General features: G+C 51.2%; 4 long non-coding RNA genes across 4 annotated transcripts; 2 read left to right on the top strand and 2 right to left on the bottom strand.

Annotated features, from left to right (window-relative positions):
• The first annotated feature begins 311 nt into the window (after positions 1-311).
• LOC120095218 (uncharacterized) lies at positions 312-35279 on the top strand. The gene is made up of 3 exons (XR_005490561.2): positions 312-897; positions 32493-32625; positions 34235-35279. It is a non-coding gene; the product is annotated as an uncharacterized LOC120095218 (long non-coding RNA).
• Positions 32447-33804, bottom strand: LOC120095217 (uncharacterized). The gene is made up of 2 exons (XR_005490558.2): positions 33607-33804; positions 32447-32663 (listed from the first exon to the last, which is right to left on the bottom strand). It is a non-coding gene; the product is annotated as an uncharacterized LOC120095217 (long non-coding RNA).
• Positions 35280-40044: 4765 nt separating the features above from the next.
• LOC120095216 (uncharacterized) lies at positions 40045-47258 on the top strand. Its single transcript, XR_005490557.2, has 2 exons — positions 40045-40318; positions 46689-47258. It is a non-coding gene; the product is annotated as an uncharacterized LOC120095216 (long non-coding RNA).
• On the bottom strand, positions 45175-55277 carry LOC120095215 (uncharacterized). The gene is made up of 3 exons (XR_005490556.2): positions 55113-55277; positions 52715-52810; positions 45175-46773 (listed from the first exon to the last, which is right to left on the bottom strand). It is a non-coding gene; the product is annotated as an uncharacterized LOC120095215 (long non-coding RNA).
• Positions 55278-60948: the final 5671 nt, after the last annotated feature.

Below are 60948 nucleotides of genomic sequence, written 5' to 3'. Positions count from 1 at the left end.
GTTAGACATAGCTATTGAGAAAGGGAAAAGCAGTTTCTGGAGAGATGGCTCAGTGGTTAAGGGCACTGGCTGCTCTTGCAGCCGACCTAAGCTTAGCTCCTAGAACCTACATAGTGACTCACAGCCTTCCATTACTCCAGGTCCAGGGGATCTAACTAACGCCTTCTTCTGACCTCTTTGGGCACCAGGCCCTCACACAGTGCACATACATGCAAACACAGATTTTTAAAAGCAGAGGACGAGGAAACACTCCGAACAAGGAAAGCAGGCTAGTGAGCGGAGGAGGAAACCCAAAAGCAGAATGTTTAAAATGTTTAAATTTCTTATTCATTTATTCGTTTATCTATTTATTTAGGCCAAGTCCCAACTGCAGTCCCCTGAACCCATGCACCCTTGTTTTGCCTCACCCATCTCTCTCTGGAGCCACCTGGTGCCTTTGCCAGCCTCTGTGATGGAAACCGGTGAGACCTTCTCAGCTGTCCCTGGCTGGGATGCTAGACAGGCGCTGGCCTGGCCCTTCTGGCTGGCTCTGAGGTTCCTCCCTCCCTCCCTCCCACCTTCCCACCCTCCCTTCCTCCCAATTTAGCCTTCTGCTGCACACTCATACCCAGCCTGCTGTTCTGGGACCAGGCCATCCTCCAACCCTGGCTGCTCTGTTTCACCTCCCCCTCCCTCTCTGGTGTCACCCAGCACTGGCTGGCTGGCTTCATGGCTGCCTACTCTGCAGACAAGTCCCCATGCATCACCTTGGGACAGGAGACAGAAAATCTCTTTACACCCGCAGGGGTGAATTAGCTGCCTTTGAAGCTCTGCTTGGCAGGGTGCGTGTAATCTCTGAATCAAAGCATGAGAGAGCGAGCAGGGGACTTCGCTTGTGGCAGAGCGCTCTGGCCCAGTGTATGTGAGTCTCTGAGTTCAATGCTCAGTACTGGAAGGAAAGGGTGGGGAGGGCTGGGCTGCAGAGCTTTTAAAAATATGTGTATTTCATTTTCATTCATGTATGTGTATATATGTATGTGTATATGTGTGTATATATATGCGTGTGAATATATGTATGTGTATATATGTATACATGTATATATGTACATGAATGTATGTGTGAATATATGTATGTGTATGTATGTATACATGTATATATGTACATGAATGTATGTGTGTATATGTATGTGTATATATGTATATGTGTATATATGTGTGTATGTCTACAAGTGTATGCATATGTGTGTTTTATATGTATATTTGTATATGTGTATGTATGTGTGTATGAGTATATATGTGTATATATGTGTAAGCATGTATGTGTATATATGTATATGTGTGTATGAGTATATATGTGTATATATGTACATATGTGTACATGCATGTGTATATATGTATACATATATGTATATATGTGTGTTTATATGCATATTTGTGTATGTATGTGCATATGTATATGTGTGTATGTTTTTATGCATATTTGTGTATTATGTATGTGTGTATGAGTATATATGTATATATGTACATATGTATACATGCACATGTGTATATGTATGTGCATATGTATATATGTATATTTGTATATGCATGTATGTGTGTGTATGTTTATATGCATATTACATATGTATATGTTAATATGCATATGTGTGTATTACGTATGTGTGTATGTGTGTATGTATATATGTGTATGTTCATATGCACATGTGTATTATGTATGTGTGTATATGTGTGTCTGTGCATTGAGTATAGGTGCTCATGGCGTCCAGAAGGTGGTGGCAGAGTTCCTGGAGCAGAAGTTACAGGCAGTTGTGAGCCACTTTAAGTGGGTTCTGGGAATGGAACTCAGGTCCTGGGTAAGAAGGCATGCTCCTAACCACTGAGCCACTGGGCCATGGGAGCCATGAGGATTCTCTATCCTTATATCTGAGGCTTCTCGAGAGTTCATGATATAGGCTTTTGACTAATAGGGTCTCTCCAGTTACTGAGCTGGAGCTCACTGATTAGCTAGACTGGCTGGCCACCAGTGAGCCGCAAGGATCCTCCTGAGACTGGAGGTTGTGGACTGACACACCCTGCCTAGGCTTTTATCTGAGAACTCAGACCCTCTTGCATGCAAGGCAGGCTTTCTACACACCGAGCCATTTATTTCCCTGGTATTATGGGAGCGTCTTTTATCCAGAGGGTGAGGTCATGCTAGGGTTCCCTGCACCTCATTGACATGGGCACCAGGCAGAGGCATTGCTCTGGAGATCTCTGATGCCACAGAAGGCATTGGGGCAGCAGGGTCTGGAGCCATGGGTCAGGCGGAGGATTAGAACCCTCAGAGAGCAGGCTGTTTTGTGTCTGTCTCTCTGTCTCTCACACTGACCAGTGACCCCAACTTTTCTTCCCCCTCAGCCTCCTACTCTGTATTGCCTGGCTCTTTAAAACCTTGATGCTGGGCCTCCATTATGGAAAGTGCTGTTTATGTCCAGGGCGCCTTGAAAAGGCAGCTAAAGTCTCCCTGGCTGCCGTCCTCTCCACTTGTTGCCCTGGCAACCGGAGGCAGGGAAAACAGGACCTGTCAAATGGAAAATGTCAGTTACAAGCAGATCTAGAGAGCGGGAAGCAGAGTGGGGAGGGGAGAGGAGAGAGAGCTAAGCTAAGTCTCTTGCCCACCCTGGCTGTGCCCTTGCCCCCAGGGAGGCTGCTTTGTGAAGGAGAGGGGCTGCTCCCCTAGTGGAAGGAAGGTGGGGAGAGGAGACACACCTACCTACGGAGATTGGAGGTAGCTGCTGTCGGTCACATTGTTTTAGAGGTGATCTGGGCTGCAGGTTAGGAAGGCTCAGGAGTACATTTGAGACGTCCGATTAGCTGAGGCTTTGCGGCTCAGGGTCTGGGCAGCAGTAGGGAAGGGGTGGGGAGACTAGATACCAAGTCTCCTGACTGGTCCCAGCTCCCTTGCACTCTGTGCCTGCCTGTCCCTTTCTCTGCTTTCTCTGTGTGATGGATCCACTGTCACAAAGAGGGGTCAGGTCACCCTCTAAAGTGGTGAGGAAGATGTTTCAGAGGAGCACTGACAGTAAAGCAGAATGGACATCCTCAGGACACAGGGAGGAGGAAACAAAGGAGGGTCGCTGTTGTGGAAGAGGGCGAAGCTATCAGTTCCGGAGGAAGTGAGATGCAGGTGCAGGGAGGGGGCCTCGCTGAGAGAAGGGTGGGCATGAGCGTGTGTGAGTGAGCATGTGTGTGTGTGTGTGTGTGTGTGTGTGTGTGTGTGTGTGAGAGAGAGAGAGAGAGAGAGAGAGAGAGAGAGAGAGAGAGAGAGAGAGAGGGAGATTGTGTACGTGTGTGCCTGGGTGTGTTGGGTTTTCTCTTTCCTCTCTTGTTATTTTCAGGAATTTCTCAAGCACCCCAGACTCCAGATACCATAAAGGGATAAATCAACCCCAGTGGACAAGGGAGAGCATGAGACTGAGAGAGGCCGCTGTCCACAGTCAATGACTCACACTGTGTGCTTGACGTACCATCCAGATGGAGATTATTTAAAACAGCATCCCCGTGTGCATGTGTGTGCATGCATGTGCATCTGTGTGTAGCTGTGTGGCTCCAAATGAGGGGGAGCCAGAGCTGCGTGCTGAGTGAAGAGGGGGAAGGGTTGCCACCAGACACCAGGCTGGGTTATTTTGAGGCCCCAGGTACAAAACAAGAAAGGCATCTGAAGGTGGGGATAGGAGAGGGTGAGCCTGCTTCAAGGACTTTATTTTTGAAAACTTGAGTACAATTTAGTTAATGTGTTGTGTATGTATGTATGTATGTATGTATGTATGTATGTATGTATGTATGTATGTGGTCACACAGGTGCCTGGGCATGTGTGGAGGTCAAAGGACAATTTGTGGGAGTCGATTTTCTCCTCCCACCACGTGGATCCCACAGATGAGACTCAGGGATGCCAGGTTTGCTGGCCCATTAAGGGTTTTCTAATCCCAGGATCTTCTGCGGCTGGGCTGCGAGGGCCTGAAAAGGTGACCTCCAGTTTCCTGCTTTTGCATGGTGTTGGGTGGGGGCTTGGCTGTCACCCATGAAGCTGCCTTGGTTACAGAGGCATCGGTTAGAGGAATCCACAGACTCTGCCCTTCTGGTATAAGGTGGATACAGAGCCCTCAAGTCCTGTCTGGGTCAAAGTTCAAGGGCATCTCTTACCTCCTGTTTCCAGAAGAATCTCAGAAGTGAATGTGTGGCTTGGTGGGCAGAACACTTGCTTCGCCCCACGAAGCCCTGGGTTTGTTCCCTGGCACCGTGTGAACTGGGTGTGGCAGCAGCAGCCTGTGACCCTAGCACTCAGAGGAGGTTGAAACAGGAGGATCCTCAGTCAGGGGTCATCCTCAGCTACATAGGGGGTTGAGGATAGCCTGGGATACATGAGACCCTACATTAAAAAAAAAAACAAAAAACAAAATGAAATGAAAAAAGGCAGGGACTGGAGAGTTAGTGGTCTTGTAGAGGACCAGGTTTGATTCCCAGCATCCATGACTCACACCATCTGTAATTAGTTCTAGGAGATCCAATAGCCTTTTCTAGTCTGGGAAAGCACCGGGCACACACAGGGTGGGTACATAAACACACGTGCACGTAAAACAGCCATATACAGGGTTGGGGATTTAGCTCAGTGGTAGAGCGCTTGCCTAGGAAGCGCAAGGCCCTGGGTTCGGTCCCCAGCTCCGAAAAAAAAGAACCAAAAAAAAAAAAAATCAAAAAACAAAAAAAACAGCCATATACATGAAATAATAAGGAGAAGGCAGCTTAACACACACTGTAGCTTTGGCCAAAGCATCCTTGCATGGATGGGAGGTTTATGGTTGCAGTGGCTTTGGGAATATGCAAGAACTGGCAGAACGCAGTTCCCTTTCCTGGGCTCTGGTTACCCACTATGACCATCTCTGGGGCTTTCTCCAGCCGAAGGGATCCTTCCAGGATCCCCAGCACATTGCCTGTCTAGAACTGAAGGAGAGGGTGGCCTAGGGGGGCTCTGTCTGAGGGAGCCTGGTCCTCAGGGTCTCAACAAGGATGCCCGGTTATAGCCCCTCCCCCGGCATCGCCCTCCCCCCACATTGCCCCTCCTCCCGAGCTCACTCACAGACCATATGGACCCACTTGTCAGGCTGGGACACCCACAGATGATGACACGCTTTATCTTGATTGACAGTTACCGTCCCCTAGACATTCAGGAACAGCCTGGCTATGGTTATGTCTTGTTCAGTAAAACGAGGGGATAAAACAAGGGAGTCATTACTTTATGGGCATGGTCTCCGGCAGTTGTCTGCGGAGGGACAGAGGGACGCTTCGTTCCCACAGCTCCCACGGTTTACTATTTTATTAAGAGTTAACCCTCGATTATCCGCGTGTGAGCCTGAGAGATGATCTTATTCCCACAGCTGTTTGATATTATTATTATTTTATTAGTAGCAGTTTGGCTTCCCCACACCGGGGCTCCACAGAGGGCCTGAAATGGAGTCCGACTGCTCACGTGGGTCTTCGCTGGCCTTTCCGAATTATGGCGGTAAACATTTATAATCCCAGGGTTGATTCTTCCTTCTAGGGCAGGGTGGGAGCCGTGCTTTTTAATTGTGCTAAAACATGCGTGACGTAGAATTTTCTGATTTTTGTTAATTTTCAGTGTGTGTGCAAGAGAGAGAGGGGAGAGGGAGGAGGAGAGGGAGAGAGGGAGAGGGAGAGGGAGAAGGAGAGAGGGAGCTGACATGTTTTGGGAGTCGTTTCTCTCCTCCACCTGGGGTTTGAACTCATGTCCACAGGCTTGGCAGCAAGCTCCTTTACCTGTTGAGCCCTCTCTTCAGCTCCCTCCTTTTCTTTTTCTTTTTTTTTTTTTTTTTTGTTCTTTTTTTCGGAGCTGGGGACCGAACCCAGGGCCTTGCGCTTCCTAGGTAAGCGCTCTACCACTGAGCCAAATCCCCAACCCCAGCTCCCTCCTTTTCTGTTCGGTTTGCACAGCTGCTGTGTTCCACATTCCCACCTGCAGTGCTCTCGGACCCTCTTCCCCAGTCTTTACCAGTCCCTGTCAGTCTCCATTCTCTCCCAGAAGACCGTGTGTGGCAAGAGCGCCATTTTCTATGTTGACCTTTAACCCTTTACCTTTTATTAGTTGTATTTCTGTTTGTTGTTTGTTTTTATTTTTGGAAACAAGGTCTCATTCAGCCCAGGCTAGCCTCATGTAGCTGAGGATGGCTTTGAACTTCCGATTCTCTTGCCTTACCTCTAGGATTACAAACATGCACCATGCACCACCACGGGCATTGAGATTTTTGCCTAGTTTTTGATCCAGGGTGCTGCCAAGAGGATGCTGCCAATCATGTGGCACTGGACTGAGACAGGAATAAGGGTTGGCTAACAGAAAGACCTCTATCTATGTGTGTGTGTGTGTGTGTATGTGTGTGTGTATGTGTGTGTATGTCTGTGTGTGTATGTGTATGTGTATGTATATGTATATGGTGTATATGTATCTATGTATATATATCACCCCTCTGTCCTTTGAAACGGAGAGCTTTGTGGGGAGCTCCCAGGGGCAGGATTGCTTGGCAGAGACACAGGACAACAGTGATTTAGAAAGTCTCTGGGGCACAGGGGATGCGTTGGAGCTCGAAGCCCCATCTACTGTCAGCCATAGGCCTTTGCAGAGAATCCTTATTGAGCTTTGCTATGCAAAATGCATTTCTTCCGAGGCTGAATTGCAGACAAACAGGCATCTCCTCCGGGCGTCCCCGTTTGGATGGGGGAGTAGGGAGGATTGTGGGCGCAGCAATGCTGGTCTGGAAGCGAAAAATAGCTTTAGATTATCTACAAAGTGCTTCTCCCACCGTGGATAATGGAGAGGTAGACAGGCCTATTTAGAGCCACCCTCTCCGGGACAATCCTGGGAAGGGGAGGAGGAAGGAGGGGTAGAGATGGGAGTGGCATGTCACTGAGCCAGACTTGGACAGAGGAGGGGCTCAGTGGGGTCCTTAGCACCTGCTTCTACACACGGAGGCTGGAAGGGGCCCCCATCAGTGTCACACTCCCCCCTCCTTGGTCCCCAGAAGGCCCCAGGACTCAGATCACCATTGGCCAAGACAGCGTTCATCTGGCCAAGCATCCAAGTCCAAGTGTAGCCAACAATGCCCTTCTTTCGACCCCATTTTCAGTGCTGGTCGTTCTGTGAGGAGGGAGCTAAAAAAGAAGCTGCAGAGGTGACAGGAAAAGGCACTGGGGGCTCGAGGGGTTGATCAAGGGCACAGAGGGTCTTCAGCTCCAAAGCTCAAATTCTTCCTCTATCAGCCAGCATCTCCCAACGGAGACCCACACTCCGCACTCCCACCCACCAACTCCACAGGAGGGGAAGGGCCTTGAGCCTTCGAATCAAGCCTGGGATGGCCTCATCCTTTGTGAGGTGGATAAACTGGATGTCCGAATCGGTCCTCCTCCACAGACGCCAGGGTCCACGTCCCCTACCCTGGTCCCGAGTCAGAACTGGCTAGGATTTTCCCCACTGGTTGGTCATGCTCTCTCAGTCTCTCTAAGGAAGAGTGTTCACGGGCAGGTATTGTGCTGGAGACTAGAAACTGCAGGAAGGGAAGGGCAGGGGGCAGAGCTGGTCAGAGCTGGTCAGAGCTGGAGGGGATGAGTCATGCTGGCAGCAGGCACAAGTGCATGGAAAGTACCTGGAATTGTGCCTGTTTATGATGCTCCTTCCCAGAGGCTGCCTCCTCCCCTCCCTCTCCCCCTTCATCCCCCTCCCCCTCCTCTCCCTTCTCCCTCCTCCCCCTCCTCCTCTTCATCCTCCTCCTATTCTTCTACCCTCCTCCCTCTCCCCCTCCTCTTCCCCACTTCTTTCTTTTTGAGGCAGGGTCTCTAACCTAAAATTTACTATGTAACCAAAGACGACTTAGAACTTCTGATCCTTCTACTTGTACCTCCTGGGATTCCAGGGTTCTGGGATTACAGGGATGAGCTACCAGGATGCTGGGAATGAAGCCCAGGGCCTCATGCATAGTAGGCCAGCACTTTGGCTCCCCCAGCTTGCTGAGGACAGGTTGTGTTATCATGAGCTAAGACCCAAGGAATGAAGGATGCAGGCTCCCTGGGTCCCCTCTGGGTCTTCTGAGATGTCCAAGGCCACACGAGGCCCTGGTGTCTCCAGGTTGGGGGAGGGGGGGGGCAGTGTTCTCTTGCTGGTTTGCACATCGGGGGTTGAATTAGTCTTCCCTCTTTTCCCAAGCTACTCACAAACCCTCTTCACAGCTGCCACCCACTCCGTCATAGGCACCCATCAAGGAGCCAGCCAAGCCCATAAATTATTGTACAAACCACTCCAAACAATAACCACAGTTTTACTTACTGAACCATTAAATATATGTACTTAAATTAGACCTAAGCAGATACTTCGTGGGGATGTCTTGGGGCCAGGCAAACAATGAGTCTTGGGGGGGGGACACATGTCACCTTGTGTTTGCCCACCTCTCCCATGAAATTAATGAGGTGCCTCCATTTAATCATTATTATCACTCCGGCTTTATTTAGCCAGTTAGCTGGGGCTGACCCGCCTTCTCAGTCAGTGGTGGCTTCCCTTTGCTGCCCTGACAGCCAGCTAGAGGTCAGCAGAAGTCGGATGCTGAAGGTCTTCGCTGGTCCAGAGATGCGTTTGTCTCTTAGACAGAAGGTCTGTGTCCGGGATCCACAGAGACCCAGCTGTGGCTATTAGAGCTGTCCCTTGGAGGACACGGCGCTGGGTCTTCCCCAATCCCCCTGTCTGATGTGACAGTGGACTCATCCACTTAAATCTTACACACAGCTCAGGCCTACGCCTCTTTCTTGCTCCTTCAGTGTCTTCCTAGTTCAGGTCCCCAACGGTCCCTTCGGTGTTAGCTGTTTTGCACCCTGTCTCCCTGTCTGCCAGATCAACTTCTAGAGAAGCTAATCCTGGCGCGTTCCCCACTCAGAGCCCTTCTGAAGCTCCCACTGCTTGCTGAAGAACAGTCACAGCCGGGTGTGGTGGCCAAGGTGCCTCCTGCCTTCCTTAATCCCATCTCTCCAGCCTGTCTAGACCTTTCCCAAGCACCAGCCCAGCGAGCCCCTCAACCCTCCACACCTCGTCAGAGCCACACAGGTCTGGAATGCCCTCCCCCTGTTCTGTGAGCTCCGTTTTGGCTGCCCTTTAGCACAGTGGTGCCCACCTCTTCCAAGGGCGTGGCGTCGGCCCAGTTCCTGCCTCCGTCTGAAAACGCCTTCCTAAGCCGCCATACTGGGCACAGTGCCTGAAGACAGCCCAGGCTGCCTCTTACCCCTCGCTGAAGTGGGCAGTGTGCCCATGTGTCAAAGCTACCCAGCACAGAGCCTGCCAAGCAGGAACAGACAGAGACATTCAGACAGACATTCAGTGCCTGGGAGTGGCAGCGACCGACCGGAGGCACTGGTCCTCAACCCTCTGCATCTATCCCAGCCTGGACTCCCTCTGGCTCTCCGAGTGTTTGTGAGACAGAGCCAAGCTGGGCTGGGTTGGAGAAATCTATTCTGTGGCCAGAGTGGAACCAATGCTCCCACGCGTGTGTGGACAGTGGTGGACACTCAGTTTCTGTTGCACATGGCCCAGAGGTCACCCAGTATGCACCAAGAGACTCCTGGGATCCACAGTAGCCTCTCTTTGGTGGCAATTTGAAGGTGTAGCCTGGGACAAATCTGTGTATCCAAGTGCTGGAGAGGGAGGGGAGAGGGAGAGAGGAGGAGGGGTGGGGAGGAAGAAGAAGGGGAGGGGAGGGGAGGGGAGCACCCCAGTCTCAGTGGGCACTGCTGTCTATTTGTAGTGGGGAGTGCCCACTGTCTGCTCCCTGCTGAGGTCGCTAATAATCTTCAGAAAGGTGATGTGGAGACGCCCTTGCTGCCTCTGTCCGTTTGTCTGACTGTCCATATGTCTGTGACCAAGAACATGAAAAGTGTCAAGAAGTACAATGGAGATGCAGTGTGTGTGTCACAACCTGTCCTTGTCCAAGTGTCAGGCCTGGGAAACATCAGCAGCCACCCAAGGTTGCTAGCATACCAGAGCTTCGGTGAGCCATGGCCTCATCCCCATGAGGTTGGGAGCACTCTGCCTACTGGGGCACGAGTGGGCTTTTTCCGTGCTCCCGTGCAGCTCCTCCCACACAGGGCAGGTATCTGCATGGGGTGCAGCCTGGCCTGTAGAACCGGAAGTAAGTACCGTGTTAGCTGCCCATCTCCCAGCCGCCAGATGGGATAAAAGAAACGGATGAGGTTAAGTTTAATCCCACTTTAAATTTTACTCAATAGATCCGAAGCACCAGTGTATTTTATTTCATTTATTTGTGCCTATGAGTGTTTTGCCTGCACATATGTCTGTGCGCGCCACTCGTGCACAGTGACTGCAAAGTCCAGAAGAGGGCATCTGATCTGCTGGAACTGCAGTTACAGATCATTGTGAATCTCCATGTGGGTGTCGGAAACAAACCCCTGGTCTTCTGGACGTGCTCTTAACTGCTGAGCCATCTCTCCAGTCCCCAGCACATCACTCTTTTGTCAGGCAGGTAGCATGAGAGTTTCCAGTCAGATGATTTTTCTGGTTTGCTTTTGAAATTGGTGTGTACAGGAAGATGAGTTTTGACCCCCCTTCTCCCCGGCCCCCATCTCGAGGCCTCAGGAGTTCTGACTGGCACGCTACCTCTTCTCTAGGGCTGGGCAGGTGTAGACTGGGTGACATCGGGCAGCGCCCTGGTGGGTGCTCAGATTGTGAACTCGATAGCTTGACATTCTTTCAATTAAGCTCGGGGAGGCAGGTAAACTGCGAGGCAGGAACAGGCCAGCCCAGTGCCAGCCAACTCCTCTGAAAAGCAACTACGGGGTGACCAGGTGAGGCACTGGCCGGTCTCTGTGTCACAGATGCAGTTGGTCAATGCTAAATTATGCAGGCTCAGCACAGGCATCGGGGACATATTATTCATCAGTGCTGGGGACACGAAGAAACCTTAGAATGAGGAGCCTCTGGCCAAGGACGCTGAGAAGGCAGCTCCTCACCTGAACTCCTGGGAAGACAGACTAGGACTCTAGGATGCTGGCATACCAGGATTCAGGGATACAGCCATACAAGAATGCGGGGTGCAGGGATACTGAGATGCTGGGATACCAGAGCACAAGGGCTCTGGGGATAGAGGGGCCTCAGATGCAGGGATGCTGGGATGTAGGGATGCTGTGATCGAGAGGGATGGGGATGCTGGATTCAGGGATGCCAGGATGTCAGGATATGTGGGTGCTGCTATGCTAGAATTCTGGGGATGTTGGGCTGTAGAGTCATCAAGATGCTGGAATTTGGGGGTTGCCAGGATGACAGGAGACCATGGGATTGTAACAGCACGGTGAGACTTGAGCCACAGAAGCAGGCACTCACATTCATGGTGATTCATGGCTGGTCCCCTGGTGTGAAAACCATCCTAATGGTGGTGATTTTGTCACGGACAGCGTTCCACATATTGTAAAGGTCATACATGATAAGACCATCACCCAACATCGCCTGGGCAAACACGCTTAACCTTGTAGCACACGTTCCTGGGCAGATCCGTGTGCGCCCCCCTCATTTCAGAGGCCCTGGTGGCAAGGATTCTCTGCCAATAGAAATGAAAGTCAGCAGTGATGGCGCCATGCTGGGGTTCCAGACAATGCACTGAATCGGCTGCCGGCCTCATGCTGTGCCAGGGGCAGAGGGCGTGAGGTGGGCGCCACAGCCTGCACAGAGCTGCTGTGCAAGAGACTTCTGTGAATGTTGGTGGGGGCTGGCCAGCTTTGATTCCCTTCACAAAGCTGCAGAGGGGCCTCCCCCATCAGGATGAGCCTAAGGGAAGGAGAGACCTATCTCCTGGATGTGGCTGCCTGGGCTAGACCTAGGTCTGTGTACACTATGGCCTTCAAGAGAACTTAGAGGCACCATCTGCTTGCCTGGTGCTGGGTGTGACCTTGGAAATCCCCAAGACCAATGGCTGGATAACTGTTAGAGCAGGTTATGGAATGCGTTGGAGTCTGCAGGAGACATCTGCAAAACAGGTCAGCCCTCAGTCTTGGCAATTCGCTGTTTCTTCTGCTGCCCCTGGGTCACTGGAGAAAGGCCTGTGGTCATCGATGCCTGGGGGCAGATACATGGGCCTTCCCCTGCAGTACGTGCCCCTGGGCTGTGGGAGTGGGCAGAATAGCATCTCACCCACTCCTCTGCTCCCACTGTTCTCTACCACATACACACACACACACACACAAACACACACACACCCCACCCATACACATATTCACACACCACATACACATATCACATGTACACATAGCACACGCCCACCCACATATATACATTCACACACACACACACACACACACACACACACACACACACACACACACTCCATTGGTGCCAGGCCCTTCACCTTGCCTCCCAGCATATGAGTTTCTAATTATTCATGTCATGACCATTGTCCAAAGCCCCATCAAATGACACATTCATGTTTTCAATCCCAACAAAGAACTCTGACCTCCGGACCCACAGGGAAAAACCCTGCTTGCTCTTATAATTGTCAATAGCATAAAGGACGTGCGGCGGCCAGGTGTGGTACTTGACATCTGCAATCCAAGAATTCAGCAAGACGACTGTGAGTAGGAGGCCACATAAGGAGATACAGACAGACAGACAGAAACAGGGACCACAAAATTACAAATAAGTATAAAATATAAAATTACCTTTTTGTAATTTATAATTAATATAATGCATATATTGTTTATAATGTACACACATATGTACATTAACACTTGTAATTACCAATTGATTCAGAAAACTGACTGATTATTGGGGAACTCCTGGCTCTGTGGCCGTGGTTACGCTGGACCTTTTTTTTTTTTTTCTTTTTTTCGGAGCTGGGGACCGAACCCAGGGCCTTGCGCTTGCTAGGCAAGCGCTCTACCACTGAGCTAAATCCCCAACCCCTACGCTGGACCTTTTTATAACTATTTTGTGACAGTCACCACAACAGCATCATTCCGCTCTGCTAACTTGTCTCAAGTCTAGGCCATCAACAGAACTAGGTAAACAAGGCCGGGATTGGTATTTGCTTTCCTTCCAAATTTGCAACGCGGTTCTGCCAGAGCTTGAAAGAGATACATAGTAGCCACTCTTACAATATTATTCCACCTGAAATAATATTTCCACCCCTCTGATGCAAGAAATGTAAATGACCACAGGGACCCAGTAACAAAATGAAGTCAAATAATTAAAGAGGGTTTTGAGCTTATATTACCAGTCTCAAATAAAATTAACTGAATTATAATTTGATATAAATTAATTTTTTATGTAGCTGTCTTAGACAGCAGCTCACAAAGTTTCTGAACATTTTATAATCAGATACTGAAAGTAGGTAGGCCCCACTTTCATCAGGCCCAGTCATCCCCACTTTACTCTTCTTGCTTCCCCAACTTCTCCCCATTCCTCCTCCTCTCCCCCTTAGCTCTCTCTTTCTCTTGATTCCAGACTGGCCTACCAGACACCATGCAGCCTGGACTGGCCTCGAACTCGACTTAGTCCTCAGGCTCTGCCTCCCAAGTGCTGGGATGGATGGCAGCACACCTTCTGCTCCTGCCTATGTCCACCCGCTGTGTCAAGTTCTTAAGTGCAGCTCTGTCTTTACTTGTTCACAAAGCCTGCCCCAGAGAGAGGGGAGTCTGTCCGTCTGAGTGAACAGGTTCTGACACCAATGTCATATGTCCCTGGTCATAGCCAACAATATTTTATAAGAGAGTTTGTCTCGTTTTCCTTTTGTGTCTTGCCTTGCCATGGGCCAACAATAAACACAAGATTTCTGGGCAGCTGGTTTGTCTCTGTACCAAGCCTAGGACCTGGCATACAGGGCTCCTCTGACCCCAGTGCTGTCCCCTTGGCTGATGAGCAAACCCTGGGTGTGGCGTCTGCCATCAGGCATGACATTGGCTTGTGTCACTGTCTGGGAAGCTTTCTCTTTTTATCATTTTGAGACAGAGTCTCATGTAGTCCAGGTTGGACACAAACAATGTAGTTAAATATGACTGAGCTCTTTTTTTTTTTTTTTTTTTTTTTTGGAGCTGAGGACTGAACCCAGGGCCTTGCGCTTGCTAGGCAAGCACTCTACCACTGAGCTAAATCCCCAACCCCGATGACTGAGCTCTTTAAAAATTTACTTATTTACTTTTATCCTTGTAGATTCACTTGTGTTCACGAGTGCTTACCTGAATTAGGCATGTGTACCAAGGCATGCTTGGGGGTTAGAGAAGGCACCTGACTCTGTAGAACTAGAATTACAAGACGGCTGTGAGGCACTGTGTGGGTGCCAGGAATCAAAGCTGGGCCCTCTGCAAGAGCAACAAATGCTCCCAACCGCTGAGCTGTCTCTCCAGCCTGGGCCTTGCCCTCTTGTGCCTTGGGCCTCTACCTCCTAATAGCTGGGATTGTACAGGTAGGCACAACAGTTGCTAGGAGCTGGCCAGCCTCTTGCAGATAGTTAGGCAGGTCATGCCAGATCGCACCTCTCTCCTAATGACCTAATTCTGGCTTCTCTAAGTGAACTCCCACGTGCTAGAGTGTAGCCATGGTGTGTTTGGGGATGGGCAAATTTGGATGCTGTGGTAAGAGTTCTTGCTAATTACCAGGAAGCACCAGCCAGAGGTACTTTCTCCTCCTTGCGGGTCTCTGTTGTGGCAATTAGACTTTGTAAGCCGTTGCTTTTTAAACCTGGAGCAGTTAGAGAAACACCTGGCTGTGCTTACCTGGGAGGATACCCCAGAAGCTCCCCACTATTTTAATGAGGTTCTGCCTGCTGAAGCTACTCATATCTGGGGGCTCACTTGCAGTGGGAGATGACGGTATGTGTGTGTTTGCGTGCTGCTGCCCTGAGCCATCCGTAGGGGCACTCACAAGAGTTTCAAGAAACACTTTCTGAGAGTTTCAAGGCCACACCCATGTGAATTACAGTCATTCTCCAATCCATTCATGGATAGGCAAGTATGACTAGAGAGGGGGCAAAACGAGCTCCTCGAGTTTGTTCTACATCTCAAGACTGTACCTCGATATTCATTAAGCACACAACATCCCCTTTCCACATTAGAAGACAGAAAAAGAAGTTTCTAGAGCCCCAAGAAAAGCACTGACGGCCAGGAGAGACTTGACTCTCAGTTCCTGCTCTTCCTCCACAGAACCACAGCTGCAGCCTTTGTGTGATATGGGGGTGCTGAGCTGAAATACAGCACTCAGAAAGGCTGAGTTCAAGGCCGGCTTGACCTACTACATAGTGAGTTCCAGGCCAGCCAGTGCTGGACGACCTGGTCTCCCACAAAAACACAGACAAATGAGAAACTAACGAAATCTAGTTCCACAGTCTCAGCAGTCCTTAGCCCACTGGGGTGTGATGGGGGTGTGTGACAGAAGGGTGCATCTTAACAGGTGGGAGCAGGAGGGAAGGGCTCTGCTGGGAGGAGGAACAGGTCAGAAAGCAGGGGCACTTTTTCAGATATTTAAAAAGCCACAGGCTGCTTGGCCCCTGAGGTGGACACTCATAACAGGGCACCTTTGGCTGACGAAGGGTGTTCCAGGGCTGGAGAGAGGTCTCACTCCCGTCCAGCCTAGGTACCCAAATTCTTCCCCACCCTACCCAGCACAAGGGCCTAGGTGGAGGGAAGTACTAGAAAGCTTCCAGGCTCTGAGAACCTTCTAGAAGCTCTGACTGTCAACTTTGGCTGATTTTCTCATTTCCTCTCCGACAGGCTTCTGGGATGCTAACATGATTAAGTTTTTCACACAATTTATTAGCAACATGTTGGAGGGCCAGTAGCGTATCACAGTGTCTTAGTAATCCAATTAGCAAAATGTGTTTATTTAATGGAAATATTAGTCACGTGCCTTCTCGCACCAAGCCCTGCTCCAGCTGCCTCTGCTCACAAAGAGTACATCCTGTGAGAAGAGATTCCACAAACCCTGGAAGCTACAGAGTGGGCACGAGTTAGCACACGTGACCAAGTGACCTGGAGAAGCAGGAAAAGGGGGGGGGGTAGGCAGTAATGTCTGGTTCAGACTCTGCTAAGTCAGACTACAGACTGAGGTATTCTGGTGGGAAGAGGAAAGACCAGTTTCTAGATTATCTATGAGATAAGGACAGTCACCCCATGAGAGACCCTTCCTCAAATCCCAAAATGAATGATTTCCAAGTAACGGAGTGAGGTTACCCTTCCTTCTCCATGAGTAAACTCACATACACACATGCCCCTGTTCACACATGAGCATGCAGACAGACAGAAAGACGGACAGAGGGACAGAGGGGTGGACAGACAGGGCCACAGGGCCACTCTCTCCTCAAATGATAACTTACCTCTAAACCAGCAGCCCCATTGACACCTGCCCTGTGGGGGCCCTGCCCTGGATCATGCAGTCTCTGTCCTAACACCTCCAAGGTGCCTGGGGTGTGCCTGGCAGCAAGGCAGTGCTAACAGGATGGCCCCATGAGGGAGCCCAGGTGTCTGTTGAAGCTCTCCCGGATCCTGTCAACAAGCAACCCTGTGTCTTTGCTCTGTGCTTGCAGACTGGGGGCCTTCAGCCTCCAACAGCTCTGGGAAGCCACTGTCTGCAGAAAGGGGTTGAGTCACCCCTGAAGACCACCAGGTGGCCCAAGGCCCCAGGGTTTTCTGCCACCAGGCTCCCTTACTGATGAGAGCCCCAACCCCACTGCTCCTCTCTCTAGGGATGTGCCCTGGTTAGTTTTAGCTTGAGTCACTGGGAAGAGGGAACTTCACTGGGAAAATGCCCCCACTAGATTGGCCTGTGGGGCATTTTCTTATTTGATGACTAGTGTAGGAGGACCCTTCTCACTGTGGACGGGGTCAGACTTGGGCTAGTGGTGACTGGTACTCTAAGAAAGCAGGTTGAGCAGCTGTGAGGAGCATCCCACAGGGTCTTAACTTCAGCTTCTGCTTCCACATTCCTGCCCTGATATCCCTCAGGAATGAACCATGTTCAAGGAGCGTAAGTGAAATACAGAAACCATTTCCTCCCCAAGTTGCTGTCGGTCATGGTGTTTACCATAGCAATAGAAACCCAAGACAGAAGAAGGGGGTATGCACACACTCCTGTTTGCTGGTTGTTCTTTAGGGTGGATATCTAAAGGAGCCCCTCAGAGACAGTGAAATGACCCTAAGTACTAGCATGGATTAGGGGTATCTTAGTGTCTTAGTATCTTAGTGTTGCCCTGGGCTCCTCTCTAACCTTGAGGTGCATGCATGGTCCTATCTCTCCAAACACTACCTAACCACCAACCCAGGCTCCCAGATTCTCAGCAGAATTCCCAGCAGGCTCCTCACGGATCTCTGTCTTGTGTGACTGAGACATCTCCACCGCGCACCGCCTACTGCACCCCACTGAAGACTAACAGCTGTGAAGTCAGGCCTTGCACGCTAATGATGGGTGTGTGAAGGCTGCCTGCCTGCCTGTGGGCTCCACTGACATCATACCCACTCCCGCCTGTGAGCAGGACTCCCTGAGGCGACTGAAATCCTAATCGGTTCCTTTAACTGCCTCCTGCATCCATTCTGACACCCATTGCTTTCTTCTTCCTCCCCACCGCTAGGCTTGCCCTCCAACTCTGTCTTTGTTATTGATTCTGACTGAAAGGAGAAACCTGGACTTGCTCTCACTCCTGTACGGGCACCACCACGAGGAAAGGAAGCAGAGAGCAGGGCTAGGCAGGGCTGGAGCACCGAGAGCTGTGGAGGTGGGCAGAGGTGGGTGGGGAATCATGTCTCCAGACCCGTGGGGGAACAGAGAAAGGAGCCAAGATGCTGGTCTCTGTCATGATCCTAGAGATTCAGCTTAGGTCATAAACAGATCTGGACTTAAACATACAGAGGGTCTGTCCCTGCCCTCTGTCTCGGGGCATGGAACACACACCCACATGACTGGGGTTTGCAGGAACCCAGCAGGGTCACCGTGAGCAAAGGGCTGGGTTCTCTTGAGTCCTTTCCTCAAGAAAAGAGAAAGGTGGAGAGGAGGGAAGCAGAAATGAGAAGGGAGAAGCACTGTCTGCTTGGACAAAGGCTTCTTTTCTTTTTCTTTTTTTTCCAGTGGTGTTTCCTTTGCTCCACCTGTCACCAAGGTAGGACCATGCCCCCCCCCCCCGCCCGCAGATTAAAACTTGGTAACATTGATGCTTTTTCTACTTCCAAGTCCTCACCAGACCAGCCCGTCTGAAGGCCACTCATTGTTTCAGCGCTATCTAAGTCTAGAAGGGAAAGTTATCCTCAAGGTTGACACCTGGGGACCCTAGACTGACAGGTGAAGATCCCAAAGACTTGAACGGCAGGCCTTCAGTCCTGCATGAAACCAAGGCCACCGAAGCCCTCCCCAGGCATGACAGTCATATTGCTGGTTTGAGGAGGTACCCAGGTAAGTACTGGCATGGCTGGGGGTGCTGGGGACATGCGAGGGAAGGGACCACATAGAGATCAGGAAAGTGGGGTTCAGAGATTCCAGATCACTCCTTCTTACTGGTCATCTAATGGGTGTGGCAGGGTCCTCTCTCTAGGGACATCTTGGACTCCAAGAAGCTATAGCACCAAGGCAGTGTGGCTCCCGTGGTATGGACCGCTCTCAGTACATACGTGACTGGAGACCATTAACTAAAATGTCTCCCTCATGCCCCCCCATCAGGTCAACCCTTTTGACCCAAACCAACACATCCCACCTAGGGGGTTAGCAGAGGCTCCAGGAGCCGGCAGGTAAAAGTAGCCCCCAGTCCTCCCAGTTCCAGCCTGTTTAAGCCTGTTCCAGCCTGTTTCAACCTAGGCTCTGTCCCAGGTGCCTCTCCTCTTTTCTGAGACAGAGTCTCGTGTAGCCCAGGTTAGCTCTGATTTATGATGTAGTTGAGGATGACCGTGAATTTCTGATCCTTCTGCCTTTATCTCCCAAGGGCCTGGATTACAGGTGTGTACCACCATGCACAGTTTCCTCTTCACTGGGGATGAGACCCAGTAGTCCATGCATGAGGCAAGCACTCTGCTGACTGTGCTCCCAGCTCCTGGGTGTGTATCTGAGTGACACTAGGGCATCTCTTAGATTATTCTGCAGGCCGGAGGCATGGGCGTCCTCCTCCCTCTTTCTTCTCTTCCTGTTTTCTTTGCAGCATGGGGATGAAAGCCACAGCTCTTCCATACAGGGTAAGCGCTCTCCCACCAAGCCATTCTCCAGCCTTTTGGCTTCCTTGCTGGCTTTCAAACCTTCCACTTGCTGGAACCTGGCTGGCTCCCAGGCTGAGCCTCCCACATCCATGATGTCACAGATCCATGAGAGAGGCGGAGTCCTGGTCTTCTTCTCTCCCAGAGACCACGCTCAGTGTCTCAGTGTACCTGTAGCTAGAACAAGCATCCTGAAGTCTTGTGGGGCTGTGTGCCCCCGCCCCCCCCCTTCTCTGTTCCTGACTGCTCTGGGGAGTTCTGACTGAGACATACATCTTAAAGATGTCCTGGGAGAAAACAGTCGAGAAGTGAGATATGCCTCAGACCCTCTCAGGCACCGCTGAAGCTGACAGAGGGCAGGACAATTAGAGCATGCCCCTTCAGGGTTCTCAGTCCACCGCCCTGCCTACTGAGTGGGGGACTCCGAAGGGCCAGGTTAGGGAAGAACCCTGCGATGGCCACTTGTCTTGTGGAGCTGGTAGCTGCAGGGGAGAGAGACCACCATCCCCTTCACACAGTAGGCCTCGTCCCTCTACACCTGAAGGTCAAACTGTGTTTCTTGATTTCATCCCCTGTGGGTCCTGCTGTGGGATATCTTCGAGCTGGATTTGGAGTGATTCTCAGCGGGACAGCCTTGCCTCCAAGGCAGTTTGGATGGCAGGCCTGGCAACCCAAGGCACGGAGCAGTGACCCCTTCCTCAGGATCTGCCAGTATCAAAACTGGCAAATCCCTGTGTCTGCTCAGCCAGGGCCTTGGGGAGGGTGGGTGGAGGAGGGGCAGCTTCCGGTCCCTCCACAGCTGTTGCTGGGCAAAAATCCGCTCCCACCTCTGCCATTGGTTGGCCTTCCTCTGCCTGGCAGAGTGGGAACCATCACCCGGCCTGCCCAGTGCAGGCGGCCCCCGAGGCCGAGAGCTACCCTCACCAGCCTGCACAGGGTCAGAGCAGAGAGGGAAGCTACCGTAGCAGTTCCTGTGTCATCTCCTGCTCCAGCTCACTTCTTCCTGTTGTCGTAGCTCACTCTCCTCCACCCAGGCCTCACCGTTCCCCAGTGTCTATCTCACTGCACCAGAGTGGTTCTTCTGGCCTGTCTCCCAGACGGCCATGTACAGTGGCTGCTGCTCTAGCATTTGTCTCAGACTGGGCTGGAGCTGAGGGCTGTCAGCTCCCAAGGGCACACCTGCCTACTACGGTCACAGCTTCATGTTCCTGTGGTGCAGAGCTTGGCACACCCTGCTATACACAGCATTTGGCACTAGTAGTTGGCAATGCTCAGTACCCAATACCGCTCCTGAACACTTAGTACTCAGCAAAGAACTTAGCATGGGACAGGTGCCTGGGCACTTACAAAGTGCTTTTGCAAACCTCTGCCACCTGTCCCCATGGCCTATGAGCTCTTCGTTGCACTAACAGACGTGGATGAGGCCGAGCAAGGGAGGGCTTTGTCTGAACTCCCAGCATGAACCAGTATTGTCAAGGCAGGAACTCAACCCAGAGTCCACAGTTTCTCTCTCTCTCCCTCTCTCTCCCTTTCTCGCTGGGGTTTTCCAGCATTCCATCTACTGACCAAGTCCCCAACGGTCATTTCAGTTCCCCAGGGAGAAACCTTGAGAAGCAGAAGCCAGCTCTTGTTTTTCCAGAGAAAACGGTCTCATCATAGATGCGTTAGTGCCTAGGGGATGCTGGGAAAATCCCTGAGAAGCCAGGCCCCTCCCCGTAACTGTTCTAAAAGGAGCACCATCTACCCCGGGAGCACTCCCCAGGAATAATCGCTAAAGGGCCTAATTTTGGAGATAACCACCATTATGAACGTCTCATTACTTTAATTAAAGTCTCATCCATCACTGGCGTGTGGTTCCTGGAAGCGAGGGGGCTAACCGGGCAGCCGGCAGCACCAGAGAGAGGCAGTCATGCACACCCGCTCTTAGCTGATGGGCGGACAGCCAAGCCACCTACCAACGCCCAAGTCCTCCTGTGCCCCTCCCCCATACCTGTGTCCTTCCCCACCCCTACGATACCCATGCTGCCTAAATGTGCTGTTGCCACTGGTGAGAAAGACAGAGATGCTAGATGCTAAAATGGTTGCCGAACGCAGTGCCAGGGCACACAGGAGGCAGGAGATGATGGACAGCCGTGTGTCTGCAGGGGCAGGGGAACTGGTCCAGACCAGATCTGCCTTTCTGTGTTGGGATATCAGGTTGCATCTGAGCAGTGGGAGTCAGGATTGAATCAGCCTGAACATGAGGCCTTACCTTTACTGGGGTCTCACCCAGTCACACCCGGAATAGCATTTATCAATTAGGCACAAAAAGAGGTTAACACAACTCAAAAATATGAAGCAAGCGTATACTGATGTACCATCAGAAGCCATGTGCTATGGTCATTTCCTCTCCAAACCCTTGTCTTAGTCAGGGTTCTATTCCTGCAAACACATGACCAAGAAGCAATTTGGGGAGGAAAGGGTTTATTCAACTCACACTTCCACATCGCTGTTCATCACCAAAGGAAGTCAGGACTGGAACTCAAGCAGGTCAGGAAGCAGGAGCTGATGCAGAGGCCATGGAGGGATGTTACTTACTGGTTTGCTTCCCCTGCTTGCTCAGCTTGCTCTCTTACAGAACCCAGGACCACCAGCCCAGGGACAGCACCACCCACAATGGACTGGGTCCTCCCCCTTGACCACTAATTGAGAAAATGCCTTACAGCTGGGTCTCCTGAAGGCATTTCCTCAAGGGAGGCTCCTTTCTCTGTGATAACTCCAGCTTGTGTCAAGTGGACACACAAAACCAGCCAGTACATGCCTTTATTTCATTTCATTCTTTTGGACAGGTATTAGGTGGTTTTGCCTGGACACAAAATCACTAGTAACTGAGAATGTCCTTGAGTTTGTGCCCAGGCTGCCTTCATCTCCCTCCCCGATGTAGAGCTGACAGACACGTACTCCAACACCTGGTTTTATACACTCCTGCTGTCCCGGGCCACTCTCTGTTGCTGTGATAAAGATAGTGAGGGAAATTGTGGAGAGAGGCCTTATTTAGTTTACATGCCCAGTCACAGTCCATCAGTGAGGGAAGTCTGGGCAGGAGCTCAAGCCAGGGTCCGAAATGCAGGAACTGAAGCAGAGGCCATTGGGGAATGCTGTCTCACCCAGTTTGTTTCCTTACCCCCAGGACCACTATTCGGGGAGTGTCACTATCCCCTGGCAGCCATCAATCAAGAGAATGTACCCCAGGCTTGTCCACTGGCCAATCTCATGGAGGCTGCTTTAGGGTTTTTTTGTTTGTTTGTTTGTTTTTTGTTTTTTGTTTTTTTGTTTTTTTTTTTTTCAGAGCTGGGGACCGAACCCAGGGCCTTGCACTTGCTAGGCAAGCGCTCTACCACTGAGCTAAATCCCCAACCCATGCCTTAGGGTTTTTATTGCGATGAGGAGACACCATGACTAAGACAGCTCTTATACAGGACAGCATTTAATTAGGGCTGGCTTACAGTTCAGAGGTTCAGTTCATTATTGTCATGGCAGGATCTAGGCAGACACGGTGCTGGAGAGTTCTACATCATAGCAAGCAGCAACAAGAAGAAGACACACTGGGCCTAGCTTAAGCATCTGAAACCTCATAGCCCACCCCCAGTGACACATTCTTCAACAAGGCCACACCTACTCCAACAAGGCCACACCTCCTAATGATACCACATCCTATGAGCCTATGGGGGGGGCATTTTCATTCAAATCACCACAGAGGCATTTTCTCAATTCAGGTTCCCTCTTTCAGATGACTCTAGCTGTGACAAATTTAAAAAATATTAACAAGCATGGCTGGAGAACCAACACAGGGCCTCATGCACGTTAGCAACCACTGCACCATCTGAGTCATGTCCCCAGCCCTGGAAACAGTTGTGTAGTAGTTTGAAGGAGAATGACCCCTCTAGAATGACCCCTCTAGGTTCTTATATTTAAATACTTGGTTCCCAGCTGTTGGAACTGTTTGGGAAGGATTAGGAGGTGTGTCCTAGTTGGAAGAGGTGTGTCACCAAGGGCTGGCTTTGAGGTGTCAAAAGCCCATGCCAGTCCTGGTTAGCCCTCTGCCTCATGCTTGTGGATCAGGCTGTGAGCTCTCAGCTACTGTTCCAGCACCATGCCTGCCCGCCTGCTGCCATGTTCTCTACCATGATGGTCACGGACTCCAATCCTCTGCAACCGTATGCACCCAAGTTAAATGTTTTCTCTGATAAGCTGCCTTGATCATCATGTTTTATCACAACACTTAAAAGGTAACTAAAATAATACTGTCATCATATCTTCCTCTTGACCTCAAGTAATTGAGATCACTGACATCAGAGGCTTGCGTGAAGATCAGCCCTCCCCTAGCTCCACCACATGTTAAGTTTCCAATAGCCTGCGAGAACTATAACGCTGCTTCATGGTTGTGATGATTTGTATACTCTTGGCCTGGGAGTGGCACTATTAGAAGGTGTGGTCTTGTGCTGGGGATTTAGCTCAGTGGTAGAGCGCTTACCTAGGAAGCGCAAGGCCCTGGGTTCGGTCCCCAGCTCCGAAAAAAAGAACCCCCCCCCAAAAAAAAAAAGAAGGTGTGGTCTTGTTGGAGTGGGCGTGTCCTCAGTGGAGTGGGTGTGGCCTTGTTGGGGTGGGTGTGGCCTTGTTGGAGTGGGTGTGGCTTTGGAGTAAATGTGGCCTTGTTGGAGTAGGTGTGTCACCGTGGCTGTGGGCTTTAAGACCCTCAACCTAGCAGCCTGGAAGTCAGTATTCTGCCAGCAGCCTTCAGATGAGGATGTGGAACTCTCAGCTCCCCCTGCCCCATGCCTGCCTGGGCACTGCCATGCTCCCACCTTGATGATAATAGACTGAACCTCTGAACCTATAAGCCAGCCCTAACTAAATGTTGTCCCTTATTAGACTTGTCTTGGTCATGGTGTCTGTTCACAGCAGTGAAACCCTGACTAAGACACTGGTGCTGGACACAGAGTCTCAGAGGGAGGATACCCATGCTCTGGACACGCAAGCTACTCTATTGACACAGGCAGATTTTGAACTCTATACATCTGTCTGACTCTAGAATCTTCTCCCCAGGCTCTGATGGAAGAGAGGCCACGGGACAGAATGAGAATGGGCCACAGGAGGGGCTTCAAGGCCAGGAAGAAGATGGGAATGTGTGGCAGGGCTTGTGGAGAAGGTGGACTGATGAGATGGATGCATGCTGGGCCACATTGTGGACAACCAGATGCCAGGCTATGCAGCGGACCAGGAGGTCCTGGCAAGAGATGGCAAGGGAAGGCTGGGTGGTGGTGGCGCACACCTTTAATCCCCGCACTTGGGAGGCAGAGACAGATGGATCTCTGAGTTCGAGACCAGCCAGGGCTGTCCTGCAACTGTCTCCCTGGCTCTAAAATCAAACAAACAAGCAAGCAAGCAAATAAACAAAAGATGTCAAAGGAAGGGAAGATGGTGAGATTCCTCCCCTCTCTGAGAGGAGGTGGAGTCAGGTGTGGCTGCTGGGTGGGATTCAGATGAGGCTGCATGCCTGATAGCTACCTATTGTGCCTGAAAGTCACTATGGAGGGACTCAAGGGTGCCTTGGGAAAGAGAACTGGGGTAAGGGCTGTCTCCAAGAAGAAGCCTCACTGGCCAGGAGGTGATCTGGGTCACGGGTGGGAGATCCCACTACGCTCAGATGTGGAGCCTGCCGTGCTACCTCAGCTTCAGAGACTAGCAGGAGTGGACAGCGCCTTCTACTGGGGCATCTCAGAACAGAGGAGAGGGACATGTGACTGAGTCCTCCATCTAGACTGCTGGGGTCTAGACCTGGGGCTGGGCAAGGAACACAGATGCCAGTTGATGCTGCCTTACGATCAGCTCTTTTTTTTTTTTTTTGATTTATTGTATTTATTATATATATAAGTACACTGTAGCTGTCTTCAGATACACCAGAAGGGGGCATCAGATCTCTTTACAGATGGTTGTGAGCCACCATGTGGTTGCTGGGAATTGAACTCATGACCTCTGGAAGAGCAGTCGGGTGCTCTTAACCGCTGAGCCATCTCTCCAGCCCGATCAGCTCTTTTCTTTTTCTTTTTCTTTTTCTTTTTGGAGCTGAGGACCGAACCCAGGGCCTTGCGCATGCTAGGCAAGCGCTCTACCACTGAGCTAAATCCCCAGCCCCAGCTCTTATAAAATGGATGGCTCACCTTTTCCCACCCTGGGGAGAGTCCCTCTGTCCTCCACGTGCCTGCCAGGCCCAGACACAGCAGTTTTAATTACTGTATTGCTTTCCTAGCTATAAACAGGACCACAGCGAGAGCGGCCCCCATCACTCAGAAGTTTGTGTCTTTTGCATTGCCAAGTATAATCCTATTGTGTGGAGGAGCTAAGTTCTTGACCGGAGCACTCACTGGGCTTTAAACCACACTGCATCTTCGTTGTTTCTCTCATCGCTGTGACCAAATGCCTGACAAAAGTAACGTGAGGCGGGAAGGGCTTTTTCTGGTTCACAGTTCGAAGGGATACAGTCCGTTGTGGTGGGAAAGGCATGGCAGTCAGCATGAGGAGGCTGCTCGCAACATCTGCAGTCAGGGAATGGAGAGAGACGGAGACGGGAGCTCACGTCACCTTCTCTTTGGATGCGGCCCAGGGATGGTACTCGCTGAACCCCTGGCACTGTGGGCACAATCTGTGAGGTAGGAGGTCGGCCCGGGACATGATTAATTCGCAATCTGTAACGCCATGATGCACCAGGTGGGTATCTGCCCTTGGCTCGTGCAGGCTGCCTTCTCAGCTTGAGGTGGCATCTCTGATGGAGACTCTTCCCCACAGGGGAGGACCATACCTGCCTCCATCACAATTTTCTTTCTCTTCAGTGGCCGTGTGACGATGCTCAGTCCCGCTCCAGGGTCTGCCTTCATCCAGCCACTCCTGCCAATGCTGCCACTAAGGAAATGAGTCAGGAGGGGGGTGAGCAAAGGCCCTCCCTTCCCCAGGGTCAAATATTCCAGTCTGAGGCGGAAGAAAGACCCATTTAATCACACTGGTTAGTGATGGATCCTGTCAGTGAGATGAGGATGAGGTGGGAAGATTCTGATCCTGCTGCAGGCTAGCCTCAGGACAGTACTGGGCTAGCCTATGGTAGCTTTGGAGGCCGTGCCTGCAGAGACAAGAGGGCCGGAAGGAGTGTCTTTTTTTTTTTTTTTTTTTTTTGGTTCTTTTTTTCGGAGCTGGGGACCGAACCCAGGGCCTTGCGCTTCCTAGGCAAGCGCTCTACCACTGAGCTAAATCCCCAGCCCCCGGAAGGAGTCTTTTGGGTCAACTGAAAATAATGTGCACTCTCTCCCTTGGGGTCTGCACCCGAGGCAAGATGTGTGTTCTGGACCCTACGAACTTGCTGTAGACGAGAAGCAAACTGGAGAGGCCACTGTGGATCAGAAAAACCCTGGGCAGGAAGAGCCGATGCCCTTCCCCCAGACTATGGGGCACCCTACATCTCACAGAGAAGTAGACAGCTGGGATCTCCAGCCACCAATAGAGCCCAGGGCCACGGTCACTTCCACCTAGTGGGGATGGAGTCTCGTCGGTCTCAGGTCTCATCTACCTGTTGCCTAGGCACCGCACTCATCTTGTGGGTGGTGTCTCCTGCACTGACATCTCCAGGCTCCCACTGAGTGTTGGAGAATGAGCGGCACTCACGCACTCACTGCACACCACAGCGTCCGTGCCTCTGAACAAAGCACGGTTCTCAATGGTGGAAGAAGCGACCACTTTCTTCTGTCGACACAGTAGCGATGGGGTCCAAGAGTTGCCTCAGCTAGTAGAGTTCCTGCCCCGAAAGTCTGAGGACCTAAGCTCTAGGACTGAGGCGAAAGCGAGCTGTGGTGGTATGGACTGGCACCCTCCCTCATCCTTAGCAAGATGGGAGACAGGAAGGCAGATGTCAGGTGCTGGCTGGCTGGCTGGTCTATTTGACAGAGTTCCAGGCCAACAGGAGACCTTGTATCAAGCCAAAAGTGGAAAGAGTTAGAGGAACAATTGAGGTGCTCATTGGACCACGACACAGGTATGGAGTGAGCACGCTTGTACTGGAACATGATCACACAGGAACATTGCATGCATGTGTACATACATGCACACACACACCAGTGTAGGGCCCAGGGCTCTGCCCAGCACTCTCAGCCCTGTCAGCTATGGCATGACATTTGGACTCCCAGACAGTCTTGTCTTAGCAGATGGCCTCTGGCCAGTCCCTCTTCCATTCAGAGACAAAGTTTCTAGTCTTTCTGGTAACCTTCCTCTCAGGTTGTCTATTTCTTCAGGGTGCACCTCAGCCAAAAACTCGCCACAGTGGAAAGTTGCCGGAGGGCTGGCTAGCCATCTTGCACTGATTCAACACCTCACATCGCTAGCTGGAAACTGGCAGCAGTGGGAATATTTATGCCATGGTGCTGGGCGGGCACTACAAAGCAGGGCTTCCCCCCCCACACCAGAGACCTGTTTGTTCAACCAGTCACACTGTGGGGGCCTGTAGTAGCCCCTTTTCAGTGACAGATGAATGCAGCTGCCTGGAGTATACCCAGGCGGTGCCACACATGGCTGTCGGCACGGTGGGTGTCTTTACATTGGCTCGAGATGACTCAACTGTTGGCTAGCACAAGAGCTCCCTTTAAAAATAAATACTCATAAACTGAGGAGAACAAGGGTCCCACACAGAACCTGTGTGCCCCAGTCAGTGGATGGGCAGCGGCCCTAGGCAGTACAACGGGCGGTTATGGAATTTGATGCTCTTGAGTTTCTCAAGTCTGGGTCCCTGGGCCAACCTTCCTGAAAGTTGGGGGCTCCCAGGGTTTCTGTGAGTCTGAGACAGAAGGAGAAGGGCCAGATTTCCCAGGCCGGTTTTCATTTTTAGTGAGAAAGAGGTTTTTGCATGCTGGGATGGCCCCGGTTCATCCTGATCCTCTGCTCCCTTCAAAATGCAGAACATGCTCGAGAATCAAAAGCCCCGCTCTGGTGTCCCAGAGTGGGAAGAGTGTGCACCTTACACTAAATATGCTTTCCTCTTTGATGGCTTGGAGAGACCTGAATTCATGCTGCGTCCCGTAAGCCCTAACATAGCCCCGTATGGATGTCATTGGTCGCCTCTCTGGGCCTTCCATCCAGATTTCTGCAAATGTTCCCCAGGCTGACCACTGAAGGTGAGGGCTGGTAGCATGACGGGCTAGGCTAATTGGTAACAAGCACGTGTTGGCTGGGGAATGGATCCGGTATGTTCCAGCACCCTTCAGGACTCCTGCGGCCAAACACTAGCAGTACATGCTTCAGCCCCAGTGGCATAGAGCTGAGCTGACTCTTCGTTGACACAGGATATACATTTGAACAAGGGCTAGCCATGGCCAGAACAGTCCTCACTGGCTGCTGTCTGACCACACAATCTCCTGCCTGTGCAAGAGCAAATAGGTGTAGATTCTAGCCCCACCCCACTCCCATCCACCCCCGGTACACAGGGCTCCTTTCTCTCACCTTCTGCCTCTGGAACCATGGGAGAGTGGAGCCCACAGCTGTTGGCTCTTGGGCACCTGGCTGGAATTAATTTAGGTGTCAACTTGACCAAGGCTGAGGGAAATAGGAATGGGGAAAGGAGAGAATGACAGCGGCCCTCACGGAGTAGACATGAGTGGGGTTTCTACTCTGGTTTCTGTTGCAATCAAACACTGACTCAAAGCAACTTGGGAAGGAACAGGTTTTCACTCTCACACTTGCAAGCGACAGTCCATCATCAGCAGGAGCCAAGGCAGGAACCTGGAGGCAGAAACTGAAGCAGAGGCCATGGAGGGGTGCTGCTTAATGGCTTGCTCCCCGTGACTTGCTCAGCCTGCTTTCCTGTACAACCCTGGACCACCTGCCCTGGGTGACACTGTGCACAGTGGACTTTGCCTCCTCCCACATCACACAGCAAGCAAGAAAATGCCCCTAGGCACCCCTGCGGGCCAGTGTCATCTGAACAATTCTCCAGTTGAAGTCCACCTCTTCCCAGGTGACTTAGTTTGTGTGGAGGTGACAAACACTAACAAGCCCACGGGCATCCGTTTGTGGGTTACTTCTTATCAGGCCTTTGTGCTCCAGCTAGACTACACAGTTAGCTTTCTGGGCTCTCGGCTGCTGGCAGAACATGGCTCCCATAATCCCATGAGCCGCCTGTCAGCTGCTTTGCTGCAGGGGCTTGTTTTGTCATGGCACTGGGGGGCTTGGTTCTTACCAATCCAGTGTTCAGTCCCAGTGAGACTGGTGAGTAGGAGACCACATGGCTGACAGGAAGAAGAGATCCAGAGACTGGAAGGGGCCAGCTACCCCCAGCCACTCCCAGCACCTTACTTCCTCCAGCCAGATTCCATGGGATCCTAACATTCTCCGAGCATCCCCGTCCCATGGCTCCACAAGCTGGGGTGGTACTTAGTGTACTAGTTAGGGTTCACTAGAGGAACAGAACTAATATAATAAAGTGTGCACATTTGTGTACATGTATGTGTGGGTGCTTGTGTTGAGTCCATGTGTATGCATGTTGTGTATGAGTGCTGTGTATGTATGTGGGTCTGAGTGCATGTGCATGTGTATAAGCATGTATGTGTGCATGCACGTCCATGTGAGTGTGTGTTTGTATATGTGTGTGCATATTTGAGCATGTGTGCACATGTGTACATGCATGTGTGTGTATGTGTGAGTGCATGTGTGTGTATGTTCTGTAGTGCTGTGCATATCTGTCTAAGTGTATGCGTATGTGTATCATGTATGTGTGCATGCATATCCATGTGTGTGTGAGTGCGTGTATGTGTGAGTGTGTATGTTTGTGTATGTGTGAGTGTTGTGTGTATGTGTGTCTAAGTGCATGTGCACACGTGTATATGTATAGGCATGTGTGCACATGCACACATGTACACATGTGTGCATGCATAAATGTGTGTACATGTTGTGTGATGTGTGTACATGTGCGCACATGCATGCGCGCGCGCGCACACACACACATGTATATACCTTGGGGGCCTTGAATGTGCAGAACCTGGAGAAGGATGTCGTGGGGTGCCCTGCTCTATCACTTGCTGCCTTAGTCTCTGTTGAAATGATTTGTTTTGCTTTTAGCTATATGTGTATGTGTGTGTGCGAAGGTGTGTGTGCATGTGTGTGAGGGTGTATGTACATGTGAATGAAAGTGCTGAGACACTGGAGAAGTTCAGACAAGGGCCTTGGGTCCCCTTCTTGGAGTTGTGAACCACCAGATGTGGGTACTGGCGACCAAACTCAGGTCCTCTGCAGGAGCAGCCAGTACTCACTGAACTGTGCACAGTCTCTCCAGCCCTGCCTCGTTCCCTTGAGACAGGATTTTCACTGAATCTGGAGCTAGGCTTGTGGTCAGCGCCTGTGAGCCATCCTCCTGTCTCTGCCCATCAGGTTAGAGTTACAGCCAGGCCTGGGTTTTTCCATAGATGCTAGGGATTCAAACTAAGGTCTCCAGGCTTGAGCAGCAAGTGCTCTAACCCTTATCTTGAACTCCGGATCAATTTGTCTGTACCCTCCAAGGCCTGGGGTTACAGGCATGAGCCACACAGGAGCCTGCCAGAAAGTTTTCAAGGCCTTTGGTGGCTAGAAAAGGACCTAGCCAAGTTTCTCTCTACCCTTTAAACTGGAGGACTGCATAGCTTGGCCTTGTGCAATTAGGGCTCTGAAAGCTGGCATGTCTGAGGATTATGAACTCAGCCTGGTCCAGCTCTGGGTCAGCTGTGGAATTCAGATGTGTGAGGAAGACAGAGACAGAGGGCCATGACACTGGCTCCTTTCCATGAAAGGCAAGGGAGGTCTTTCTAATTCATGACACCTGGGGCCATCCGGGCAACACATCCTCTGTGATCGGAAATGCAGTACACCCTCCAACCTCAGGGACCTCGAGGTCACCAGGAAAATGCTTCAATCTAGAGCTGGACCTGCTGGGGTAAGAGTGTGATTCTGGGGGTTGGGGATTTAGCTCAGTGGTAGAGCACTTGCCTAGCAAGCGCAAGGCTCTGGGTTCGGTCCCCAGCTCCGAAAAAAAGAAAAAAGAACAAAAAAAGAGTGTGATTCTGGCACTCAGGAGACTGAGGCAGGAGGACCGTGCACCCCAGGCTACCCTGGACAAAACCAAGAAACAGAAACATTGCATCAATCCAGAAAGACAGGGGCTGCATGGCTCACACGGGCTCAGGAGCTCACACAGCACTTGGCTTCTACAGAGTACCAAGACAGATTTTACACCAAAGCTTATGACACTTGAAGGTTAGCATCCGAGCTTTGGAATTAAACAGCACAGCAGAGGGCTGCTGACCCCATCCGTGAGCTGGCTTCTGCAGGCAGTAGATAGTTGGCTCAAACCTTTGGGATCTAGGGCTGGGCTGGCTTGGGTTCTCTGCTCTCTCAGTCTCCTGAGACATGCTTCTTCTGAGGGAATACTGCTATGGGGTAATTTGATTCTGCATTTTCCCGGGCAGCCTTTGATCGTCGAGCTTGCTGGGCACTCTTCCCTTGCTGGCTCTGAAGATGAGAGAATGATTGCAAAAGCTGAAGCCTGAGGAGAGATGCTCCCTCTGGGCTATTGTCAAATCAATTTCTGTGCTCTCTGTGTAAGGGCAGAGCACTGTGGAGGAAGAGCGAGGTCCCCGAGTGTTTCCAGGCCTCCTTGAGCTGGAAGCATCTCTGGCTGTTCCTCATTCCTCAGTAGGATGTGGAAGCCAGGAACCATGTAGCTTTCTTGAGTGGGTATTACCATTTGGACACCTGTCCATCCATGTATCCATCCATGTTCTAATCCATCTGTTCGTCCATCCATCCATCCATCCATCCATCCACTTATCCATCCATCATCCATCCATCCATCCATCCATCTGTCCACTTATCCATCTATCCATCCACCCATCCATCTACTCATCTATCCATCTGTACATCCATCCATCCACTTATCCATCCATCCATCCATCCATCCATCCATCCACTTATCCATCTATCCATCCACCCATCCATCTACTCATCTATCCATCCGTACATCCATCCATCCATCCATCCATCCGCCCACATTGACCACCCACTCATTCATTCATTCATTCATTCACCTAATGATCAATTCATCCATCCATCTTCCACCCAATTCACGTACACATGCATACCACAAACATTTACAAACGTCAGGGCTGGTCTGGGTGCCAAGGTGATGATGCCAACTGCACAGTGTTCTCTCTCCTCACAGAAACTGCATGCTCGCTCCCGTCATGATGATGCCACAGTTCGTCTACAGCAGGTGGGGCAGGACATGGAGGCTGAGTGTCCAACCCCTTGGGGATAGTAAGTGGTGACGGAGACTCCAAAGAACGCATGACCAGGTGAGGCGCCGAGGTCTATGAGCAGAAGAAAGGGTTTGCTGGAGAGAAGGGGAGGGGAGGGGAGGAGGACAGAGGATGGGGAGCAGTGAGGAGGGGAGGAGGAGTGGGGAGAGAGAAGATGAGTCTATGGAATGAGGACAGGGAGAAAGAGGAAGGGGGAAACCAAGGAGGGGGAGGAGGGAGAACAGGAGGGGAAGGAGGGAGGAGGGAGTGGGGGAATGGAGGAAAAGACCCTGCCAACTCTGTGCAACAAAATAATTGACCACTTAGAGGGCCCCCTTTACGCCCCTCTGAGCCCAACATGGACACGGTTTGGCACATTTGTCTGTGGCACAGAAAATGTCCTTGCAGGTGTCAGTTGGCAGTGGGAGAACCCACGTGTCAGCAGCAGCTGAATGAGGTCCCTGGGTGGGCTCTAACAGTTCTTTGTTTTTTTAAAAAAAAACTTTTTTTTTAGATATATCTATTTTATGTGCACAAATGTTTTGCCTTTGGGCATATATGGCCACCCTGCACATGCCAGGGCCTTTGGAAGTCAGAAGTGGGCATCAGATCCCCTAAAACCAGAGTTATTGATGGTTGTGAGTCATCATGTAGGGAAATCACCCAGGTTCCCCTGCAAGAGCAACACATGCTCCTAACCGCTGAACCATCTCTCCAGTGTGCACCCCACCCCACCCTTACCTCCATCCCCACCACTTTTTTTTTTTCTGGACAGGATTTCAGTGTTTAGCCCTGGCTTGCTTGAAACTCCTTGACTGTGTACATCAGACTGGCCTCCCACTCACGGAGACCCACCAGCCTCTGCCTCCTGAGTGGTGGGATTAAAAGTGTGCATTAGCAGGTCTCACATTCTAGCAGGTTCTTTTTTTTTTTTTTTTTTTTTTTTTCAGAGCTGGGGACCGAACCCAGGGCCTTGTGCTTCCTAGGTAAGCGGTCTACCACTGAGCTAAATCCCCAGCCCCTCTAGCAGGTTCTTACTGCGGTTTTTCTGAGTAGCGGTGCCCTTGTAGCACACACAGGTCTGTGCCCACTCAAGTCCACAGCCTCTCGGAGCTGTTGTCTCCCACGAGGGCATCAATGTCTAGGAAGAGTTTGGAGAAGGTGCCTGCTTGAGACTTCACGAGGCTCCATGGTCGGATTGTAAATTCTTCTGTTTCCAGGATGGGGAACCTGCCTCACAATGGGCAGAACCATCAGCACCTAACTTCCCTCCAAAGCCCCTCCCCACATAAGTCCTTAAGTCTCAAACCAGGGAGGCTCCAGCAGTCACCAAGTAAACCAACAAAAGAAATGGTTGGGGGGCTGGGGATTTAGCTCAGTGGTAGAGCGCTTACCTAGGAAGCGCAAGGCCCTGGGTTCGGTCCCCAGCTCCGAAAAAAAAGAACCAAAAAAAAAAAAAAAAAAAGAAATGGTTGGAGGGGGAGAAGGAGGAGTGGGGAGAGAAGATGAGGATACTGAATGAGGACAGGGAGAAAGTGTAAGGAGAGAAGGAGGAGGGGGAGGAAGGGGTGTGTTAGTTTGCTTCCTGAAGCCAGTCTCAGGACCTCAGTTTGTTCATCTGTGAAGTGGGACAATTTGAATAGTGCACTTTTTTTTTTCTGTCAAGAATCAGATGACGTTCTACCCCTGCTTTGCCAGCCAGGACATCACCGTGACAACTTCTCACCTCTGTCATTGCACAGGAAGAGCAGCGAGAGACAATCTGCCCATGAATGTTCATGGCCCTGTTCCAATAAATCTTTATTTACAGGGACAGATGGTGGGCCAGATTGCCCTGGTTGTTTTCTTGTGGTGAAAACTTTTTATTCAATGGAATTTTGCTTGAAACTCATGGGTTTCTGGAGCAGTTTGAGAATCAAGAGACTTAGCCAATTTTCCAAGACATTCCCACCACCTAAGTCAATTCATTCATTCATTCATTCATTCATTCATTTACCTACCTCATACCTGGTGCCCAACCAGGAACCACAAGGGGATAACAATCTACCTAACAGATTCTAAAAAATAATTTCAAAATACGATTTGATTTTCTGTTTTATTCTTTTTTTTTTTTTTTTTTCGGAGCTGGGGACCGAACCCAGGGGATTTTCTGTTTTAGATAGAGTCCTGGCCAGCCTAAAACTGACAGAGGTCTGTCTCCCAAGTGCTAATATTAAATTCGTGTGCCATAACAGGCTGGGTTTTTTTTTAAAGATCGCTTTATTTTATTCCTATATCTATATATGTACACATATGTGATGGTTTGATTTTATTTTATATGTATGTGTCTTGCCTGCATGTGCAGTGCAGCAGAGGCCAGAAGAGAGCAGCAAATCCCCCAGATCTGGAGTTACAGACAGTTGTGAGCAGCCATATGGTTGCTGGGAACAGAACCTCGGTCCTCTGGAAGAGTAGCCAGTGCTCTCAGCCACTGAGACATTTCTCCAGCCAGCCTTCTGTATATATATAATTTCTTATGATCTTTATTAGTCTAAGAAATTTGTTCTACATGACTATGATTATTTGCAAACAGATCATTAACACACCTAAGTGTCACACAATCTCAATTTTGCTCTAAGCATCTTCTGTCCAGAAACAGCCACACAGTGTGCAAAACGTAAACAGGCTCCTTTGTTCAAACAGGCCTGAGAATTCAGAGGCAGAGCACCACAGCGGCCCCTGTGAGATCAGACCTGAGCCACAGTCCTGGCAGACAGTGGTTGTGTTGTAGTACACGATCTTCCCAGAATGCTCAGGGAGACGCCTCGGGCAATTGGAGGATTTTCTTTCTTGTGCTTTCCCATGAGTTCTAAATCTCCTGCCTTTCTTTGTATTGCTGCCATCACAGATGAAATGGGTAGTTTGAAAGCAGAGCTCCAACTCCCACCCCACCTCCGCCACCCCTGGGCTCTGGGGCTGGGAAGTGGAGGGTGTGGCGGAGGCCAGCCTGCTTCTGGGATTTAACGCTCCAACTCAGCTGCAGACTCCTGTGCAGTTGAAACATTGTTTCTCCTCATTCCTCTGGGGAGAGCAGAGGCCAGGCTGGCACCAGCAGAATAACCACTGGGGAAAGCAAAGCAGACATCTCCACTCAGGCTGGGCTCAGCTCCACGACAGGACTGTGTCCTTGTTAATGGGGTCCTAGATGTCCCATGACCTCACCTAGGGCATATTCCTCCCGTGGCACAGAACCACAGGCCTGAGGGGGTTCACTGCCCTTGGAGTTCTGGGCACATTTGGGAGATAAGAAGTGTGGGCTGGACCCCTCGCTCAGTTTTAAATGGACACTGGGGCTTTGCAAGTTGTGTCCCTCACTTCTGAAGGTCTAGGTCATAGCAGAGAATGACCACAGACTCCCAAGGAACGTCGTTTGTGAATGAGGCTCCCGGAAGCCACTCCTTAGACAAACCGTCATTGAAAGGAGTCATGGATCTTGGTGGGCGGAGCCTATATCCTTACTGCTGTAACAAAATACCCAACAAGAAGTACAGGAACAAGAGAGGGAGGGAGGGCTTGTCCTGAGTCAAGGTTCAAGGCTGCACAGTGTATAACATGGCCAATTCATGGTGGTAGGAGGGAGGCCGGGAGGGAGGGAAGGAAAGAGGGAGGGACAGAGATGGGGGTAGGGTAGGGGGGCATATCTTTTTCTTTTCTTTTCTTTTCTTTTTTTTTTTCGGAGCTGGGGACCGAACCCAGGACCTTGTGCTTGCTAGGCAAGCGCTCTACCACTGAGCTAAATCCCCAACCCCGGCATATCTTAAATAGCAGTCATAAGGAGAATGGGAATCTGGGGAGTGTGGGCGAGTCCACGATCTGGAAGGAGTGGGAGGGGAGCATGGACTTCGAAGTGTATAACAGGTCCTTGTGATACTGAGGGAGCCTGGAGGCCAGCATGGGCTTTGGCATGCTAACAGGTATCACCCATAGAGTGGTCATTTGTCCCTTCTGCCAGTGATAAGGGAAATGACTCCTTTGGGTAGGGGACAACTGGCTTCACCAGTTTCTGAGGAATGCTGGCTTTTACCTAAGAACCAGAAATCCTCCTACAGTCTAGGCTGAGGCCATTCTGTGTATCTAGACTGTCTTTTTGGAATTTGGGGGTTTGGCATTTCCTTTGAACTTGACAGTGGTCACCTTGCCTCTATGATCAGGAGCGAACAGGAAGTAGAGAGCAAACAGGAAGTGGGGCGGAGCTATAAACCCTGACACCTCCCCCTTCACGACCTACTTCCTCCAGTGAGGATCTACCCCTTAAAGGCTCTTCCAAAACAGCCCCACCAGCTAGGAGCCTTGTGTTCAAACCCGTGAGCCTGTGGGGGACATTCCACATTCCACAGAGAGGTATGAGCCGGACTGGGAGTGTGGATTCAGTAGGTTTGAGTCATCGTTACTGTCTCCTGCCAGTGGCGGATGTCGGTGGCCATCACCTCCATTCCTGATCCTAAACCCCTTATCCCCGGAAGGTGATCCATTGACTTGGGTTCTCTTGGCTTGAACGAAGGCTTTCTCCCCTCCCCCAGCCAACACTTTCCGGGTAGCTGTCACTTAGCACTTCTGTTACACAATGTCTAACCTTCTGTTGTGTGCCAGAGTTCTGGGGTCACACCAGCATCCACACTTCTGTCCTGTGCTGGAATGAGCCTTCCTCAGGGGCTTCGACCTCTAGTTTCTGACCATGGAGTGCGCCCCAGCACCCTCCCAGGTGACAGTCAAGATGTTATCAGGGGTTGTTTCATGGAGGTGCTAACTATAGAGTCAGCTTCTTCAGATGTGACTGAAGAAGGGCAAGAGACTGGGCCGGAATCCATTGGCTATGGCGCCTGGAAAAGGCTTAGGATCTGCCCTGCCCTGCCCCCTCCCTTTCTACGTGGAGATAAAACCCATATACTATGAAGGAATCACTTTAAAGTCCGCAGCCTCCTACCATTTAGAGCATCCACACTGCAATTACCACCTCCATTTACTTCCAGAACGTTCCCGCCACTCCAGAGGGATGCCCCTAGCAGTTACTGTCCACTTTGTGCCCGTCCCTGTGAATGCACCTGACCCAGATGTCGGCATAAGTGGCACCACAAAATCACGGGTGGTCCTGACTCTTCACTGAGCTCAAAGCAGCCCCTGGGTTCAGCTACATAACAACAGGAGGTGGCCTGCACAAGAGCTCACCTAGCTTGATACAGGGACCAAGGACTCCCTTCTCAGTAGATGGAGCCAGGAGGGCAACCTCTGTTCACCTGGAAATGGGAAATGAGGTAATTAGCAATTATGTAGCAAACTGTATGGAAGGAGCATTTATAGAGGGATGGCTAAACATACTGCACGGGCAATGCCGCTGCCTGCATATCCCGCTGAATGCTTCTGTTTCAGTGCTAGGGGCATGATGGGAGAAACTGAGGTCCAGGGACAGTCACATACAAGATCAGCCACAGCTACCAGGAACTGTCATTGGAACAGCTGGATCCTGGGCCGAATGCCAGCTTCCTAGACCACTATCTGAGCATGCCTCTGGATCTGTCCAAGGTGCTATCATGTGCACAGCCAGTGGCACCTAGGCCATCTCTGTTCTCTCTGAGGATCTTGTCTGCTCCAGCACAGGAGGAAATACGACATCACTGAGACCTCTCTTCCTGCATGGTGGCAGTGGGACCGTGGGGGAGTCATCTGCCTCTCAATGCCTGCTGTCCTTGTCCATATTACTCCCCGCGCGTGCGTGTGTGTGTCTCTGTGTGTGTGTGGGGGGGGAGGCCAACCTGCAGGACTCGGTTCTCTACCTCATTGACCCCCAGGGATTCCACCGTGTGGATCTGGGAGAGCAAACTTAGGATGTCAGATTTTCTACCAGCTGAGCCATCTCACCAGCCCCCCTGTTGTTTGTGTGTCAACAGAGCCTGCTTAGGAAGGATGCTGTTGTGGACAGGTGAACCGCAAGTGCTGGGTACAAGTGTGATTTGTGCCAGAGTGAGGGGACTCAGTGTCCTGGGTTGCGAATGATCTCCACACTGTGGGGAATATACGCTGTTAACTTTGGGTGTCTCCATTTACTGTGGAGTGCAGACACAGGCATGGGAGACCTACCTATCAGAACCCCCAGCAGAGAGTGACCCAGGAATGACAAAAGTCTTTGTCTTAGTTAGAATTTTACTGCTGTGAACAGACACCATAACCGAAACTCTTATAAGTTCAACATTTAATTGGGGCTGGCTTACAGCTTCAGAGGTTCCGTCCATTATCATCAAGGCGGGAGCATGGCAGTGTCCAGGCAGGCATGGCGCAGGAGGAGCTGAGAGTTCTACATCTTCATCTGAAGGCTGCTGGCAGAATCCTGGCTTCCAGGCAGCTAAGATGAGGGTCTTAAAGCCCACAACCACAGTGCCACGCCTACTCTAAAAAGGCCACACCTACTCGAATAGAGCCACGCCTTCTAATAGTGCCACTCCCTGGGTCGAGCATACACATCACAGCTTTTAAGCTCCCAAACCCATGTCTGGTGACACACTTCCTCTGGCAAGAGGTCAGATTGTGGGAGGCCTCTCATTCAAACCACCCCATTCTCCTCCCAGTCCTGATGCTCCTACGCATCCTGAGTCTGCTCTCCCTGCCTCCTGCTCGTAGTTGGAGACGCGCTCGCAGCTGTTCCGGTTGCCTTCCTGCCTGCTGCCCTTACTTTCCTGCCAGGATGGTGATGGACTCTTATCCCTCAGGAACCATAGCCTCGAATAAACCCTTCCTTCTGTAAGCTGGCTCCGTCACGGTGTTTTATCCCAGCAATAGGAAAGTGATTAAGACAGGTTCTGATACAGTTCAGGGCCCAGCGCACAAAGCGATGCCACTGCACTCAGGGTGGGCCCCCTTATCTGTTAACGAAGTAATCCCTCCCTTGCTGGGTGAACACTTTCCAGTGTGGCAGCTTCTGCGTCCCCCTGTTCCCTTAGGCACCAACAGCCCTTATCCATGCTCTGTAAGTAACAATAAACTCAATAGTTGAGCTACTGTTGCGATGTCGATGGGGACTTATAAAAAGGAGATGTGGGGGCTGGGGATTTAGCTCAGTGGTAGAGCGCTTACCTAGGAAGCGCAAAGCCCTGGGTTCGGTCCCCAGCTCCGAAAAAAAAAAGAACCGAGGGAAAAAAAAAAAAAAAAAAAGGAGATGTCTTTGCTTACCTCTACCCATTGGTGGAACTCTCATGCAAACCTCCAACCTCTGTACCCTCTGTACCCGTGGCACCAAACTGCCCCGCACAGAGCCTGGGAGGAAGTCTGTCATAGAGAGGCAGGTGTGGAGGTGGTGGGCAGCCGCGGTTAGAGCGGCTGATTCCCGCTCTGGGTTTTTGTCCCCATTCGCAAGACAGGGTTTATTTGTGTCCCACACTCCTGTCTCCTGGGAAGGCAACCATTCCTAGCCTGGGACATGAGCCGTTTTCTGCAGGCGACTTTCTCGCTGTGTACACACAGGCCGTTGGTGGCTGAAAGGCGTCTGTCAGCTGCGTGCCTGCACGTTCCGATCCCAGGCTGCAGGCAGCCAGCTGGAGCACGTGACCCCAGGAGCAAGCCCTGCTCACTGGGCCACCGGCCTGGGCGGCTGGATCTCAGCTGGTACAGAGAGGAGCCGGCCTTTGTGTTTGAAGAACCTACAAGAGCCCGGTTTTATTTATTTTTAATCAGCCATTTCAGTGTGTTCCCTCCAGTCAAAGGCAGAGCCGAGCCCGCGCAGGTGCCTTCTTTGTATTTAGCTTTTATTTACCCAGGGAAGTCTTGGGGGAGGCAGGATCTCATTTGTGGAGACCCCAGTGGCAACACTCCATTACTCAGAGTCTAAATGAGCTCTGCACAGCCGATGAGAGGGGAGGGGAGGGGAGGGGAAGGAGGGAGGGAAGCGGAGGAAAGGGTGGGTAAAGAGAGTAAGGGAGGAGGGAAAGGGGGTGGGGAGTAGGAGGAGTTTGGAGGGAAGGAAGGGGAGCTGAGGGAAAAGAGGGGATGAGAGAAAGTGCAAGGGGTAAGAAGGGAGGGGAGGAAGGGGTGAGGGGAGGAGGAAGGGGTGGGAGGGGAGGGGATGAAGGGATGAGAAAGGAGGGGAGGGAGGGGTGAGGGGAGGGGAGGAAGGAGTGGGAAGACAGGGGATGAAGGAGTGGGAGGGGATGGGATGAAGGAGTGAGAGGGAAGGGGAGGAAGGGGTGAGAGGAGTGGGGAGGAAGGGGTGAGGGGAGGGGAGGAAGGGGTGAGGGGAGGGGAGGAAGGGGTGAGGGGAGGGGAGGAAGGGGTGGGAGGGGAGGAGATGAAGGGATGAGAAAGGAGGGGAGGAAGGGGTGAGGCAAGGGGAGGAAGGGGTGAGGGGAGGGGAGGAAGGAGTGAGGGGAGGGGAGGAAAGGATGAGGGGAGGAGAGGAAGGAGTAAAGGGAGGGGAGGTTGGGCCCCACCAGAGCAACAAAGGGTGGACAGCACAGCCTGGTGTCAGTCTTCCAGGTCAGGCCCTGGCTGGAGCTTCAGCCTGGACTTTGAGAGACAAACTAGACTCACTCTCTTCCTCCAGCCTGCAGGGCTGCAGGGAGGGGCTCAGCACCCCAGGACCAGGCTATTGAGCATGAGCAGCTGGCTCACCTCTGGCATCAGACCCCACTCTGATTTTAGGGGCACCAGCTGACCCTTCAGGGAGCTCTGACCCTTCCTGGGAGAGGTTGCAAGTGTCTACAGCCTTCAGTGATCTGACATCAAGGCTGGAGTCTTCACCTGCGGTCCCCACCCACCTCTGTCCCTCACTGTGTGTGAGACCTCCCTCACCTACTCCTCAGCTGGCTGTTTTATTTCTCCTCTTCAGGGCAGACTCAGGCTGATAATTTCCGAGCTGAGGCAACCTGACAAGTTTCCCTCTGCACAGTGCAGGGGAGGGGTCCCTCTGCACAGTGCAGGGGAGGGGTCCCTCTGCACACTGCTGACTGCTGCCAGCATCCTGCATGGCAACAAGCTCTGACTAGGCTGGTCTCTGAGGATGTCTAGGCATGGTGGAACAGGATGTCTGGTCATGCAGAAACCAAGAGGAGAAAAGGCCATTTGAGTTCAAACAGAGACGGGGACACATCCTTTGGGTCCTTCATTTGGCAAAGTGAGAGCGGGGGCCTAGCAAATGACAAGGTCCAATATCAATTAGCACCTCCCAAAAGCTGCTGAGACCAGTCAAGACCAGTCATTATGCAGGGCTTCACCTCCACCCACAGTGGGTTATTTACATAATAGCCTGCCCTCAGGTTACCCTTCATTAACAAACATGTGCAAAACACAGGCAGCTGGATGCATCTCATAAATATATATTGTTAACCCGGTACAGACAGCTGACTTTCCCTTGCTGGGGAGAGAAGGGCAAGGGGTGCATTCTGCAGGCGAAGCCTCTTGGTCTGAGTGAGGTTCCAGTTAATCCTTCAGATGACTTCCTGGTTTAGGTTCCAGAAGCAAATGATTGGACAGCTTAGAGTGGTTTTTCCTTCCTTCTTCCTTCCTTCCTTCCTTCCTTCCTTCCTTCCTTCCTTCCTTCCGTGTGTGTGTGTGTGTTTGTGTATGTGTGTATGCGTGTATGTGTGTGTATGTGTATGTGTGTGTATGTGTGTATTGTGTGTGTATGTGTGTGTATGCGTGTATGTGTAAGTGTGTGTGTATGTGTGTGTATGTGTATGTGTGTGTATGTGTAAGTGTGTGTGTATGTGTATGTGTGTGTGTATGTGTAAGTGTGTGTATGTGTATGTGTGTGTATGTGTGTGAGTGTGCACAGATACATGCGCACACGTGCACACACTTTCTCACTAACCTACTAACCTTCAGCCTCATTCCTAAGTCCACCTGGCTTTTTGAGGTGGGGTCGCTCACTGGGACCTTGCTGACTGATTGGCTAGGTCCCGGGGATCCTCCTGTCTCTGCCTCCCAGTTCTGAGGTCACAGCACAACAATAATGCCCAGATGTCAGAATGTCAGGATGCTTTCTTAACTGGTTTCCACCGGGGTCACATTCCTGCCACCCGGCAGGGGGGCTTGGAGGGAGGGCCAGAGATGCAGGGCAGAGAGGCATGACCTGCGAGGCTGCTTGTTTTGAGTGCCTCCTTCTCCACCCTGTATTCCAGACCCTCCGTTCCTAAGAGTCTGAGGTGGGTGGACACAGGGAAGAGCCACTCAGGAGGTGACTCTGTGCCCAGGTTGAGGTGAGTCTTTTTGGAAGATTAAAGCTATGCAGGAGACAATGGGTTCCCTCCTTAGCATCACCCTCTCTGCTCTGCTCCTAACAAGGAATTCACCCACGGGGTAGCCAGCCAGTCCTCTCAGCGATTCCACCCTAATTGCATGTAGCCTTGAAGACTCAAGGAAAGAGTGTATAGACAGGAGAACTGGGGCAGGGGGCTGCATCTGTAGCCTGGAGGAAGTCATCGTCCTTGTTGGGTGCAAACCCGTCAGTGTGGCTGCTTCAGAGTCACCCACACTCACGACCGCTGCCCACTACTCTCTAAGTAAGCTCGATAAACTCCCTGGTTTGTCACTGGGACCTTAGAGGAGGGGAGGTAGATGTTGTCTCCTTCCTTGGCCTTTCCCCAGCCACCCCACAACCAAGGGATAAAATCCTTGTAGGCGCAGCCTGTGTGTGGGTTCTGACTCACCCAGCCCGAGCCCCTCTCAGAGCGAGGGCAGCCTTAGCCCAGCAGAGAAGGTCCCTTTATCTTGTGAGCGCCTAAGCCACAGGCTGCATTGCTCAGGCAGAGTCCTACTTCTGTGCCACAGGCTCAAACACAGTGGTGTCTGCTACTAGCTCTGTCCACACCGTGACTCCTCACACCATCAAGGGGGTGCGTTACTTGACATTAATCCCCCAGAAGCCTTTTTAGCTATCCGTTCGGTATTTCCGAACCAATTAATAGCTCTGAGTTGGTGAGAAGGATTGACATCCGGGTTTTCCATCGGGGAACTCCCTCCAGTCCCAGCACCAATCTGAGGGGGTTGTAATTTAGCAAAGAGAGAAAAGCAGATAATTTTTAGCTCGGGGGAGGCTGGAGGCAATCACAAATACCCTTGAGCAGAGCCAGGGCCTCTGGTTTAAAGCCGCCACGTGTTCCCTGCTGTAATTGGACATTTGAGCTCCTTTAATGTGAAAGGAGGGCAGGTGGGGGTGGCTTGGACTCTGTTACTTTTTAACTCTTCCCTTCTGGGAGCTAAGATGGGACTGCATTGAACCAGCATGAGCCAGGATGGTCTCAGCTTAAACAGCACAGCACAGCATGCAGGAAACGGTGATCATTTAAGGCTCTGGGACACTGGCTGCTCAGCATGGCCAGAGTAGGTGAAAAAAAGCTGGATAATTCCTTGTCCTTCTTGGAAAGAAGCTTATCTTGATCAAGCCACTTAAGTGTTAAACTAAGAGGCAGCTGCTTGCAGGGCTACAGCTGCGAAGCGCATGAATGCAAGAGCGAATGAGTTAATGGAGAGAGGAGCAAATGAAAGGGGAATGAGGTAAGAAATGAATGTGAATGTATACATCCATACAAGAGTGAGTATGCAAATGAAAGTTTCTGAATGAGTAAATGGATGGATGGACGGACGGACTGATGGATGGATGGGCAGATGGGTGAATGAATAATGGATGGGTGGATGAATGAATGAATCAATGTACGGATGGACAGACAGATGGATGGATGAATGAATGGATGGACAGATGGACAGATGGATGGACAGATAGATGAATGAATGAATAGATGAATGATGGATGGTTGGATAGACAGATAGATGAATGAATGAATAGATGGATGGATAGATGAATGGATTAATCAATGTACAGATGGACAGATGAATGGTTGAATGAATGAACAGATGGATAGGTGGATGGACAGAAGAATGGATGAACAGACAGATGAATGGACAGATGGATGGACGAATGGATGGACAGATGGACAGAAAAATTGATAAACAGACAGATGAATGAATGAATGAATGAATGAATGAATGGACAGATAGGCAGACAGATGGATGGATGACAGATGGATGGATGGACGGATAGATGGATGGATGATGTGTGATGCATGGCTCTCTAGCCTGGGCATGAACAGATTCACCAGTCCTTCCTGGTGCCCAGGTGAGACATCCAGTGGCTGACAATGGGGCCCATCTGTAGTGAGGCCAACTAGGGATAGGGCTTGATGTGGGAGGTGAGTCTGGACGCCCCTCCCTGGTAGGTGGATGGCTGCTGAGCCCTTACCTCACGGGCATTTGCTGACATTACCCTTAAAGGAAAGACACATGTGGGCTGTAGCGAATCCAAAGGATCCATCCCACATCTTCTTGGACCCACTTCTGACATCAGGAAGAAGATGGGGGGGTGGGTGTGGGGTGGGTGGAGGACCACAGCCAAGGGTTACCCCAACAGAGGCAGCTTTTATGTAGGAAGCCTGAGGGACTCTAGGCTTAAAGACCTCAGCTTTGGGCTCTGAGGGAAAGGGCACTGAGAGATCTCCTTGGACTGAGGGTCAGGGTCTGACCTCATGGTCTAGAAGATGCCCCTAGTGTTTTTATAGCTGTAATAAAACACCATGACCAAAACACAAGTTGGGGATGAGAAGGTTTATTTGGCTTACACTTCCAGGTCAATGTTCATCATCGAAGGAAGTCAGGGCAGGAACTCAGAGGTCAGGAGCCTGGAGGCAGGCTGAAGCAGAGGCCATGGAGGGGTGCTGCTTACTGGCTTGCTCCCATGACTTGCTCAGCCTGCTTTCTTATAGAACCCAGGATTACCCAACCAGGAATGGCTCTACCCACAATGAGCTGAGCCCTCCCCCATCAATCACTAAATAAAAAAATTCCCTATAGCTGGAGTTATTTTCTCAATTGAGGTTTTCACCTTCGAAATGACTCTAGCTTACATCAAGTTGACATAAAACTATCCCCCCATTTCCACTATACAGGGTCACCTCAAACCTATGTGGGGAAAAGAGGCTAAACCAAGCATGAGGCTAGAGGAGAGGACAGGAAGCCTCTGTGGGCCTCATCCCTCTCCCTCACACAGGGGCTTGTGAGGGGAGTGGGGCTCTGACTTAGCTCTCCTTTCAGTCCCTAACTTGGGTAAACATAGAAACATAGACGTCCCAGCTTTTTTACATGAAAGAACCAGACTCGAACCCAGTACCCCCACTCCTAACCCTTTGGGCCCTGCTTTGGTTTGTTTGTCTTTTAATTGGGAAAGTGCCCGGCACCTGGGCTGTCTTGAGGGTAGAGAAGAAAGCCTGTGGTGTGTTGTTGGTAAATGCTGGACGGATGATCCGCTCAGAGTTCCCGGAGCAGCCCATGTGACTCTACTCAGGGTCGGAGCCTTGCACAGAAGTGACCCTCAAAATACATTGCTGGGTGGAGAGGGGCCCGTGTGTGACACTGTAGACTGCTCTAAGCGATCTATCCCTGGGCTAGTCAGCTCCTTCCATACATCCTTGCCCGATGGCCTGTCATTCAGCAAAGGGAGGCCTGAGCAGCGCTGGGACAGGAGATTTCATCGCCATCCCCATACACAGAGACGCCGGGTCAGATTCTTAAAAGTCTCTCTGAGGGTCAGCAAGGTCCAATTAGAAACCAGGGTTCAGAGCAGCCCAGGCTCCCACCTAATCCTCTGCTGAGCCCACTTGCTGGAAAGCTGGGGTATTGGATTTCTTTGCTTACTCTCGAATCCCCAGGCTTTGAGGGACCTCGGCATAGGCAGCAGTCTGGAATGAAAAGAAACCTTCTTTCAATAAAGCACAAAGCCTCCTCCTACCCCCTCTGCTCCCTGCGCCTCTGCCCCCTCGCACCACCACCCCCTCCACTTTTGCTCCAGGAGATGCCTTGGATTTCAGAGTGGGTCGGGGTAGGAGAGAGGCAGGAGGGCCTTCACGGTGCTCAGCAGGGCAACCTGGAAAATGCCAGTCATGTATTTTTAATCTGCCTTCTCCTCTCTGAATGGTAAAAAGCAAGATGGCGGCGAGGTTTGACTGGCGTTCCTAAGGGGCACTGAAGGAGGCTGCAGTTTGAAGAAAGGAGCTTCAGGGTCTTCACAGTCAGGCTCAACTCCTGACCCCACTGCTCTTCCCTTCCAGCTCAGGTGGTGGAAGTCTCCCCATGGTACTCCTCAGAAGAGCTGTCTCTCTAAGAAAATGAAAAGCCTCCGAGTTCTGGTCAGACCTAGAATGGATAAGAAGGAAGGGAGGAGAAGAAACCGGATAAAGGCAACAGTGTCCCCTGCCTCTGCCCCGCCCCGCCCCTGCCCTACTTCTACCCACGCTCTGCCCCTAGGCCTGCGCATCCCTATCCCGACCCTACACCACACTTGTACCAGCCCCCATCTTCGGCCATACTCTCTTTGTCCATACTCATGTATCTGACCCCGCCCCATCCCTACCCATGTGGGGTTCAGCAGAACAGCTTGGTAGTCACTGTCCAGCCCTGGAGTCCTTGAGCAGGTCATTGGAGTTCTGAGAGCTCCGATTTCACCGCTCCATTTTGCAGACAAGAGCCATCCATCAAGTACTTTGTCAGACTGCTAAGCAAAGGAACTAATTCATGCCGCGCGAAAACTATTTCTATACACGCTGCGACGTAAAACAGAGAAATGGTACTGTAAAAGTGATAAAGAGTATCTAATAAAAATACTATTATTTATTTACTTATGTGCGTGTATGTGCGCATGTGTCCTCGAGTGTGCGCACATTCGTGTGGAGATGGGTGAGTGTGCATGCCTGTGGCTGACCAGAAGAGGGTAGAGGACTCCTAGGAGCTGGGGTTACAGGTGCGTGTGGGATCCAGGCTTGTTAGCTGGGTGGTGGGTTTAGACTCCAGTGCTCTATGCCTGCAGTCAGCCCTCTTAACTTGGGAGCCACCCTTCCAACCCAGAAAAAGCCTGCATGTAGCAAGCACACAAGTGAAAACTGAAGATTGAAGCCCCAGGTAAGGACCGGAGAGATGGCTCAGTGGTTAAGAGCATTTGAAGTTCATCTAAAGGACCAGGGTGCGGTTCCTGGTCCCACATGGTGGCTCCCAGGCCTCTTTAACTCCAGTTCCAGGGGATCCAGTTCCTTTTCTGATTTCTATTGGCACTGTGCACACGTAGTGCCATATGCGCATAAGTGTAAGAAAGCATTCATCTCATAAAATAAAAACAAATTCATCTTTAATAGAAATAAATCTTTAAAAAAAAAGAGCCAGAAACTCCAGATGACACATGAAATTTTTGACCTTCCTGGAGTCAGGTGCATGTGTGATGATGTCATTCCTGTGAGCATCTCGAGGGACATTGACTGTGCTCCCATTCATTCATTGAGCAAACACTGGTGCTGACTCTGCTGGGTATTAAAGCTTATTCATGGTGCACCACAGAAGGCTTTGCAGCATGTTTGGGGTGTGGTCATAGATAGCACGTATGACAGGCACCACAATGAAGCATTATGTCAGGAGCTCAAGGTGTGGAAGAAGGTTCACCTTGCCAGTTAGCATCCTTGGTCGCCTAGGCATGACACAGATGGAGGATTAGGCTAAGGGACCTGAGTTGATCTAAAACCTATAGGGCTTTTATAAATGAGCTTTGGGCAAGTCAGAAGCCTCCTGGTGTAGTAGCATGGGAAACAGCCTCTTCTGGTGCATGGTACATTCTCTTGACAGTCTGTGATCCATCCAAATGAGGTTGAGGGGAAAGTGAGCAGGAGTTAGCCAGAGGGAGAGCTAGCAGGGACCCACAAATGGTGGAGGAGGCACCATACATGGATGGAGCACAGCATGAATGGAATTAGAGAGGAAGGTGCCAAGAGACCGTTGGGAGCAAGGCCAGGGCAGCAGTGGGAGCCAAGTGGGGAGACAGCCTCCCTTGTTCCCATGGGCAAAGTGACTAGATTGGCCTGGCTTGTCTGTGTTCTTTAAATTATCCAGCTCTGTGATATTGTTCCTGGGCAGATGTGAACAGATCAAAGTAACAATACCACCAAAGCCCAATGTGATGAGACAATGAATTTATCTGGGTTACATATAGGAATGTGGAGGAGTCAAAATCAGCTGCATCACCCAAAGCCCATTCTAGTGTGGGTGAGAACTCATGAAAGCTGGTACCCTAGATTTCTCTGCACAACTTATAGGAAGCTCAACACGTAGAAGTCCTCTCATTAGCAATCCTTACCACCTACTTAACCTTGGACAGGGGAGGGCTTTGTGAATCTTATAAGTTTCAGGGGCTTCCTGAGACTTGTGAGTTGCTTATTTCCTGAATCTTAAGGAATTTCCCCACAGGATGGAATGTTGCAACTGGGAGGAAACTGCCATACCCTACCTGCCCCCACTTCTACCCCACCAACTTTCCTGAACTCTAGAAAATCATCATTGAGGGAATAGTGAAAGATTGGTCCCACTATTGGGCCAGTCTAGGTAGAGGTGGACATAACACAGGAAATTCACATTCTTCCACATGCTCAAACTCATAAAATGTTCAGGAAAAGGGAAGGGAGTAGAAGTTTCTGGGGGTTGGGGATTTAGCTCAGTGGTAGAGCGCTTGCCTAGCAAGCGCAAGGCTCTGGGTTCGGTCCCCAGCTCCTAAAAAAAGAAAAGAAGGGGCTGGAGAGATGGCTCAGCGGTTAAGAGCACCCGACTGCTCTTCCAGAGGTCATGAGTTCAATTCCCAGCAACCACATGGTGGCTCACAACCATCTGTAAAGAGATCCAATGCCCTCTTCTGGTGTATCTGAAGACAGCTACAGTGTACTTATATATAATAAATAAATAAATCTTTAAAAAAAAATCTTAAAAAAAAAAAGAAAAGAAAAGAAAAAAAAAGAAGTTTCTAAGGAAGATTACATGCTCAGGATGCCTGTCACTAGCATGGGTAGGAGGGGCTACTCCAGACCTGAGCATTTTCCACTGATAGAGAGTTGACTGTCTGCTTCCTAAAATGCAAGTCAACTTTGGTGAATGCTGAGATTGTAAATCACTTCCTCCCCTTCTCCGTGTTTCAGAGATGATGCTCCTGGCCCTCCATTCCCACCCGGCATTCTGTTATAGTTGTACCCATAGTGGCTACAGGGTGAAGATCTACCCCATTCAATTTCAACTATGTATAATGTAGCCTACAAAACCAAACTTGTGCTCAAACTGAGTAAGCAGATTAAAGTGGGTGAATCGTGGGTGAGAGTCGAGTGTCTGGCTTCTGGGCAGGGATGTGTACCAGGGGAACAGAGCTAATAAAATACATATTTGCATCTACCTGGCTACCTTCCTACCCATCTATAAAAAGAGATTTACTAGTAAGATTAATCAGCAAGGACTGGGCAGATCAACACCATCATCTTGAGTGCTGGAGAGGCTCAGTGACGCTGGATATATCAACACTCTCGATCCCGTGCTAGAGGCCTGCAAGGGTCCTGAGAGACACTGGTCTTCAGTCCATGTTGGAACCTGAAGAAACTGGAGTCTAGCGGCAGGGGAGGTGGTAGCAGCCATAGCAGCCCTAGGGTAGATGTACTCACCAGCAAACTGCAAAGGCAGGCAGGACTGTTTGCTCCACAGACTTCTTTATATCTGGGCACTGGAGAGGAGGGTTTTCCTACCTTATCCAATTCCTTCCCAGGAAGTATCCTCACAAGCACTCCCGAGGCATGTGCCTTAGTCATTTCCAGATCCATAGTTAAGTCAATTAAGAGTCAAAAGAATTGAACCTCAGGGCTGGAGAGATGGCTCAGCGGTTAAGAGCACTGACTGCTCTTCCAGAGGTCCTGAGTTCAAATCCCAGCAACCACATGATGGCTCCATCTGTAATGGTATCCGATGCCCTCTTCTGGTGTGTCTGAAGAGAGCGACAGTGCACTCACATACATGAAATAAATAAATAAATCTTTTTAAAAAATTGAGTCTCAGATACCCATTTTGGCAACTTGTCAACGTTTTTCTTTTCTCCTGGTTCACTGGGCAAGAGGTGCTATAGTCTATGCGAATGCTGCTTGATTAGTGCAATAAGCAAAATAGGAACCGGGGCAGGAGGGCTGGCTCAGCAGTGAGGGGGGCTTGCTGTTCTTGCGGAGGACCAGAGTTCAGTTCCCAGCACCCACATCAGGCATCTCACTACTGCCTGGGACTCCAGCTCTAGGGGACCTCTTCTGCAGGTGACCCACACGTGTGTGGTTACGCACACCACTGACAAAGTCAGTGCTGCTCGTGGGCCTCTCCTGGAGAGAGCAGAGTGTGCTGTAGGCTGGTCCCCTGGTCACTCCCCAGGGCTTCTTCTTTCGTTTACCTGTGTCCTTTCCCCGGGGCAAACCATCCTCGTGGGAGCAAAATGACTTTCTGTAAGTCTTCTGGCAAATGGTTGGACTATGATAGCCTCAGGAACTCTGAACTCACAAATGTGACCTGTGCCTCCTCTGTGGTCCCCAGGACCTTTTCTCATTGTCAAATCAAGGGTCCCTTTAGACAACGCCTGAGGTCCTCTGACACAAACATGGTTGGCTCGCGGGGTAGCAGAATGGTCACCAGTGGAAATAACCATGGTCTCATCACCCCAGTCCTGGCAAGCAGGAAGGAAGCCATCACCCCAACAGTCCCCGTCATCACTGGGCCATCCCTGTGTCAGATGTGATTCTGGGTAGGAGGTATCAAGTCCAGGGAGTCGGGGGGTGGGTTGGGGGGGCCTGAGGTGGGAGGCTGGCTACAGATGGGGAAGTCTAGGGAGAGAGAAGATGAGTTCACAGATGCAAACTGACTTCTGACTTTGAAGCATCTCTCAGTTAGGGACTTATGAGGATCAGGATGCCATTGAATGTGCCTCCCTTTCAGGGCTGGGCTTGGTTTTGGGCAACTTGCATAACCTTTCAAAATGTCCACACAGCTTTCTTCCCGCAACCCCATCCAGATATTTAGTCTGAAGACTGCTTCTCCCACAGAGCATGCTCCTAGGGTTTAGCTAAACTTCCTTTCTTCTTCATCTGTATCTAGTAACCCCATTTCCTTGTTCATCTGTGTGCGTGCAATTAACAGTCTGACCTTGGGTTGGAGAGATGGCTCAGTGGTTAAGAGCACCGACTGCTCTTCCTGAGGTCCTGAGTTCAAATCCCAGCAACCACATGGTGGCTCACAACCATCTGTAATGGGATCTGATGCCCTCTTCTGGTGTGTCTGAAGACAGCTACAGTGTACTCATATACAATAAAATAAAATCTTAAAAAAAAAAAAAAACAGTCTGACCTTTAGGGGCACTGTCGATTCTCCATCCGAGAGCCCAGTCCACCCTATCCCAGCTTTGTCTGTCTGTCCTTTCTTTGCTCCCTTGTATAGCTCCCAGTCAGGTCAAATCCTCAGAGCCTAGCAAGTCTGGTCAGTGGCTGAGGTGGAGCATTTGTTCTGCATGCCTGAGGCTCTAGCTTGATTCTTCAGCCCTGGGCAGCAGGGCGTGGGGCACAGTTCACAAAATGCAAAGATAGCTCATGGACTGGGAGAAATATTCCTGAGTCGCACACCTAGTAAGATGAGGAATGAAATATTCTAGAGAACTTTCAGTGAGTCTCTGTGACTGATGTCAAATAATAGAGTCGACTTCAACCTCCAGCCCTATACCCTTCTGAGTCTTGGATTGGTTTGAAGTCCCCATCCCCTCGTCAAGTGGCTCGGCTTTCAGGGACAGCCTCATCCTGAAGCTGCCTGTAGCCTGCCACTAGTCACTCTGATAGCATAGCCACTCTGTAGATTCTGAGTGTTGATGTTCCATTCCCAGAACCAGGGACAGCCACCAGATACAAGTCTTGATATACCACCGAGGGCTTGTCATGATCATTTTATCAAGAGTGGGCTGAGATTGAGTCCTGCAAATGACCACTGCTGGAGCCAGACATGGCAGGCTCAAAGTCTCTGGGTTCAAGCCCTACACAGACTCTCCCTACAAAGGGAAGGATGTACACTTCTACTGTGATGGATTTCCTAAGGGAGATGTGAGGACTCCTAAGATGGACACTCAGGGCTGCTCTCTCTTCTGAGCTGTCACCTGCCTGGGCTGCTTCCATGCTGGGAAACTATGATAATTGCTTTTAATTGCTAGCTTGGCATTCTATGATCGCTTGGGAAGAGCGTCTCGGTGAGGGATTGTCTAGATCAGACCAACCTGTGTGATCATCTCTGGGAGCTTGTCTTCATTGTCTTAATTGGTGTGGGCGGACATAGTCCACTGTGGGTGGCTCCATTCCCTAGGCAGTGGGTCCTGGATTGTAAAAGAGCAGAGAGGAGGCTAAGCATAACCAAGTGCCTATTTGTTTTCCTCTGCTCTTGACTATGGATGCGACCTGAGACCATCTGTCTTAAAGTGCCACTGCTGTGACTTCCCCAGAGTGGTGCGCTGAAACTTGGAATTAGGAGCTAAAATAAGCACTTCCTTCCCCCCCAACCCTCTGCCCCAAGAAGCTTTTATTTAGGGTATTTTATCACAGCAACACAAAAGAAACTAGGATACTGGTGATGGCTACAGAGCAATGGTCTCTAGGATGGGAGCCCAGTGAGTCAGTGACCACCCTGGGCTCAGTGGGCATTCGGGGAGAGAATCCAACTCTGAGCTACACAGGGCCACCCACAAGGTGTGTGACCTCGTGAAAAATCAATAGGCCTCTTGCTTTTGTATCCAGAAATATTTTGTCAGAGGTGATATTTGCCAGGGTGACAAGATGTTTTATGACAGAGCGCGCTGCAAACTACGGGGTCCCAGGTGGCTTCCAGCATGGGCAGACATCCTTCCCTGTCATTATGGATGAGTCTCGCCTGCACGAGGCTGGGGGGGGAGGATGCTCACCGAGCCAACTCCTGTTCTGTGTGCATGCGGGAAGCCTGGGAGGGAGGCTGAGCTGTGTGGCTCGTGGGCGAACATTGGCCTCAGAGAGGCAGATCCCAGCATGGCGGAGTTTAGAGTTTAAATGTACCACTCCGGGGCCTGCCCTCACTGTACCAGAGCCAGAAACCTGGAGGGAAGCTGACAGGGGCTACCGGGACAGACCGGAGAGGCAGGACAAGCTTTCAGCTCAGGGTTTTTACTGTTCCTTCTGAGCGTCAAAAACATAAACAAAAACGATGATTCCTGCTCTTCTGTGCTTCTTTCCCTTGCTCCCTAATTCCTCTCTTCCGGTTTCTCTTCCTCCTCCCCCGCCCCTTCGGTCTTACCTCCCTCCTCCCAGCCCCCTCCCTTTCTCCTTCCTTCTCATCTTTTTCCCTCTTCCCTCCCCTCTTCCTGTTCTCTACCTTTTTCTCCTTCCCCATGTCCGTCCTCTGTCCGTCATTCTCCCACCCACCCCCCTCCTTTAAAAAAAAAAAAACAACAACAAACAAACATCAGAAGGACTTCTTTGTGCTCAGCTCCCCTATGGATTTGCTGGCTGACGGGAGAGTAAAGAAATGACCAGGTTCGACCTGGTGTGGCAGCTCTAGTACCCAGGACAGCAAGGTCTTGGCCGGAAAGGGCGGGGCTTCCCTCACCTGCCGGGTGGACTCTTCCTTCATCACCCCAGGGAGGTGCCTAGGGGCAGGCTGAGCCTACACCGAGGATAGAGGGGAGGGAAGGAGGCCAGGCCAGCCCAGAGCTCCAGCTGCTCTGCCTGCTAATTCTTTTCTAAGAGCCTCCTCTCCTCCCGGATGCTGGGGAATGGAGAGGCTTCAGCATCCCTCCTCTGCCTATGAGACTATGAGATGCAGCGTGACTTGGGACACCCTGTTTATTTTTTATATTCTAAATGACTGTCTATGTGTGTCCCTCTTCTGCCTCTAAGCCTTTTGACCTATCAGTACCTTGAGGTGGAAAGGGGCTCAGTCTGGCGACCTGACCACAGCCTGGCTGAGAGGTTTCAGGTAGTGGGAGTCATGCAGATTCCCAGTCTGCTGTCCAGATCTAAGGGTTACAAGGCCAGCTTGGGGCTGGGAATTCACATTTCTCCCCATGCCCAGGGAAGATCTTTCTTCAGTGTATAGAGAGGCAACCTGAGGCTGAGCAGGTGGGAGGATTGGAAATGATTGGGGATGACCACTGGGTGTTCTCCCTGCTCCGAGCTTTAGTCTCTGTGGGTGCCCATCACAGCTGGTAAGGCCTAAGAGAATCCTTCCTCCCCTCCTCCCCCCAAGCCCTCTCCCTCTCAGCTCCTCCTCCTCCGAAGGTCCTCCCCTTCAGAGCCTCCTCCCCACTCAGCGCCTCCTCCCCCTCAGCTCTTCCTCCCCCTCAGCTCCTCCTCCCCCTCAGCGCCTCCTCCCCCGCGGCTCCTCCTCCCCCTCAGCTCTTCCTCCCCCTCACCTCCTCCTCCCCCGCAGCGCCTCCCCGCCCCCACTCAGCTCTCCTCCCCCTCAACATCTCCTCTTGGGCGCCTTGCCAGATCTGCCCATGATGGAAGACTCCCCAGCACCTTCCTTGCGGGAGGAGGAGCCAGAACCCAACCAGCAATTTCTCAGTGCTTCCTGACTAACGTACAAAATCTGGAGCCCGGGTTCTGTCTTGTCACCCAGTCAGCCAGGGGCACCCCTGCTACCCAGACCTGAGGTCGAAGAGGGTCCCTGCTGCTGAAGTGAGGAGGTGGTTCCAGGCTGTGTGTGTGGGGCGCTCATCTCTAGCCCGCAGGCAGGCGCATGCCAGGATGCTGGCTCGTTGCCCGGGCAGAGGAACACAGACTTGCTGCCGTGGAGTTAATTAGGAAGTAGGGAGGTGGTGGAGGGAACTGGCAAACAAGAGAGGTGGGCCATGCCAAGCGACTGATGCCACGTGCCGCGCCTTGGGTTTGGGTGGGAGATGGGCAAAGCTGGCTGTTGGGAGTTGCACCTGCCAGACTGGACAACGAGGCCCCCACTGCTGGCCTTTATCAGGTGCCTTCTGCAACAAGAGACCAGGCCTACCTCTCAGGGGTTCTGGGGAAAGCCCAGCTCCCGTACAGAAGTCACAAGCCACACCGGAGCTGATTAATATGGAGGAACTGGGAGAAGCAGAAATTATCATGAGCTCCTCCTCCGGGAATGCTCGGCAGCGATAGTGGCCAGGGCACCTGCGCCTGCCTATGCAGGTGGAGGGGCTGTCACTGCTATTTTTTAAAGATTTATTAATTTAAAAAAGGATTTCTATACTTTATGTGTCTGAGTGCTTTGCCTGAATGTATGTCTGTCTGTGAACCGGGTGTGAACCTGTTTCCTGAGACCAGAGGACTTCAGACCCCACAGAACTGAAGTTGTAGAGGGTTTAAGTTACCTTTTGGATGCTGGGATCCAAACTTGGGCCCTCTGTAAGAGTAGCAAGTGTTCTTAATCCCTAAACCATCCACCTCCCCTGCACCTAAATTAAAAATAGTATTGCGTTTATGTTTATGTATGTTTGGGGGATATGAGTGTGCCGTAGCACATGTGTGGACGTCCAGGAACAGTTACAGGAGTCTGTTCTCTCCCTGCCCCTTCTCTCTTTGGTCCAGGGATCAAAGTCAGGTTGTTGGCTTGGTGGCAAGTACCTTCAGCTACTCCCTGGCCCCTGGTGTCACCACTGCTAAAGCACACTGCTGGCCATTGCTACTGCAGTCCTCAGCAGCTGCTCCTACACCTCAGAGAGAACTCCTTGGCCTCATGGAGGTGGCTCAGATAGCAAAGTGGGTGCCCAGCAAGCATGGACATCTGAGTTCAGTCCGCAGTATTTAATACACAGAAAAGCCGGATATGGTGGTTCCTGCTTGTAGTCCCAGTGCTGGGGAGATAGGGACAGGCAGAGCCCTGGGTTCACTGGCCAAACAGCCTAGACTGCTTGACAAGGAGAGACCCTGTCTCAACCAGAAAGGTGACAGCACCTGAGGAATGACAGCCAAGATTGTCTTCTGAGCTACACACACACACACACACACACACACGTGGACATACATGTGTGCACGCATGTGCACACATAAGCACACGTGTGCACACAGAACTTACAGCTTTGATTGTCACAACCATTTTTCTCAGTTGTTTCAACTGCCACTTAAATCCCTAGATATCATTCCTATTGAGCCCTGGGCTAGGACACACATGCACACAGGCACACTTACATTAAGAGTGTCAGCTAAGGGACACTGTGGAAGCCTCTTTAGGAGCACGGTGACTGCTGCCCAATGCCCTGGGGTTGCTCAGCTGAGTAAAACTTCCATTTTTCAGGCAGCTTGGAGCACAGCTGTGCATAGGGTCAAAGCCAAATCCACTGTGTTGTGAACACACGGCGCTGGGAGAGCCTGGGGAAAGGACAGGCCAAGCTGGATTCAAAAACATCTTTAGAAAAATCTATCTTCTTTATTTTTGAATATTTGGAATTTTATCCCGTTTCAAGGTCCTGCTTTCTGGGTTCTTTATTCTCTCTTCTGATAATGGTTCCTGGTGGGGGGGGGTGTTGTTTGGGTCCCTGTTAAGCCTCAGCTGCAGAAACCAGCTTTGAATTTTAAACATGCCCCCGCCCCCCCCTCTGCTGCTTAACCTCAGGCCCTGCCTCTTTCTTCGTCTCCCTCTGCCTCCCTACAGGCCAATCTCCGTCGCTTTTGGTTGACTCTCTGCCTTCCTTTTTAAAACGAATTTATTTTATTTTTGTGTGTCTGTGTGGTGTGCATGCACGTGTGTTTGTGCGTCGGTGTGCTCGTGAGTGCCGAAAGGCCTAGGCTGATGTTGGAGGCTTCCTCATCTCTCTCCACCTTATACACTGTGGAAGTGACTCTCACTTGACCCCATAGCTCATTGTTTTGAATGGACTGCCCAGCCGCTTTGCTCCAGGAGCTCTGGGCAGGCCATCATTTTTGCCTGGCATTTTTGAGGGGGTTCTGGGATCTGAATCCTGGTCCTTTTTACCCACTGAGCCATCCCCCCAGCTCCTGATCTCTGGTTTTCAGCTGGAGGGTTTTGACCGTTCATGTTTAATGGGCTGTCTCTGGGGTGGGGCTCATGTCCACTATCTTGCCTTTTCTTCCTGCTTCCTGCTTGTCCATGGCTCCGCCCCTCCCTTCCTTCTCTGCCTCGTATATTTCTCAGGATTCTATTTGTTGTTGCCTCATTTGTGTGACAGGGCTTTATCGTGTGTCCCAGGCTGGCCTTGAACTCCTGATCATCCTGCCTCTATTTTCTGGTGCTGGGAATATAGCCATGTGCCACCATGATTACTTTATGCCCAGTTCATGTGGTACTGGGGCTTGAACCCTACTTAGACTCTCTTGGACCCCAGTTTCTCCTCTCATGAGGGAATGGCAGTGTGGGCTCATCCAGCTTGGAGTGCAATGCGTCATGGCTCCTTCTGTCTTACCCCAGGCACTGCGCTGTGCTTGCAGTCTGAGGTTAGTTGTTAACCAGAGTTTATTGTTAGCCTCTGCTCCCCAAAATCCAAACAGATGAGGCTCAGCCACCTGTCCCAACACACCCACCACTGAGCCAAACAGCCTAAGGGCACAGGAGTGCTTCGCTGTGTGTGGCTACCCTGGGGAAGGCAGGTAAAAACCTTTCCATGACTCCAGATCTGTCTCAGGGTCCGTTGTGGGGAGGGGGAACAAAGAGTCATTGTGTGTAACTGGGGATCTGGCTAGCCATTATCTCAGGACAGTGTCTGGGAAGTGACAACGAGGGGGTCCTTAGTTGTCACCTAAGCCGACAATCTGTTTCCAAGAGGTGACTGCTCCTATGCTGGGGGGTAGCCTCAACTCCCACCGTGTTTGGTGACTATCGTGGGTCAGCTGTCCTGTGAGGCTTCCTGTTGTCGGGGGGCAGGTGTGGTCTCTTGTAAACATGTTTATTGGATAATCCGGATGTTTCTAGGAACCGCTGCACCTGCACTAAGGAGTCCCTTGACAGGAGAGAAGACAGATGAAGGAGCAGAGGGAAGAAATGGCAGCAGGCCAGTGCAGCGACTGGCCCCAGGCAGTACAGGCCATGTGCAGTGGACCAGGAGGGAGTGGGAGCATCCGCAGAGCCTTGGGAGCAGGGGGGAGAGGTTAGCTAGAGAAACACAGGGAACGGATGAAGAAAAGAAAGCTGGGTCTGCTTAGATGCACAGAACATAAGTTGGAGGCCGGAGGATCCCCAGCCCTCCGTGGAGCTGGCCTGGGTCCCCCTTTGTGCTGCACTCACGGCCCTGAGCTGTCACTTGATCATCTTGAAGCCCAATAATCCCCATCCTAGCTCCCCAGCCTTCCAAGGGCTGCAGCTCATGGCTGGGCTGGGAACACATTTTGTGAACGGCCAGGGCTGGACATATGTGAACAATTAGACTCCTCGAGATCCTCCACCAAGGAGCCAGGCCCCGAGACATGAAGTCATGCTTCTATTTTTCTCTCTTTCCTCCTGGAGAGATTTGGGGAGGGTAGAGGGACCTGGCCAAAAGGGGAGCAAAGATGGCGGAGCAGGAGACGCGGAGTAGGAGACGCGCTGGCTGGAAATTTGTCCTGGAAGCTGCACTTGGTTCCAGAAGGCGCTGGTCACCCTCAGGGTTCCCTCCTCTGGCCTCTGCTGCTTTTCCCTGATTCTTCCTATTGTTCTGAAGCCAGATGCAGGACTCCTGTTCCAGGATACTGACTCCCTCCCCCTCACAAGTTAGAACGAAGCCTTGGGTGAGGGGCACTGAGGGATTGCGGACGGGGGAAGGGCTGCCACTCTGCCAGGCACGCTGCGGAATCACTGTTTTCATTTTTTTTTTTTGAAGTCAAAACCGCTCATGAGGCTCCCCCCTCCCATACCCAGAGCCCCTCCATTATCCCTAGGCCATTTGGTGGTGGTTGCCATGGAGACCACAAAGCAAAATGGCATGCAAATCAACACGGCAAGAACAACAGGAGGAGATGGGCGCACGGAGTGAGGGTGGCTGGAAACGCCTCCACCCACAGCGCCCTGGGGTTTGAGGTGGTCCCCACTGGCAATCTTGTGAGGGACGGAGGCTGGGCTTACGGAGAGGATGACCAGGGGAAGCTCAGAGGGCTCTGTCTACCTGCTCCCTGGCCCAGTCTCTAGCACTAGCCATCACGTAGGGTCTGGGAGGGGCGCTATGCCTGGCTTGGGGCCAGAATGATGCTCAGGGCAGAGGCTTTCTTGGCCAGAAGATACCTGGCTCGTAGCCACCCAAGGGATGAGCATGACGGATTAGGCATCCCAAAGCCAGGTCCCTAGGGCTTGGCGTAGGCGCTTTCTTCCCACCCACTAGGAAACTGTCTCTGTTCAGACTCCCGGGGCCTCAAAGAGGCAGTGCAGCAGCTCAGCTTTTTTTTAAGAAGGAAGAGAAAAACCACGGCCCCCAAGAATCTAAATCTACGAACTTGGGGCCTCTTGAATGAAATGAGAGTTGACTGTGGAATTGGGAGTTTGGATGTTCTTTTCCTGTATCCTGGAGGTTTCCCCACCGAAGTTGATCAAAGGCCCAGGAAATGGCTTGTGATAGGTTAGCGGTCCTGGTGCCACCTCCTGGTCCTGCTTGGAGGCAGCTGGGAGTGATGGTAACCTCTGCACCTGGCCTTGCTCCCTGGTTCGGTTCGGAGTGATGCATGGTCTTCCTGGTTTTACCGAAGCAGCAGTCAGATCACACAGGACGGCTCCCTGAGCTCCATCTCGGCTGCATGGTTTTCTGAGCGCGTGCGCGCGCGCGCACACACACACACACACACACACACACACACACACACACATCCTGCAGAAGTAGTAGGGTCAGGGCTAGGAAGGACCTGCTCCATTAGTTCATAACTTTTTCACCCAGAACTCCATAGCCCATTGGGTTCTGAAGTGGAAACTTAAGTATTCTTTGGAAAAATCAGTTGTGCTCGGTGGATTTTTGCTGGGGCAAAGGAGCATTTCGCCGAAGAGGACACAGGAGAGAGGATGCTCTGGTAAGGCAAGCACGTGAAAGGACACATGATGAAGGAGTCTTCACTAATGAGATGTATGTATGTATTGGTCTGCCTTGCATTGCATAGTTGAGCTCCATTTGTCAGGACTCCATAGAGAGAAGCACACCAAAAAACAAAACAAAACAAAACAAAAAAAAACTTCTGGTGGTGAGTTATGGCTTCATGCTGTTTCCCCAGACTTGGGCTGATTGGGGAAGGGTGATGTCAATTGAGACAGACACACAGGCTGAGGCAGGATACTTGGTGAGAAGACCTGTGGAGGACACGTATGTTTGAGGGAGTATAAATAGGACTGGATGGACAGTGATGGGAGCTGGCTTGGCGAGGCTGAGCTTGAAGCTTGCTTATACAGCTAGTTTGGCTTGCCTACAGAGCTCGCTGGACAATGCTTATTGATCTGCGCTGATTTTAGCTTCATTGAGAGAGACACAGCTGAGAACTTTTCCTGGTGTCCTGGTCCCTCCCGCTGACTTGTGCTGATTTGGCCGAGGCCTGGCTGTATCTG

Source organism: Rattus norvegicus, chromosome 10, assembly GCF_036323735.1.
Source record: "Rattus norvegicus strain BN/NHsdMcwi chromosome 10, GRCr8, whole genome shotgun sequence".
In the NCBI taxonomy this organism is placed as follows: domain Eukaryota; kingdom Metazoa; phylum Chordata; class Mammalia; order Rodentia; family Muridae; genus Rattus; species Rattus norvegicus.
This window is presented reverse-complemented; position numbering and strand designations above follow the sequence as displayed.